Raw genomic sequence first — 64,858 nt, 5'->3', positions numbered from 1 at the left:
GAGCCTACACCACAGCTCACGGCAACGCCGGATCCTTAACCCACTGAGCAAGGCCAGGGATCAAACCCACAACCTCCTGGTTCCTAGTCAGATTCGTTTCCGCTAAGCCAACGGGAACTCAGAAAAGTCCTTTTAAACACACGGACAAGCACACACGGACAAGAATTCACAGCTCAGGTAAGAGCACATTCCTTCAGACTGAGTCCAGCTTCATGAAACCCTCACAATGCCCTTATGTTTCTCATTTTGCCACAAGCAGATGAGAACCTGGCAACAGCTGGCACTGGGCGCCCGGTCAATGGGTTATATTCCAGGAGTTGCTGCTTCCTTCTGCTCCTCTGCTGGCCCAGTGCCAAGGGCAGGAGGGACCCCTCCTGGCACCTGTCTCCAGCTCTCTGCGGCAGTTACTTTTGCGTCTTTATATCTTCCCACCACCCAGACCCCAATATTTGCAGGAGGGGAGTGTGGGGAGCAGCCTTCACACAGCCCCCGGATGAAGACAGCGGATCATCTGGTCTTGCTTTGGGAAATGATGCAGGCCTGCCTCTGGAGGAGCGGGAGGAGTGCCACGCTCCTCTGGGAGGAGCTGCTGCTGTGGAAGGAGCGGGTCAGGACAGGGGTCAGGAAGGCCAGGTGGCTGCCCCTTGGAGGCCATGAGATCTGAGACTAGTCCCAGAACCTCCCTCCTGTGCTTCAGTTTCTGGTTCCATAAAATGGGTATATTAACTCCTCATCACAGGGCAGGCGAGAGGATTAAATGAGAGAACATTTGTGAAAGTACTTTGTGAACGAGAACGCTTAGACAGGGCTCATTATTATTACTGTAAAGAGAAACTAGTAAATGGCTGAACAAACAGCACCCCAAAAGCTGATCTCAGCTTCTGGATGCAAAGATGGTGCTCACATCCACCCCCAGGTCTGTGATCTTGGGGCCCCTCCAACCCCACAAAGGAACATCACAAGCCTGATCGCTGGTAGTCAGGGCGGTGTGGCCTGGACCAAGGCATTCTGCTCTGAATAGGGCCCAGCCTCTGGCTTGTGCTCAGAGAAAGGCTTCTGATTACTTCCGGTGGCCCCACTGCATAGGGAGGTCCCTGGCCCTCACATTGTAGTGGAGTATGTGGAGGGGCTCCCCAAGATGGAGGCCATCATGGGGGGATGAGGAGCATGGAGTCTGAGGATTCAGAGATGCCTACACGTCAATGCTTTCACTGGAGCTACCCCTCTGCCCTTCCGTGTTGTCATGGGCTGGGGTGGAAATGCACCAACCCATGTTTCCAGGCTGTTCCACCACTCACTCCAGCTGTCTGGCTCCAGACACATCTGTTCCTTTGACTCTCTGAACCTCAGTTTCCTCATCCGCACAACCAGGATAAGAGTCCTTAGCTCCTGGGGTTGCTGTGAGCATATGGGGTGGCTCTTGAAAGCCCCTGGAGGGTTCTCGGTGCTGCACAGTGCCCCTCCCCACCTTCCTGGTAGGCCCAGGCTTAACCATGGCCCCCACAAAAGCAACCAAGGGTGCCCGAGAACTGTGAGCCCGGGGCTGGGCTGCTGCCTCTCCCACCCAGAGCGGATTCCCCAGGCCTTGCCACAACCAGGGGCCAACCGGGCCGGGTTCCTGGCTCCCCACCCCTCCCCCAGCAGCCAGTTGTCATGAAGTCATGGCCACGCTCCCCAGCCTGCACCCCCACCCCTGCCTCTGTGCTGACATCTCATTTGGCAAAGAGGTCGGAAAAGCCGCTGACTCTTCCAGACCCTGAGTTCATTGACTGGTCAGGGCCCATCGGCCACAGGCTGACCATGTGGGCAGAGGGGGTGTGCAGAGTGAGGGAGAGGCCCTTCCAGGCCTTCATCCCAGTCCCGGAGATGCTCCTTCAACCCACACCACCCTCCGTGTGCATACCTGGACCTGCACGAGTCTCACACACCCACTCTGCATGTGCACACACACTGCCCCCCCCACTTAAGTAGACCTTCACACACACCGAGACACAACTCCCTCCTGCACACAGGTTCTATGCAGCCACCGGCCCACAAGGCACACTCCGACGCACGTGGCTGCAAGCATGTCCCGCACACTCACACAGGTAGCATGTATCCATGGCACTTCCGCACACAGGGAAGCGCCACTCAGCCACGGCCACTCGGCCACTTCTGACTCTGCCACTGTGCTCTGGGCTTCTTCAGCAAGTGGAAGAATTGCAAGCTGAGCCTGACTTGGCTTGGAGGATCTCTGAGTCCCTAAAATAGGACCCCAGGCGGCCAGACCCCTTCATTCTTTTTTTTTTTTTTTTTTTTTTTTTTGCTTTTTAGGGCCACACCTTTGGCATGTGGAGGTTCCCAGGCTAGGGGTCTAATCAAAGCTACAGCTTCCAGCCTACGCCACAACCACAGCAACGCCAGATCTGAGCCACATCTGCAACCTACATCACAGCTCATGGCAACGCTGGATCCTTAACCCACTGAGCAAGGCCAGGGATTGAACCCACAACCTCATGGTTCCTAGTTGGGTTTGTTAACTGCTGAGCCCTTCATTATTATATGTGGAAACTGTGGCCCAGAGAGGGCAGGGGGTTGGTCAAGTCATACAGCCCGAGTTCTTCCAAGGGCTTCCCAGGGTCTGAGAGGGAGGCAGAAAAGGAAGGAAGCATCCAGAGCCCTGCCTCCCTCACTGCTGGCTTCTTCAATCCTCCCGACTCAGTTCCCCTCTGCACTGGGCAGCACAGCCACTCAGCAAGACCCAGCCCCGTGGCTTCTTCCCGGATGACCACCACGACTGGGCTCTGTGTGAGGCCTCACCCTCTGCCCCTGAAGCAAGGTCGTTTGAGGCCGTCTGGAGGAGGGCAACCACCACTGAGACAAAGCCTTTACAGCTTGGGATGTTGGGACGTTACACTCACTCAGCCTTGGTCACCCGCAGCAAGGCTGCAGTCCCAACACGTGCCCTCAGCCTGGCCTTCTTGCTCCTGGACTCAGTCTCCCTCCTGGGGACTCAAGCAGCTGCCTGGACTACGGCTCCATCAAGGGACCCAAGTCTCCAGGGAGTCAGCGACTCTGCTAGATGGCCACCCCTTAAGAATAAGCATTTCTGGAGTTCCCCTCATGGCTCAGTGGTTAACGAATCCGACTAGGAACCATGAGGTTGCGGGGTCGATCCCTGGCCTTGCTCAGTGGGTTAAGGATCGGGCATTGCCGTGAGCTGTGGTGTAGGTTGCAGATCCTGCGTTGCTGTGGCTCTGGTGTAGGCCAGTGGCCACAGCTCCGATTTGACCCCTAGCCTGGGAACCTCCATATGCTGTGGGAGCAGCCCAAAAAATGGCAAAAAAGACCAAAAAAAAAAAAAAAAAAAGTAATACATGCTCAGCAAAAATGCCTTGAATGGATAGGCCAATCAGCCAATCCCTGGGCTCCTTTTACGATGGCTGCTTGGGGTCAAAATTAGGAGGTCTGATACTCAGATGCTTCCCATCAGCGAGGAGCAGGGGATCTGCCGTTGGCTGGCTGTGTGACCTTGGACCAGACACCTTCCCCCTCTGAGCTCCAGCTGCCATCTAAGAAGGAGGGTCCACTGCTGGGGAGAAGGCAGTTTGTCTTGTGTGATTTCAGAAACCACTTGGGGGAAGGGGGTGCCGTTACCAGTGCTGCCTCCTTCCCACCGGGCTTTGAAGAGGGCACCCCTTTGCTGCGGAGCCCCATATTGTAAACTGCCCCCAGCAACAGGCCAACATGTTCAACCTGGGAAGCAACAGAACAGGAGTAGCTGAGTCTCTCTCAAACCTTCCCTTCGGAGTTCCTGTTGTGGCGCAGTGGTTAACGAATCCGACTAGGAACCATGAGGTTGCGGGTTCAATCCCTGGCCTTGCTCAGTGGGTTAACGATCCGGCGTTGCCGTGACCTGTGGTGTAGGTTGCAGACACGGCTCGGATCCCGCGTTGCTGTGGCTCTGGCGTAGGCCAGTGGCTACAGCTCCAATTCGACCCCTAGCCTGGGAACCTCCATATGCCGCGGGAGCGGCCCAAGAAATAGCAACAACAACAACAACAAAGACAAAAAGACAAAAAAAAAAAAAAAAAACACCTTCCCTTCAACGCACCAGTAAGCTAGGTCTGCCCGAGGAAGCCTGGGGCGGACTCCGGGTCAACATCCTGCTTCCTGCAGGCCCCAGGGTGAGGCCTGCGCCCTGGGAGGCACACAGAGGGGTATTTGTTCACAGTGGGCAGTGAGGAGATGCTAATCACTGCAGATCGCTGGGCTCCAGCTGGAGGTCAGGAGGTAAGGCGACCTGTGGTTATAAATAACCTCGCTGGCCAGCAGACAAGGGAGAACAGCACTGGATCCTTGCCCTTCACTGGGCTGCTGCAGGGCTCTGATGGATTACTGCCCTCCCCCGGCCCCGACGGTGATGGTGGGGACCTGAGACCCTAGAGCCTGGGTGCTGCAGTGACCCCTGGGGGGCTTAAGTACAAGGTCAGATGAGGCCTCTGATCTGCCCTTGCCCTTGAGTGCAGGAGAAGCTGGTGCCCAGCTCCCTGTCCTCTGCTGGAGGTGGGGGTTGGGATGGGGGCCCTGGAGTGTGACAGCCCCACCTGCCAGCCTGCCCTCTCCAGGGGTGGGAGGGTGCTGAGAGGCTGCCGGGCAGAACGCAGGGACCCAGGCCGCCGGTACTGCTGTACTCTGACCTCCCACACCAGGCCCGCCCCTTCCCCCAGCCCCCAGTCCCACCCCTGCTTCACAGCTGGCAGCTGGTGGCAGAGGGGGACAGCCTGTAGCCCCTCAGAGCCCTGCTTCTAGGCCCTAAACTATAATGGTGGGATTTTCCCTGGCAATTGACCCCAGAGCTCTGAGCATTGTCTAGACTTGATGGAAAGAGTCTCTGAGTCTGGGGGTTGCGAGCCTGAGGAGGGACTCTGGTGATACCCGTTGGAGGCCAGCTCACCAGGGACTCTGGGCACCTGCCCTCCACCTCCCTTAGGACAGAAAAGAGAGATGGATTTAACCTGCTCCAGGATACATGCTCTGCCTTTATCATTTTATTGTCAAACTCAAAATCATAGAGCTGGATGGATTCGCATGAGCTGAGCATGTGTCTGGAACCAGCACCCAGACTGAAAAACAGCCCCTCACCTGTGAGTTCCCATCGTGGCTCAGCGGTAACGAATCCGACTGGTATCCACGAGGACACGGGTTCGATCCCTGGCCTCACTCAGTGGGTTAAGGATCCAGTGTTGCCGTGATCTGTGGTGTAGGTCACAGAGGCAGCTTGTACCCCGTGTTGCTGTGGCTGTGGTATAGACTGGCAGCTACAGCTCCAATTCAATCTCTAGCCTGGGTACTTCCATATGGTCCGGGTTTGGCCCTAAAACGACAAAAAAATAAAAGAAAAAAGAAAGAAAAACAGCCCCTCCCAGCATCCAGAAGCCCCTTCGGGACATTGTCACTTTTCACCCTCAGAGTTAGACTAACCCCTAGGCCTGCTTCTAAACTGTACCTACTAATAGGCCATAAATGAGCCACACAGCATGTACTCTTTTGTGTCTTTTTTTTTTTATATATAACCCAATATTACGCCTTTTTTTTTTTTTTTTTTTTTGTCTTTTTAGGCTACACCTGTGGCATATGGATGATCCCAGGCTAAGGGTCGAATTAGAGCTGTAGCTGCCAGCCTACACCACAGCCACTGCAATGCAGGATCCGAGCTGCATCTGGGACCTACACCACAGCTCACGGCAACACTGGATCCCTGACCCACTGAGCGAGACCAGGGATCAAACCCTAGTCCTCATGGATATTAGCTGGATTCATTTCTGTTGCGCCACAATGGGAACTCCCCAATACTCCATTTTATTTAAGTCTGTATGAAGGCGAGCATCTTCATTGCTGGTAGTTCGACCCCAAGTGATGCTATTATGATGTTCTCACCCGTTCTGCTCTTGGTGGACGTTTGGATCGGTTCCAGTTCCAGGCTGTCTCGAACATTCTACTCCCGATCCATTATGGCCCTAGGGACGCATTTCTTTCGGGTGTACACCCATAGGAGGGATTGTGGGCCGAGGCGGGTGCATCTCTTCAGCTTTGGAAGATACAGAAAGTGTTACTTTCCAATCAACATTTTAATAAGAATGATTTTTCAAGGTTAGTTTTTGTTTTTCATTCTAAAAATTGAGGAAGGTACCTTATTTATTTATTTTTTAAATGGAACATGCAAAAACAAAGAAAAAATTACTACTTAGAGCCAACCATTCAACAAGTCACTGGATGTTTCTTAAGAGCCTCTCCTGTGTCCAGGCCCTGGAGCAGAGAGACCCAGCTCCTCCTCATGGAACCTAGGGTCTGGGGCCAGGTTCACAGTGCTGGCACCAGGGGGTAAACCCAGGGGCCTCAGCCCCCTCCCTGGTCTCCCCCAACCCCCCCCTCCCCCACCACAGTCACTCTGGTAACACCCAAACAGACCAGCTGGCTTGTCATGCAAAGGGGCTCTAGACGAAGCCCTGAGAACTCAATGGGAAGTCAGGATGGCAGTTATAGTTCATTGTAGTTGTGCCAGGACAGGGCTGGGGGAGGGGGCGAGGGCACAATGGGGCCGTGGCAGGTGTGGAGCTGACCCCTCGCAGGAGCTCAAAGGAAGGAGGACATGAGGGGCGAGGCTTGAGAGGAGGTGGGGCCAGAAGCAGACACATCCAGACTTTGAACTGGATCCTGGGGACCACAGAAGGAATTTAAGCAGGGGAGGGAGCAGGCCTGAGGTGCTCGTTAGCAAGACCCCTCTGGACTCTGCGGAGGTGGCTTGTGGTGACACAGGGCGCAGGTTCGGCTTTGGAGGCTTTGAGCTGATAAGCCAGGGGGGCAGCGGGAAGGGATCAGAGGGGGACTGAGATAATTAATTAGGAGGTGACCTGAAGGATGGGAGCAGGAGGCCCGGCTGCCTTGAAATCTTGGGAAAGGAGGCAGCTCTGGGAAGGTGTGGGGTTTCAGCCTCAAGGAGGAAGTGCAGATTTGCAGGAGGCTGTTGATTGGCTCTGCTGAGGATTTGGTGAATCTCCTTCCCATCTTTAGGTTGAAGAACTGAGAGCCAAGTGGTGGGACCCAAAGGGATGGCCTAAACCAGCCCCCAGGGGAGCTTGGAGGTGAGAGAAGGCCATTTTCGTTTATTTGACAAATATTTCCAAAGCACCGACCTGGGAGTTCCCGCAGTGGCTCAGCGGTAATGAGCCTGACTAGTATCCAGGAGGCCTCGGGTTCGATCCCTGGCCTTGCTCAAGTGGGTCAAGGACACGGTGTTGCCATGAGCTGTGGTGCATGTCACCGATATGGCTGGGATCCCTCATTGCTGTGGCTGTGGTGTAGGCTAGCAGCTACAGTTCCGATTAGACCCCTATAAGCCTATTATCAATAAGTATTGGGTGAACTAATTAGGAGGGAAGAGACTGATCTCTCATGTAGAAGAATTCAAAATAATTCATGGTGGAGTTCCCATCGTGGTGCAGCGGAAATGAATCCAACTAGGAACCATGAGGTTGTAGGTTCGATCCCTGGCCTTGCTCAGTGGGTTAAGGATCCGGCGTTGCCATGAGCTGTGGTGTAGGTCACAGATGCGGCTCGGATCCCTCATTGCTGTGGCTCTGGTGTAGGCTGGTGGCTTCAGCTCCGATTCGACCCCTAGTCAGGGAACCTCCATATGCTGCGGGAAGCAGCCCTGGAAAAGGCAAAAAGACCAAAAAAAAAAAAAAAAAAAAAAGGATTAAAAAAAACCCGGTTGTCAGTATGGAAAGAGAAAGGAGAGGAGCTTTACGGTGGGGAAGCTTGACAAATCCTGCCTCCGCCAGCGAGACCAACATCAAGAGCCGTAGTCCTGTTGGTGATATGTACCCTTGATGTGATACGTGATGGAAATGGCACTTTACCTCTGTGATCCTGCTCCTGGAAACCCACAACCCCAGTCTCGTCGTAGGAAAATATTAGGCAAATTCCCACACAACATACCCAACCAGGACTGCTAGTTTTGTCAAGGTCATCAGAAACAAAGTCTAAGAAACAGTCACAGCCAAGAGGAGCCTAAGGAGAAAACACTAAGAATAATGTGATGCCCTGGATGAAATCCTGGAATAGAACATGAAAATTAGGTAAACTAAGGAATCTGAATAAACAATACACTTTTAATAATAATAATAATATGGGTTAATTTTATATTAATCATATATTGGTTAATAATATTTGTTCATTAATCAATCGTTAAAAATGCACCATTCTTTTTTTTGGGGGGTGAAGGAGAAAAAGACTGTTTTATTGCTTTGCCAGTCAGAGGAGGCCACAGCAGGCTAATGCCTTATAGACGGTGTGCCCCCCAAATGTACCATTCTAATTTAAGATGTCAATAACAGGACAAATTGTGTATGGGGGAGGGATTTGGGGGAAATCTCTGTGCTGTTTTAATTTTTCTATAAATCTGTTATTTTTATTAAAAAAAATAAAATCTATAAAAATACAGCTGGAATCCCTATTGTGGCTCAGCAGGTTACGAACCTGACTAGTATCCATGAAGATACAAGTTTAATCCCTGGCCTCACTCAGTGGGTTAAGGATCTGGCATTGTCATGAGCTGTGGTATAGGTTGCAGACTCGGCTTGGATTCCACGTTGCTGTGGCTGTGGTGCAGGCCAGCAGCTGCACCTCTGATTCAACCTCTAGCCTGGGAACTTCCATAGGCCGCAAGTGCGGTCCTGAAGGAAAAAAAAAAAAATTTTAATAAAATAAAAGTGACAGCTCCCCGATGCCTCGTATCTCTTCTCCTTGCCCACTTCCCATCATATTTATCACGATTTAACCTGTTATATGTTGAACTTAGGTGTTTGTTGTCGTCTGTTAACTCTTTAGAGTCTAAGATCCCTAAGGGTTTTGACTCTTTGCTGTTATAACCCAGCACCTAGAATGATCTGACAGGAACTAGATGCTCCGCAAATATTTGTTGAATGATAAATTTCTTTTTTTAAAATGGCCACACCCGCGGCATACGGAATTTCCTTAGGCCAGGGATTGAATCTTAGCTGTAGCCATGCCCTGCTGAACGCTGAATCCTTTAACTCACTGCTCAGGGTTAGATCAAACCCATGCCTCTACAGTGACTGAGCTGCAGCAGCTGGATTCTTAACCCATTGCACCACAGCGGGAAGTGCATACATTTCTAAAGATACTCCCTGTTCATTTTTCCAGTTTTTTCTTCTTTCTAAATACATTTAGTATTGTTTGAAAATAAACACAAGATCAGGAATTCCTGTGTGGCTCGATGGGTTAAGGTTCCAGCGTTGTCACTGCAGCCAGTTCAATCCCTGGCCTGGGAATTTCCACATGCTGTTGTTGGGGTGCCATCCAAAAAAAAAAAAAAAAAGAAAAAGCCCACAAAGTCATAATGTTTTGCTTCTCTGCTGCCCTCACTCCGTAGCTCCTGATCATTTTTCCTTGCTATTCTTCTTTGACAATATCCTATAGAGGTGTTGGTGTTTGCAGGCCTAGTGTGAAGCAAATGGTTGTGATTCCCAAGTCAAGGCTTCGGGGCTCCTCTTTCTCGCTGTCGGCTCTGCCACATTCACATGGGCAGGGAGGATGGAGCTGTGCCAGGGCCGCCCTCTGACCTCAGCTCCGTGGGCCCTGGATCCTGCTTGGTGGTGAACCAGGTGCGTCAAAACCCAGGGATTAAGTAGCTTTCAAAATGCACTGGCTTGTCTGCAAGCAGCCAGAGGGCCAGGGCACAGGCCCAGACCTTCTGCCAGCTCAGGCCAGCGTGGAAAACACCATCCGTGCAGACATTAAGGGGAACCGGGGCGATGCCTCCCCCAGTCAGCCACAGCCCAGGCCCAAAGCTGATGGTTATGGCCCCAAGGGCTCTGGAGACCTGAGCTCCTGAGAGGGGGTGCTGGGGCTAGCAGACCCTCTGTCCAGGCCCCTGGGTAGGGGCTGGGCAATCCGCCCTGCTGGCTGTATTCCTGGTGGGAAGGGGGTAGCCCAGCCCGGCTTCCGGGGAACCCAGTTGATTGGGGGAGGGAGGGTGACAAGGAGCAAGGGGTATCCTTTCCCTGCACCAGAGGCCATCTGCCACTTGTCCTCTTTCCTGGTAGCAACGCTGAGCCACTCAGACTCTGCCAGACATATGAGTGCTAAAGATAAAAATACTCGGGGGACATATGCCTCTGGGAACTGCTTTGCGAAATGTGCTTTAGGAGTCCTTCAGCCTCCGTCTAAACCACAATTTAATCACTCCACCCCCGCTGGCCCCCCTTACGTGAAGAAGCCGGGAACCTGTTATGGCCTTAAAAGCCACACTGTGTGCAAGGGTGTGAGTGTGCATATGCAGGTGTGTCCTCTGAGGGAGCCCACCTGAGGGGCTCCAGCATCCGTTCACCCTGGTGTGCGTGTGTGAGTGGGTGCTAGAATGTGTGGGTGCTGTACCCGTGCGTGCGGACGTGTGTCCCTATTTGCGCTTTGGTGTCTCTGTGTACTTGCCTTGTGGGGTGTGAGCGCCCACAGGTTTTTTCTGGCTGTGAGGGTTTGTGTGGGGGTGTGCCTGGACACGTGTTGGAGGCGGTGGGTGGGAGTGTGCACGAGTGGGTGTGTTCACGTGAGGAGCAGTGGGCCTGCGTGTATCCTGTGAACACTCGCTTGTCCAGGAGCTTGTGACGTGCGTGCCCCCTCGGATATGCGCGCGTGCGGGGGGGGCGTGCAGGGGCGCAAGCTCTGAGAAAAGAGGTTCCTTGCACTTGTCCTGGCAGACATGCCCCCCTGTAGGCAGGACTGTGCTTTTCATCTCACAGATGGGGTGGCCCCATTTGCCCCCCATCTCCTTGTACCTTATCATCTGAAATGTCCCCAAATGGTGCCAGTGTGGTCCTTCACCTCAAGGGTGTCTCCAGCCTTCTTGAGCTTAGGGATTTGTAGCACTCTAGGCCCCTGGGAGGCTCTGGATGGAAACGGCTCCTGAGTCACTTATTTTTGGTAAAAGCTGCATTCAGGAGTTCCCATTGTGGGCCAGTGGTTAACGAACCTGACTAGCCTCCATGAGGATGCAGGTTCAATCCTTGGCCTCGCTCAGTGGGTTATGGATCTGGTGTTGCTGTGAGCTGTGGTATAGGTCGCAGACGTGGCTCAGATCCTGCGTTGCTGTGGCTGTAGCTCCGATTCGACCCCTAGCCCGGAAACCTCCATATGCCACTGGTGCAGCCCTAAAAGACAAAAAGACAAAAAACAAACAAACAAACTGCATTCAGTACACCTTATGGAGCGTCTCCAGGTGCCTGAGCAGATTAAAGGCCCAGAAAAGTTAAGAAGTAAAGAAACTGGATTGAGTTAGCCCCACTCAGTGTTTCCTGGAATGACATGGAACCTGGTTTGAAAGGATAAGACCTGGCTGGAATCAGCATGCTGTAGAGACACCCTGGTGTGTATGGGTGGCCTCCTTGCTTCTTCTCTGGTGACAGTGTGGATGTCTTCACTGCTGGTGCCCTGTGGACACAGCCCGGACCTGTCTTAGGCCCAGGAAACACGTCTGGGGCCTCAGGAAGCCCTGGCCTTGCCCAGAGAAGCCAAGTCACGGTCGCTTCTCTAGAAGTGGCTGAGGTCTCAGAGTTGGTGGCCAGGTGGTCACAACTTCCCACCTGGCCCTGGTCTGGCCGTCAAGGCAAAGGATGCCAGGGCAGCAGGCACAAGGGAAACTCGGCTGTCCAGCCAATCTTTCAGGACTAGAGTTTCAGATCCCACTCCAGTGCTCTGCTCCTCAGCATTTGCCCTGCCAGGCCAGGTGCCCATCGGGTCTTCAGCCCCAAGACTGCCAACGGCCCTGACCTCAAAACACAGTGGTTGGAAATCTTGAAGCCCCAGCCAGGGGCAGGTAGAAAGCAGATGCCTTCCAGCCAGGGCCACCCCCTGATCTGACCACTGCTTCCAGAGGCTACAGTCGAGTCAGGGAAGCTCCTTGCTTCTCTCCCTTGATCTCACATAACAATGAAAGCAAATTAAAAAATATGCCAGTAATGGAGTTCCCATCGAGGTGAAGCGGAAATGAATCCAACTAGCAATCATGAGGTTGCAAGTTCGATCCCTGGCCTCGCTCAGTGGCTTAAGGATCTGGCATTGCCGTGAGCTCTGGTGTAGGTCGCAGACGAGGCTGGGATCTGGCGTTGCTGTGGCTGTGGTGTAGGCCGGCAGCTGTAGCTCGAATTAGACCCCTAGCCTGGGAATTCCCATATGCTGCAAGTGCTGCCCCAAAAAGCAAAAAAAAAAAAAAAGTATGCAAGTAATACACAAACATCATCTCTTTGTATAATTCAAAAAATGCAGAAGTAGAATAAAACCGCAAAGTCTCTTTTACCCTCCCCACCCCAAGGTGACCACCTTAAGAGTCCACTGTAGTCTTCTGATTCCACATTGATGATTAAAAAGAAGAAGAAGAAGAAGAAAAACACAAATAGAAGCATACTCTTTCTGTGACTTGTTTTTTTAAATTTAATTTAATCTAACCCACGTCCATACATCTTGACATTAAAATCAGCAACGCCTTGTAGCCCAGAGTGGCAAATTCCCTTCGTTTTACTTGATCGATCCCCACTGACAGACGTGCTGTTTCCAACTTTTTCTATTCCAGAATAAACAATGGTGCAGCAAACATCTTTCAACAACAGTTCTCTGGGTGAGGGTACAGGCGGGCAAAGATGGGCGTCCTGTGCCTGGCATGCAGGAATCAGGGCCGGAGAAGGAGAGACCAGGGAGGAGACTGAGGTTCCAAGAGGACCCCAGCGAGCCGCATCCAGAGCGTCCCGCGAGGCTGCGGGCGTCCCAGGCCCTCCGCGCTCCGGGCGGCCCCCGCGGCTGCAAAGCTACCTACCCGCGCCTCGGAGGAACCAAAAAAAGCCGGCGCGTGGTTCACGCGCAAGCGGCGCCGGGCCCTGGCGCTGCCGTTTTTAGCGTGCCTGGAGCCCAGAATACAGACTTAGTCACCCCAGGAAATTCGGCCATAATATTTTTGGTTGCATAAGCAAACTAAATTAGAAATCTGGAGCGCGTTCAAGACCCTTCGATGCGATCGCTCGCAGAGCGCGGGGGACCAGGGGGAGAGACAGATGGGGATTAGGCGAACTGAGCATCAGGAGAATAATTTCCTCTTTTAATTTGGGTTCCACCGACCATGAAAGCATCATTAGCGGCCCAGTTACGTAACCGAACCAGAGTCGGCCGGGCAGCACGGCAGCCAGCCGAGGGGCTCTCCTGCCTCCTCGGCCGCCTGCAGGGAGGAGGCGGGCGCTGTGTTCACCGGCTCCCAGAGAGCCTGGGAGGCATCCCAAGCTCGCACGCGCAGCTCCGGACCTGTGCTCAGGGTTTGAACTGGGTTTGCTGGAAGGCGCCTGTCTACATCACTGGGCAGAGGTGCCCGTGCTCGGCAGCCCCACCAGCCTGAACACAGCGCCAGGATGTCCATTGCGAGATCACAGGGAATAATGGAAAACTATAAATTACCAACATGTGCGACAAAAGGAGACTGGGCCGATGAACGTGCTGTGGCATATTCTAGAGGGCTACCAAAGACGCGGGGGTGATCCCTATTCAGACACGGAAAGATGTCAGAGACAAAGAATTAAGTGAAAAAGAGCAAGTTGCAGCACGTGAACAGTAGGGCCTTATTTAGGTTAAAAGGAGAAGCAATCCCCAGCAAAGCTGTTCCTGCACCTGCAATGAACAAGAAAGTATATGCTATTAAAAGGGCCACGAGGAGGGGCACTGCACTCACCAGGCTTGGTCCCCTTCAAAGGGAGGCAGGGCCTAAAGGAAGGACACAGGGAAGTTCGCATTTTGCAGTATTTGAATTTCTCACACCAGAACATATTGTGGATGCTTATGTCAACTTCCAACGACATAAAGGCTGGGAGCAGCCTTGCAGATAGAGGCTGGCCTCCTCCTCCAGCCACTATCTCAGAAAGCAAGAAGGAAGGTCTGGAGGTGCTTGAGTTAGAGCAGAGAAGGTCTGAGAAAGATGTAGGCCAGCACCTTGTTATCTGAGCAGGGAAACTGCAGCCCAGGACTGGACAGGGACTGGCTCCTCCTCTTCCCAGGAGCTTTCAGTAGGCACGTGGAGGCAGAAGCCATGAGGTGTTAGCTAGTTGGATGCTCTGCCCTGCCAGTTCTCAACTAGCTGGGGTCATGGTGGTGCCGGAGAAGAGGTAGGAGAGAAAGAATTAAGAATTCTGCTGTTAGGACAGAATAGGTAGGGAGAAATTAGGCATTTATCCACCTAAGCATTCAACCAACAAATGTGTTGCAGACTATGTCAGATTGAAAGCACATCTGCAGGAGTTCCCTTTGTGGCTCAGCGGCTAACGAACCCGACTAGGATCCGTGAGGATTTGGGTTCGATCCCTGGCCTCTATCAGTGGGTTAAGGATTTGGCGATGCCCTGAGCTGTGGTGTAGGTCGCAGACACGGCTTGGATCCTGCCTTGCTGTGGCTGTGGCTATGGTGTAGGCCAGCAGCTGTAGCTCTGCTGCAGTCGCTAGGCTGGAAACTTCCATATGCCATGGGTGCGGCCCTAAAAACCAAAATAATAATAATAACAATAATAAAAAAGCACATCTGCAAACTCTTCAACCCTCTTCCCTTGGGAAAGTGGGGTCCCTGACGCTTCCCCTTGAATCTAGGCTGACTTTAGTGACTCACTTATAAGCCATAGAAGGCAATGGAAGTGATACTGCCTGACCTCCAAGGCTGGATCGGAAAAGGCCATACAGCTCTCTTCTGGCCTCTTAGGATACTTGCTCTTGGGGGAAATTAGGCTATGTAAGATGTGTGACTACCCGGAGACTGCCATACTGGACAGACCACAGGGAGCACTTTAGTGGAAAGTCCAGCTGAGCCCCCAGCCAACTGCCAGCATCAGCTGCATCCACGAGGCTGGATACACATACCCCGTCTTATGCATCCTGCCTGGTGGAACCTTCACATGACTGCAGCCCATGGCAGATCCCAGGGCCTGGATGAGACCTTCCCAAATTCTGGAGCCACAAAGCCACGAGCAAAACAAAGTAGCCATCTTAAGCCACTAGGTGTGTGGTGATTTGTTACAAAGGCCTGAAAAGGGGGTCACCCCATGATAGGCACTGTGTGCCCATTAGAATGATGAATAAGCATAGTCTCTGCCCCCGATATAATAACAAGTTAATGGCGTAGCTGGACACATAAGCAGATAATTACACAATAATGTGGTAAGCACACCGGTGGAGTCATGCTCCAGTAATATGAGAACAGAGAGGGAGTCTGTAATCTAGGCTGGGTGGGGTCTGAAAATGTTTCCTGGAGGAGGTGACGTTGGACTGGCTTTGAAAGGTGCGTGAGGATTGTGCAGGTAAGGGACAGGTGACGTTGGACTGAGGATGGCAAGGCAGTCCAGGCAGAAGGGCAGCCCGAGTAAGCCCTGGAGGTGAGAAAGAGAGTGACGTCAGCCGGGAGACCCCTTCTGAAGTGGGAGACCCCTTAGGAAAGAGGAGACAGAGAGGGAAGGAGACGAGGCTGGACAGGTGGCAGGGGACCCCAGGTCATGGGAGTCTTGAAAGACAGGAGAGCAACTGGGAGCTTTAGAAGGTGGAGGCAGCCTCTGGGGGCAGCAGCCAGGAGGATGGAGGAGAGGGAGAGGGAGGTGGATAGATCGGCGAGGAGGCAAAAACCTAGGAATAGCAAAGAGAATGCATGGATCCCAAAGCCCGTCGAGGCCAGGAGGAATGAGACGTGAGAAGTGTTTAGGAGATAAATTGTCAGGCCTGCGTGCCTGGCTGGGAGGGTCATGGGCAGCTCCCAGGTTTCGGTCTTGGGGGGCCCAGTGGGCAGTGGCATCTGCAGCTGAGAGAGCCCTGGAGGAGAAGTGGGTGTGACTTGGCCTTTTTGCTATGTCGCGGCAGGTCCGCGGGGTATGTCCGGCAGCTCATTAGACGTTCAGTCCAAAAGTTGGGGAGAGAGCTGGGGAGGAGGTGTGGTGACCCGAGACACTCCATAAAGCATGTTGGATGAGTGAGTGTAAGAATGATATCAGGTGGTCCAGGACATTTGATGAGATGTTGAGGGGATGTGGGACAGGTCCTGGGGACTTGGCTGAGGAAGCATAGGTGGGAGCCTGGTGATCGATAGTCAGAGTTCCTAGAATGTGTCCCAGTGGGTGGGCCACAAAAAAGGACAAGGAGGAAAACACAGAATTCCAGGGAGTCAGATCCAAGAAACATTCATGTAGCACCTGTTGTATGCCTGGTCCTATGTTCCACATATATTATTCAGTTTAATCCCTAGGTCAAGCCATTTATTGATGCACCAAATATTTGTTGAGTACCTCCTAGGTACCGGGCACTGGCCTAAGTGCCAGGTAAGGGCTGGTGAGCAGCACATTGTCCCAGCCCGCCTGGAGCTTCAGGTATGTGCAGCAGAGGTTGCTATTCCTATTTGATAGAAGCTCAGAGAGATCCAAGGTCACACCGCTGGTGAGAGCTGGGCTGTCTGGCTCCATGTCCAGGATGCCTCGGGGCACCAAGACATGGCACCAGCAGAGGAAGGAGTAGGGCTGGGGCTTGAGGGAAGAGGTCCGCCTGATTCCAGGGGCCTAGGTCTGCAGGGAAGCTGAGGGACCATGCAGGTGAACTTGAACTGGGCCAGGACCCCATTTCCGGCTCAGCGGGCATCTAAGAGGGCCGTGGGATTCCTGTTAGGAGATGAGTCTTGGGGCTGGGACTGAGATTTCTGGGGGAGGACAGGACCTGGGGTCCAACTTGTGTATCTCTTCTTGATGACAATGATGGTGACAATGATGGTGATGCTGATGGTGGTGACGGTGACCTTGAGTATGGACCTCATACAGGACTCTGTGCCGAATGTTTTCCATGCATTAGCTGTTTGACCCTCACAGCCACCCATCACTAGCCCATTTTACTTGTGAGAACACTGAGATTCCAGGAGGTTAGGGAACCTGCCCAAAGGCCTCACAGCCAGGCAGGTGGTAAAGTCACAGGGATGGACCCAGCTCGTTAACCACAACGCCCCATATCGGAGTTGGTATAGGGACCGAGTGGGCCTGAGCCCACAGGGGGGACCCAGAGAGCGCAGCTTGGGGGAACTGGAGATGGCACAGCCTATGGTGACAAGCACAAGCCATGGCTCTGCCCAGCCTGCAGTCACCACCCCACTGCCCACCCCTCGGCTGTTTTTCCTCCCTGGGCCTCCTCCTCCTCTTCTCAACTCATGGCTGTAGGACCCAGGCTCTCTTCGCTCCAGCTTCTAGAATGAGAGGGACCTAGGAGGTCAGCGAGTCTCATATCTTCACTTTGCAGGTGAGGATGCTGAGGCACAGGGAGAGCTTGTTCGCTAAGGTCACCCTGCAAATTGGTGACAGAGCTGGGATGAAATCCCGAGTCTCGTGAGTTTCAATCTTGGGCTTCCCCAACCCCAACTTTCCAGGCTAAGAGCAGGGCCTAATCTCACTCCCCAGGCCGAACACACACCCAAAACTCACACACACACACTCCTTTCCCAGGTCTTCTATCTCCAGCTGAAGGTACCAATCGGGGTTCCCACTCCCAGATCACCTGTCTGCTCACAAATACCCACCAACAGGAGAGGGCTGTAAATGGCTCTAAGAAGCTCCGAGCAATGGGCATCTCAGGCCCAGGGGAGATGATAGACTAGGAAGTGATGGAAACAGTGGCAAGTGGCAAGTGCATGCCTACCTGAATGGGTGGCAGTGCCCAGTCCAGCCAGATATTGCCACGTGTCTAGAGGCTTGTCCAGAGGCTTGCCCAGAGGAACCAGAAGGCTTGGTTTTATGACATCTCCTGATTTATACATGGGTAATAGGCTTACGCATTTTTTCCATCATTAGCAATTTACATGGTTTCAAAGAAACAGGGATGGAAATATGGCTTGCATGGGTCAGCTTCCCTCTGACCCTCAGAGACCCACTGCCTGGCAGGCCCTGATCTGGGAAGACTGAGGAGGTTGTCCATGAAATATAAGGAACCCTCCAGACTTGAGGAACCTGAATCATATCTGGTGGATTTCACCATAAACCCCGGCGGTCCGTGCGTAAGACTCACGGGGGTGCTTTGCTAATCTTGCTGCCCAGGCTGCACCCAGAGTCCTGGGGAAAGGCCCAGTCACCAGCATTTGAAAGCTCCTTAGGTCAGGAGTTCTTGTAGTGGCTCAGCGGTTAACGAACCCAACTAGGAACCATGAGGATGTGGGTTCGATCCCTGGCCTCGCTCAGTGGGTTGAGGATCCAGCATTGACGAGAGCTATGGTGTAGGTCGCAGACAGGGCTCAGATCCCATGTTGCTGTGGCTGTGGCAGAGGCTGGCAGCTGCAGCTCCAATTCGACCCTTAGCCTGGGAACCTCCATATGCCGCAGGTGTGGCCCTAAAAAGATGAGAGACAAAAAAATAATAAAACAAAATAAAATAAAAAAGCTCCTTAGATCATCTTCAGTCATACCAACAGCACCAGCATCACACGGAGCTTGTTAGAAATGCAAATTCTGGAACCCCACCCTAGAGCCTCTGACTCAGCACCTCTGGTAGATTAACCATCTTCCAGGTAATTCTGACTTGGAGGCTCATTGTTTCAGATTGAGGTATTGGGGCACAGGTGGTGGCCACTTGTCACTTGACATCTGAAAACAAGCAGCTTAACAACAAGACACCTTCAATTAAAGATGCTTAAAAAAAAATCTTAGCATTCCCTTTATGGCTCAGTGGTTAATGAGCCCAACTAGCATCCATGAAGACACAGGTTCAATCCCTGGCCTCGCTCAGTGGGTTAAACTGTGGTGTAGATAGCAGACATGGCTCAGATCTGGAGTTGCTGTGGCTGTGGTGTAGGCCGGTGGCTACAGCTCCAATTAGACCCCTAGCCTGGGAACCTCCATATGCCACGGGAGCGGCCCTAAAAAGACAAAAAGACCAAAAAAAATTTCAAAGTCAGAGTGGGAAGGTTTCCAAAGGAGAATAGTCCAACCCTTAGTGTTCCCTGACTCTTGATAATATTTTTCCCTTTTGTGTTTTTGGCCGTGCCCCTGGCATGCAAGTTCCTAGACCAGGGCTCGAACCAGCACCATAGCAGCGTGACCCTCAGGAATTAATAACCCAGAGTGAGATTTTTCTTTTTTTTTAGGACCTCACCCACAGCATATGAGGTTCCCAGGCTAGGGGTTGAATTGGAGCTGCAGCTTCTGGCCTACACCAGAGCCACAGCAAAGCCAGATCTGAGCTGCATCTGCGATCTACACCACAGCTCACGGCAACGCTGGATCCTTAACCCACTGAGCAAGGCCAGGGATCGAACCTACTACCTCATGGTTCCTGGTCGGATTTGTTTCCACTGTGTTGCAACAGGAATTCCCTCCACTTGAAATTTAAAAGCAGTGGCTTATATACATCTTACTGCTGTCTTTACAACTTTTGCTGAAGGAGTTCCTGTCATGGCGCAGCGGTAAAGAATCCACTAGGAATCATGAGGTTGTGGGTTCGATCCGTGGCCTTGCTCAGTGGGTTAAGGATCTGGTGTTGCTGTGAACTGTGGTGTAGATCGCAGACGCGGCTCAGATCCTGCGTTGCTGTGGCTCTGGCGTCGGCCAGAAGCTACAGCTCCGATTAAACCCCTAGCCTGGGAACCTCCATATGCCGTGGGAAGCGGCCCTAGAAAAGGCAAAAAGACCAAAAAATAAGAAAATAAAATAAATAAATAAAAAGCAAACCAAACAAAACAAAAACTTTTGCTGATGTGGAAAGATCCACAGAGAAGCGAATGGAGTGGGAGGCAAATCAGACTGATGGTTTTATTTTATCTCCACAAGAAGACCTATCCCATCTCTTTGATTCTATGATATAAATGATTTACCAAGAGCTTTGGGGGGGGCAGGAAAAAGTGCAGGCACATTATGTATATATATCAATTATAAAATGTATTTTGTATTTTAGGAAAGGGAAAAATGCCCATCTCAGAGGCAATGAAATAGGATTTTCCTATGAAAATCATTGGCAGGAAATGAAATACAGCAGATGTTCATCGGTTGTAGCTTACCTTTTGGTCTTTGGGGGTTCTCGTCCTGGGTGTTAACATGGCGTTTGTGCAACGATTACCAAATAAAATTTACAAAGGGAAAGAAGTCTCACCAGCCACAATAGCCACAAAGTCTCCTGCCAGAGATAGGACAGGATGGGGCCTTTGGGAAAACTGCCGAAACGTAACTATAACATGGCTTGAATTTCATCCCTGGGTAACCTCTAGTAAATTCTGGGGCCTCAGTTTCTTCACTTGCAATGGTAACCACCATCATCTCAGCCTGGCCTGGTGCTTGGTTGGTTAGAGAATCAAATGCAGGGGTTCTTGAAAGGAAGAGCAGGTGCAAACCCTACTCTACTTAGCTTGGGAAGGGGGTGTTTCTGGGACACTCCCCCCCCCCCCCAGCATCTCAAGCCCACAGCCTTGAAGCCCTCAAGCCTTCTCTTGGGATACCCTTCGAATGTGGCTGGTATTCTCTGCATCCACAGAAGCCCCCACCCGATTTGCTGGCCAAACTCAATGCCTCAGACTGTTGCCAAAAATCTCAAATCCACTGGTGCCTGAAAATGCGTCGCGGGGAGACAGGATCAGTTGGCACAGGACACACGGGTGCCTGGTGTGACCCAGGGGCAGCCAAGGGGCCTGCAATTCCCTCCCTATGGTCTCCTCTTTGGGAAGAAATCATTCCCCAGAAAAGCCCTGATAAAACACAAAAGTGCTATTTTAGCAAGATTAACACTGAGGTTTTGAACATAGATTGCAGCCTACAGATGGACTTCCTTTGGCCTTCAGAGCGTTTTTTTTTTTTTTTTATGTTTGAATTTCTCACAAAACAGCCACAATCCCTTTCATTCCTGCGGTCGCTGCTTGGGGTGTGGTGGGACTGGACGTGGCAGTCCGGACAGGGCTGCCTGGGCCTCAGGGCTTGGGGATACCCCAAGCCCTGGGCTTTCGACCGCAGCCTCTGCTCAGGGATTTGAGGAGCAGGGAGGGCTTCTCACCCAGATCATTGAAGGCATACAACTTCAAGGTCAAAGTGGAAAGGTCCCACCCGATTAGGGAGAAGGGGCCGCCTGGGCATCCATCCACTTCCTTGGCAGTACTCACTGCATACTCACCACGTTTCGGGTGGGCCAGGTAGCTCATTGAATTCCCCTGACAGCGCAAGAGGTATTATTGTCCCTGATTACAGGTGACTACATTGAGGCTGGGAGAGGCCAGGTCACATCGGTGCCTCTCCCCTTCGGGAAACTTCTTTCCTCCTCCCTGCGCCCCCAGGCTGACAGCCCAGGGAGGGGGTTAAGAGACCCTCTGTGCCTTGGTTGGTCTACACTCTCTGGCTGGGCTGGGAGTTTCCAGGGCCCTTGTGGCCCCGACTCTCAGCCCAGGCAGCCTCATCCTGTGACCAAGGTGGGGCTGGGGAACTTTATCGACTCATCTGGGTGTGCCCCTGAGGGAGAAGGCATGGCCCACCTGACCGCTGACCTGTCCTCCAGACCCGAGGCTGTAAATGGCATGTTCTTAATAGGATCCCAAGGAGCAGGAGTGTTTACTGGGGCAACTGCTTATATAACTGACCTCTTATAGCTATAGAGTTGGAAAGATTGTAAAGGCATTCAACATCCCCCGTGATGTCACCAGCTAAAGAGGACCAGCGTGAGTATCTGGCGGTAGATTTCCTCTCTGTCCAGGGGGATATTCAACGTGAACTACAACTCGATTGTATTCTTTTTTATTCTTTTTCTTTTTTTTTAAGGGCTGCACCCATGGCACATGGAGGTGCCAGGGCTTGAGGTCGAATCAGAGCTGTAGCCGCCAGCCTATGCACCAGCCACAGCAATGCCAGATCTGAGCCTCATCTATGACCTACGCCACAGCTCACGGCAATGCGGGATCCTTAACCCACGGAACCAGGCCAGGAATTGGACCTGAATCCTCATGAATCCTAGTGGGGTTCATTAACCCCTGAACCATGATGGGAACTCCAGATTGTATTCTTCCTTAGGGGCAGGGAACACAGGTATTTTGTTGTTTGGATTTTTTTTTTAAATCCCCTTCATTTTTGGGGGGCTTGTTTGGAAGCTTTTTTTGTTTTAATCCTTCCTAGGACATAGCACAGACTTCAGGAAATACTTGTTCAATGAAAGAATGACAAGCAGAGCTGGGTAATGGTTGGGGCCAGAACGCTGGCTGACTTTAGGCACCCCCAGCACCGGGCTGAGAAGTCCCATCGCCATTCACCATCCAGCGATTTTGGGCATCCCTGGCGTGTGCTCAGCCATCATCCAATATCACATGGGTTTGTTGACATTTCATGTGGCCATAGCATCAGCCCGGGTCTCAGCCTCCTCACAGAGATGCCAGCAGCATGGAACCCCAGGACTGACCTGTGAGGTTCCTCCCCTTTGAGCACCTGAGAGGTTGTTAAGAAAGAAGGAGACAGGAGTTCTCATCGTGGCTCAGTGGTTAATGAATCCGACTAGGAACCATAAAGTTGCGGGTTCAATCCCTGGCCTCGCTCAGTGGGTTAAGGATCTGGCGGTGCCGTGAGCTGTGGTGTAGGTTGCAGACGCGGCTTGGATCCCGCGTTGCTGTGGCTCTGGTGTAGGCTGGCAGCTACAGCTCTGATTCGACCCCTAGCCTGGGAACCTCCATATGCCACGGGAAGAGGCCCTAGAAAAGGCAAAAAGACCAAAAAAAAAAAAAAAAAAAAGAAGGAGACATTGTGGCACAGCAGAAATGAATCTGACTGGTATCCACTAGGATGGGAGTTCAATCTCTGGGGATCTGGCGTTGCCATGAGCTGCGGTATAGGTTGCAGTCACAGCTCAGATCCTGTGCTGCTGTGGCTGTGGCGTAGGCCGGCAGCTGCAGCTCCGATTCAACCCCTGGCCTGGGAATTTCCATATGCTGTGAGTGTGGTCCTAAAAAAGAAATAAAGAAAGGAAAAAAAGAAAGAAAGAGAGAACGAGAGAGAAAGAAAGAAAGGGAGTTCCTCCTGTGGCTCAGTGGCTAATGAATCCGACTAGGAACCATGAGGTTGTGGGTTCGATCCCTGGCCTTGCTCAGTGGGTTAAGGATCCGGCGTTGCTGTGAGCTGTGGTGTAGGTCGCAGACACGGCTCGGATCCCATGTTGCTGTGGCTGTGGTGTAGGCCGGCGGCTACAGCTCCAATTCGACCCCTGATCTGAGAACCTCCATATGCCGCAGGTGTGGCCCTAGAAAAGACAAAAAAAAAAAAAAAAAAAAAAAAAGAGAGAGAGAGAGAGAGAGCAAGAGAAAGAAAGGAAGAAAAGAGAGCCCTGGAGGAGCTCATATTCAAAGAAAGCAGGAGGGGTGAAGTTGGACTCAGACACAGGAAGGCTGTCGGCTGTCAGCCCAGAGGCGAAGGTCTCGGAGATTCCCTTCTGGAGGCTTCCGAGAAGGGGGCATCTCTGTGCACTGGGTCAGCAGCCACCCACCCCAGGGCAGGGGGAGGGGCCAGAGACTTCAAGAGAGTGAGGATGCTGGGGCAGGCAGTAGGGCAGAGGAGGGTGTGGCAGGAGGGCAGAGAGGGGGGACAGTGTGGTTTTGCTCCCTGGGCAGGGCGGGCCAAGGACGCAGGCGGGGAGGCACCGGCTTTGTGGTTCTCTGTTGGCTCAAGGCCCTCTGAGATCCGGGAGCTTGTGGGAGGCTTGGACAGAGCTGGCCTACTCTACAAAGGTACTTTAGGATTCTTCCTGGAAAACCAGCAGGAGGAAGCTAAGGATGCCAGGCTGCCAGCCCATGCCATCAGCCCTGGCCAAGGCGGAGGCCACAGGGGAGGCCCTCGGACCCCAGATCCAAATCCAGACTCTGCCACGTTCAAGCTGGGTGCTGGTGGGCAGACAAGAGATTTAACCTCTCTGAGTTTTAGTGTCCTACACTGTGAAAGGGGGACTTAGACCCACCCCAAACCCATTTCCTCTGTTCACCTCCCCCTCTCAGAGTTGGCAAGAGGATTACGCAAGATAAATTAGGCCAAAGGGCCTGACACATCCAGGTTCTCAGTAAACCTACTCTCCCCTAAACGGCAGTTCTCAGAATTGACTGTACACCCGAAATGCCTTGTCCCCAAGGTTAAACCTCAGCTCTTCCCCACCCCTTGTCGAGCAGATCTCAGTGGCCCTGGGATTTGCCTTTGTCTCGAGACCCCAGCCCACGTGATTCTGAGGTGGCAAGACCCCAAGATGGCACTGAATACCCTAAAGCTCAATTGCCAGACCCCTGAGCAGGGGTCCCGGGTCTCCCCTGCACCTTCATGGCCTTGCCACTCGCCCAAGGCTCCAGACCACAGCCCCTCCCTCCTGAGGGCACCGTGGGCCGTGTTGCTGAGATGCCATGTGGGTTTGTCTGCCTTCTCCACCCTGTGCCAACCCGCCCAGCAGGCCCCACTGCCTTGGCAACGCATTGCAAAGTCCACACAACCACAACGGGAAACTGTGCTGGGGAGGCTGGTCCTGCCCGACGCCAGGGGAAAGGTTTCCATGGCAACGCTGACATCACCAGGCTCAGCCCTCTGCAGAGCCAAGCTCTGAATGGAGGCGCCTGGGCGTTCACGCTGCAGCCCCACAGAGGAGGGCAACCCAGGGCCTCTGCTGGGATCCAATCCCAGCCTCCATGAAGGTCTGGGTTCAAAACCCAGCCCTGCCCCTGACTTGCCAGGTGGCTTTGAGCAAGCCACAGGGCCTGAGACTCACTCAGTCTTTTCATCTGTGAAATAGAGCTGACAATAGTTACCTTTCATGAAGACAAAAGGAAGTCATGGATGACAGGTGGGAAGTACATTGTAAAAACCTATTCCAACTGGGAATGGCAATTTCAGGTATTTCTAGGGGAGTCCCCTGACTGCCAGGCCCTTTGATATGGAATCTGGAAGAAGAGCATGGGAAGTGGGGAGAAGACACAGTTATCCATCAGCTGCCCCTGGGAAAGCTGATGACTTTTCCCTACCATAAGGAAAGTCATGGGGGAGTTCCTGTCATGGTGCAGGGGAAGCAAATCTGCCTAGGAACCATGAGGCTGCGGGTTCGATCCCTAGCCTCGCTCAGTGGGTTAAGGATCCGGCATTGCTATGAGCTGTGGTGTAGGTCAAAGATGAGGCTTGGATCCTGCGTTGCTGTGGCTGTGGTGTAGGTTGCAGACTCGGCTCAGATCCTGCACTGCTGTGGCTGTGGCAAAGGCCAGCAGCGACAGCTCCAATTGGACCCGTAGCCTGGGAATCTCCATATGCTGTGGGTTCAGCCCTAAAAAGACAGACCAAAAAAAAAAAAAAAAAAAAAAGGGCAAGTCATGGGATTAGGAGACTATAGGGTCCAGACAGCGGCTCAGGGCCATTCTGGTCTCATGCCCTCAGGATTCGAGGTCCAGGAAGCCGGTGTGACTGGCTCAATCATACGCTGTGTGCGGATGGAGACAGGGTGTCCACGAGGGTTCCCTGTGCCCCGTGGGTGGGCCCTGGGGGTAAGAGCCCCTCTGTTCTTCACACAGTGGGAGTCACAGACTGCTGGGCAGAAAACCAACAACGGAAAGTCAGGAGAACAAAGCGGGAGAGGGTGTGACCTTCTGTGGGTTGGAGTCCAGCCCCGATGGGCCTGGCAGCGGGGGGCTGAGAAAGGCCACTCCAGTGTCCTCTTTGCACCTTCTCCCCGCCTTGGAGGCTCTTGGCAGGGCCCCGGCCCCGTGTGAAGACGGTGCCCTTGGTTGTTTCCCTCCCTGAGCTCTGGCCGGGGGGCCGGCTCTCTTCTCCAGCAGTGTCCCCCCGACTCCCCGCACACAGGGTGAGGGCCTTTCCTGGCCTCAGCCACCTGGCCGAGGGCAGTTCTAGGAAAAGGCCTCCACCAGCTGCCCCCCCTCCCTGCCCCGGCCTCTTCCCTGTCAGGCTCTGTCTCCAAGGGAATGACTGGGGCCAGCCCCACCCCCCGCAACAGTGGCTCAGCCTGTACTCTGGTCCCCATTCTGCCAGACTCTGCTCAACTTCTGCCCAAACGCCTGCACCCAGGGCCAGCCTCTGATCCAGGGGGCCTTCCAGGGCTCCCGGCTCCTTGGGGGGAGGACAGACCTCCCACCGTGCCAGGGGGCACTTGTCAACCTCTCAGGATGCTTCTGTATATTCTAGACCCAAATGCTCCTCGCTCACTGTAGGAAGGCCTCTCACTCTGTTCCCGGCTCCTTCACCTCCCAGGGCCAGGGCTCAGGCCTGCTGCAGGGGAGAGGAGGGACCTGCTGCCTGGCAGCTGGGATAGGGTCACAAGGGTGAGAAGAGGCCTTCGGGTCACTTTTTGAGGCTGCACAGTCCCTGCAGACCGGGGGAGGTTGGGGAAGAGCTCGCTGCCCACATGCCATGATCTGCCCTTGGGTCCTTATGGACCTTCTGCCTCTCTGGGCCTTGAACCGACTGGTGCTCAGCTCACTGCAACCTCCTGCTCATCTGGATTGCGACATGTCACCGTTTGGCTTCAAAATGTTGCTGAGGAGTTCCCATTGTGGCCCGTCGGAAACAAATCCAACGAGGCACCACGAGGTTGCGGGTTTGATCCCTGGCCTCGCTCAGTGGGTTAAGGATCCGGTGTTGCCATGAGCTGTGGTGTAGGTTGCAGACGTGGCTCGGATCCCGATTGCTGTGGTTGTAGTGTAGGCCAGCAGCTATAGCTCTGATTAGACCCCTAGCCTGGGAACCTCCAAGTGCCACTGGTACGGCCCTAAAAGGCCAAAAAAAAAAAGAGTACTGACTGCTTTGCTGTACAACAGAAATTGACAAAACATTGCGAATCAATTATAATTTTTAAAAAATGAGAAAAAAGCTGAAAAACAGAACAGAACAGAAAAAAAAAAAGGAGTAGTGACCGGACTTGGGCCTCTGGAGAACCAGCCATAATTTTTCCAGGCTGGGTCTCCTGAGGAAGGGGGAAACGGGGTCAAAGTTGAAAGTACCTGGTAAGAGGGTCCCTCCTGCCAAACCAGGTGATGGGTTCTCCAAGGCTGCCTCCTTCAGCCTCCTCCCTGCAGGAGGATGGTCCCAACGTCAGGGTCAAGGCCTAGTATCTCTCTCCCGGAACAGGGTGGGGAGAAGCCCAGCTCCTCAGGCCACTTCCTCTGGCCTTAGAGAGGCTCCTAGAGCAGGCTGAACCATGACCCTGGAGTTCCTGTTGTGGCGCAGGGGAAACAAATCAGACTAGGAACCATGAGGTTGCGGGTTCAATCCCTTGGCCTTGCTCTGTGGGTTAAGGATCTGATGTTGCCATGAGCTGGGGTGTAGGTCAGATTTGGCTCAGATCCCACCTTGCTGTCGCTGTGGTGTAGGCTGGCAGCTGTAGCTCCGAAGCGACCCCTAGCCTGGGAACCTCCATATGGTGCAGGTGTGGCCCTAAAAAGCAAAAACAAACAAACAATGATCCTTGGCTGGGCCAGGACTTTGGACACCTCGGGGGCTCAATTCTCCATTCTGACTTGAGTGTGGACAACCCGGGGCCTGTGTACATCACATGGCTTTGCAGGAGGAAACACACCAGCCTCCAGCGTGGGGAAAGCCCCAGCTGTGGCCTGCCACAGGCAGCTGTGCTTGGTTCACCTGCCCCATGACCCTGGCTCATGCCTCCCACTGACCTGGGCAGATTCCTTAGCAAAAACCTTGGGCCCCAGCAGGGCAGCAACTGGTTTCCATGAAGCAGGAGCCCGCTGCTGAGAGTGAGGACCCCATGCTTCCCCATGGGGAAATCCTGGAGCCTCCAGCTCCTCTGAGGCTGAAATCTCGGCGGAGATGCCCTGAGAGCTGTGGGGGAGGGGCCGCTGGGCCCACGCTGTGTTCCTGCCTGAGGCCCTGGCACACATTTCGCCATCGCACCTTCACTGAGACCTGGTGAGGAACCCAGGGAACCCAGGAGGAAAAGGAGTCACAGGTTGTCCCCCATGGAGCCTGTGTTGCACACAGTCTCTGACTGGGGAGCACTGCCCACCCTGGGCACCCGAGGGCTCAGGTGGACTCTCTGGGTGTGGGTGGGTGGGTGCCTGTCTCCTCAAAGTCTCCAGAAGCTAGAGAAACCACCCTCTGCCCACCTGGGATTGAGGGCGGGGGGCAGGGTCCTCCTTTTTCCTTCTTCTCCCTGGAGTGTTGACACCAGGTGAGTGCCGAGGGACGGGGGGGACCCTGCTGGAGAAAGGGCCAAGCTAACACCAGTCAGCATGGTGGCACCAACACCCTGGGATTGAACAGAGGGTCTCGGGCCGGAGACAGGAGAACCCAGCAGAAAGGGGAAAGTCGAGAGCTGGTCTGAAGCCTCGCTCTCAAAGTGACATTCCACCCGGAGACAGACCCCTGCGGGTCCCCAGCCCTCATCCTCACATTCAGATGGGAAACAGTATGTCCCGGGGTCCTTTCTCTAGAAGCTCAGGCAGGCCCCGCATAAGCCAGGGAGCCGCAGACAAGCCTGGGTCCCCAGCAGGTGCCTGGAAGCCGGGTCTCCCTTAGGCTGAAGGGCCCTAATCTCGCTGACTCGAGGTTTCCTCATCTGCAAAACCAGCCCTGCCAGCGAAGGCTGTTGTGGGGGCAGATGAGATCCGTGTGCCCAGCTCTGTAATCAGGCAGAGGGAGGCCAGCGGCCCCACCCCCGACCACATAATAGAGGGGTCGAAGGCCAGCAGGGACAGTCGGTTCTGTTGGAAGAAGAGGAGGCGGTGAGGGGAAGCCCCCCCCCGCCACCCAGCCTGCTCTGCCACTTGGCTCTGCCGTGTTGAGCCAGGAAGGCCAGTGACTCATGGTGACCTCACTCGGCGTGGCCTTTGTTGCTCCTTCTGTGAAATGGGCACAGCGGCTCCGGATGAAGCCATCTCCCCATGAAAGGCCCTGGGTGGCATCTTTGTTCTTATTCATCTACAAAGACCTGTGAGGGGGAGATGCCAGAGGAGTGAAAACTCCAACAAGCTTCACTGGCCGTCCTGCACCCAGAGCCCGCTGGGTCTCACACTGAGAGCTAGTGGCTCCTTCTCGGTCACTTTCCACAAACAACCAGAGACAAGTTACCATTTAACCAGCCCCTGGGAAATGGGGCCAAACTCTCCAAATGGCAAACCAGCAGGACCTGTTTGCTGGAATGAAATAACCCAATTGGACGTGGCACATGGCTGCCCTCCCACAACCCTCCCCCTCCCCCTTGGCCAGCCCAGCAAGGTGACCTTTCTGAGGTCTCTCGTGGGGGAGGGGCTAGTGGGAGGAGCCAGAGCTGGGGCTCACGTGGTCACAGGAGAGTCCAGAGCAGTCCACAGGTACCTGGGTACAAAGGAGAGGCAGGCTGGGATGGGAGGGAAACTGGAGAGCAGGGAGCTCCCCCAAATCTACAGCCTAGGGGCCAAGGCAGCCAGGGAGGGAGCAGATCCCAGCCTCTTCCCTCAGCCTTCCCACATCCCAGGGGGACCCTGGAAGGCCTCCTCTCTCAGGCGCCTCTTGAACCAGTGGCCCCCCACATGGCTAATGGCCATGCGGACCGCCAACGCTAATTGAAGAACTGCTCGTCTCTAGTCCTTGGCCCCAGGACCCTGACCCTTGATCAGTTCAGCAGCTAGATTCCCCGGCTGTCCGAGCAAGAAGGGTGGAATTGGTCTTAGGAAGATGGGGTGGGGGTCAGATGGGGAGATCGTGGATGGGGGTTGGCTTACATTTTACTGGCCTCTTATTTTCTATTTTATTTTTTGCTTTTTAGGGCCACAGCCATGGCATAGGGAGGTTCCCAGGCTAGGGGTCCAATCGGAGTTACAGCTGCCAGCCTACACCACAGCCACAGCAACTCAGGATCCAAGCCGCCTCTGTGACCTACACCACAACTCATAGCAACACTGGATCCTTAACCCACCGAGTGAGGCCAGGGAACGAACTCGCAACCTCATGGTGCCTTGTCGGATTCATTTCCGCTGTGTCGTAATGGGAACTCCACTTTACTATTTAAAAAAAAAATTCTGGAGTTCCCGTCATGGCACAGTGATTAACGAATCCGACTAGGAACCATGAGGTTGTGGGTTCGGTCCCTGCCCTTGCTCAATGGGTTGAGGATCTGGCATTGCCGTGAGACCTCCATATGCCACGGGAGCGGCCCAAGAAATGGCAAAAAGACAATAAATAAATAAATAAATAAATAAATAATTCTTTGCTTTAAGTGACATCGGATTATATGTTTTTACCCTCCTTAAAGTTTTAAATAAATTTAAATTAATATATTTCCAACATACAGGAGTTCTCTCGTGGCTCAGCAGGTTAAGTGTCTGGTGCTGTCACCGCCCTGGCCTGGGAACTCCTGTATGCCAGCGGCATGTGCCCCTCGCCCCCAGCCCCCAATTCAAACATACAAAGAAGTGCAGAGCAATAGTTTAGATAGCTACACACCCACCAGTAAGCTTGAACAAACGTTAACATTTTGCTGTATTATTTGGTCTCCTTTGGTCAAAAGTTAAATGTTGACAATAGAACTGAAATTCCTCCCTAGCCCATCTCCTTCCTCCCGCCCTCTTCAGAGGCTGCTAACTGGAGACTGGTTGGTATATTTTCCCATGCATGTTTTCACACTTCTACTTCTTTTTTTTTTTTTTTTTTTTTGGTCTTTTTTGCTATTTCTTTGGGTCGCTCCCGCGGCATATGGAGGTTCCCAGGCTAGGGGTCCAATCGGAGCTGTAGCTGCTGGCCTACGCCAGAGCCACAGCAACACGGGATCCGAGCTGCATCTGCAACCTACACCACAGCTCACGGCAACGCTGGATCGTTAACCCACTGAGCAAGGGCAGGGACCGAACCCACAACCTCATGGTTCCTAGTCGGATTTGTTAACCACTGCGCCACGACAGGAACTCTGTTTTCACACTTCTATGATACACACACACACATGCACACGCACACACATAACACACACACATATATACGGGTCCATAAGCAACCTACAGTGTGGTTCTGCATGTTTATACAATGATGTGTGAAATGTGAGCTGCAGGCTGATGCTGGAACATGTTTTCCTCCTCGGTTCTCTGGGGCCTGGCCAGTGAGGTGCCTCCAGGGTGGGGCCTGAAGGAAGCAGGGCCCGAGCCCCTCATCCTCTTCAAACAGAGCAGCAAGTCTCTCCTCTGGTATATGCGCTGGGCTTCTGCATACGATCTTCTTTGAAAAATAGGATCCATTGCTTGAAAGTTACAAGTCCAAGGGAAACAGCTTACCTGACAGAGGGTCAAACTAGGGCCAAACAGGGGAGGTGACAGCTTCCCCATGGGATTCCCTTGTTAAACAAAAGAAAGAGGCGGATTCCCATGGTGGCGGCAGTGGAAACGAATCCGCCTAGGAACCATGAGGTTGCGGGTTCGATCCCCGGCCTTGATCAGTGGGTTAAAGATCTGGCATTGCTGTGAACTGTGATGTAGGTCGCAGATGTGGCTCGGATCTGGCATTGCTGTGGCTGTGGCATAGGCTGGCAGTTACAGCTCCGACTGGACTCCTAGCCTGGAAACCTCCACATGTCATGGATGCAGCCCAAAAAAGCAAAAAAAAAATAAATAAATAAATAAAAGAAGAAGATTAAATGGCACCCAGTCCAGAGGCTGATTTGCTCCTGGGTCAAGGAGAGACAAAAGGTCTGGACCTGGGGCCTCTAAGGAGACCAAATGACCAACCCTTAGAAGAGTGGTCAGGACACAAGGAGAGCCCTGGACTGGGGCTGCCCCATGTGACAGCCTCAAGCCCCCGTTGCTATGGAGGCCTGGACTTGATCTTGGCCCAAGCTGAGGGGTGCTACAAGAGTGAACCACACATCTAATTTTGAAGACAGTGCAAAAACCAAATATATGTGATCTCATTAATTTTTATATTGATTACATATTGGAACAATAATATTCAGGATATATTGGGTTATCTAAAATATATTCCTAAATTTTTTTTGTCTTTATTTTCAGGGTCACACCCAAGGCTTAAGGAAGCTCCCGGGCTAGGGGTCAAATCAGAGCCATAGCCACCAGCCTACGCCACAGCAATAGCAACTCCAGATCCAAGCCACATCTGCAACCTACGCCACATCTGCGACTACATTTGAGGCAATGCCAGATCCTTAACCTGTTGAGCCAGGCCAGGGAGCAAACCCACATCCTCATGGATACTAGTTGCGTTTTTAATCCACTGAGCCGCAATGGGGAATCCCAATATTCCTCAAATTAATTGTACCTGTTTCTTCTGTACTTTTAAAAACTCTATGGAGGCGTTCCCATGGTGGCTCAGGGTAATAAAACTGACAAGAATCCATGAGGATGTGGGTTCGATCCTTGCCCTCACTCAGTGGGTGAAGAATCCAGTGTTACCATGAGCTGTGGTGTAGGTCACAGACGTGGCTCGGTTCCTGCGTTGCTGTGCCTGTGGTGTAGGCCGGCAGCTACAGCTCTGATTCCCTAGCCTGGTAATTTCCATATGATGCAGATGTGGCCCTAAGAAGCAGGGAAAAAAAATGGCTCTAGAAAATTTTTATGTATTTTTTTGTTTTTTTATCTTTTTGGCTGTGCCCATGGCATGCAGAAGCTCCCAGGACAGGGGTGAAACCAGCGCCACAGCAGTAACCGGAACCATAGCAGTAAAAACTCCAGATCCTTAACCCACTGAGCCACCAGGGAACTCTGAAAAATTATAAATTATATATTTGCTGGCATATTTCTGCTGGACGGAGTTGCTCTAGGCCTTATGCTCAGAAGCAGAAGCTAGACCACAAGAATGAGGCCAGGGCTGCAGGAGGCTGGTCTCCAGGAGCCCTGAGTGGTGGCTGCTTCTCACAGGCCACATCTGGGTGCTGGCCTTTTTTTTTTTTTTTTTTTTTTTTTTTTGTCTTTTTGCTATTTCTTTGGGCCGCTCCCGCGGCATATGGAGGTTCCCAGGCTAGGGGTCGAATTGGAGCCGCAGCCACTGGCCTATGCCAGAGCCACAGCAACGCGGGATCCGAGCCGCGTCTGCAACCTACACCACAGCTCACGGCAACGCCGGATCGTTAACCCACTGAGCAAGGGCAGGGACCGAACGCAACCTCATGGTTCCTAGTCGGATTCGTTAACCACTGCGCCACGACGGGAACTCCTTTTTTTTTTTTTTTTTTTTTAGGGCTGCACCCAAAGCATATGGAAGCTCCCAGGCTAGGGGTGAAATCGGAGCTGCAGCTGCCAGCCTGCACCATAGTCACAGCACGAGGGATCCGAGCCGCATCTGCAAACTCAGTTGACAGCAACGCCAGATCCTTAACCCACGGATCGAGGCCGGGGATCAAACCTGAGTCCTCATGGATACTAGTTGGGTTTGTTATCACTGAGCCATGACGGGAACTCCCCGGGTGCTGAGTTCTGATCAGAGGAGGATGAGACTGGTTAAGTGCCTCCCTACCTCACTGGCAGGGGCTCCTCTCCCTGGGGCCCTCCTACGCTTGTCCTCCAGGGCCCAAGTTTGCCCCATCTCTGGCCTTCAGAGCCAACTCTGAATCAGCGTAAGCCATCTCCACCTGGCATTTCATCTTCCACTTGCCATCCGCCAGTGTGCACAGACCCTGTGGGGTCCGGACAGCACAAGCACCCTCTTCTGGATCTTCGGGCACCCTTTTCTATAAGGATGACAGGGGCTTTGGTTGCTCCTAGCCCATCTTTCCCTCTGCTGAGCCCTGGGGCTGGGCTCTTCATCCTGAGGTCCACACGCCCCCCAGAGACATACACATGGCCCATGGGAAGAAGGTTCTTGGGGTCTGGCGTGAGTTGCAGGAGACTCTCCCATGCAGCCTCAGCACACACTAGGGCTGCAGGAGGTAAGAGGGGCCGCTGAAGGGCTGGAGGCTCCAGACACAATGCCTCTGGTCTAGAGGACCAGACCATGGTGGAGGATGCCCAGCCCACCTCGGGGACCCTCCCCCAACCAGCCTTGTCTTCTCATGCACCATCGCCCAGGTCTGTGAGTCCTGCCAATTGCTCTGTCTTCCCCAGAGTTGGCAAAGTTGACACTTCCCTGTTGGAAATTCTCAGCTTTCACCCTGTGTAGCTGGGAGCTGTCAGCCAGCAGCTTTTCTCTGTCAAGGTAGCAGTGAGGAGTCAGGGGAGGGGGCTGCCCTGCTGAGCAGAAAACGAGGGAAATGTCAGGTGCTTAAGTCCATCTGAGAGAGAGCAACCTTTCCCCCCCTGGGTGGGGGAGGAATAGAATCCGGGGTGTAACAACTTTGGAGTTTTCATTGTAGTGGGTGGGGGGGATAGGCAGTACTCTGCACGGCTACCAAATAATACAAATGCACACAATAAAATATCCAAATAATACAAAAGCCCTCAAAGTTTTTTAAAACGCTGACGCATCATTCACCTTTCATCATGGGCCTTGCGCCTCCCAAGGTGGGTGCCCTCCAACTCCCCCTCCACCCTGCTCCACTTCGCTTTGGGAAGTCAACACAACCGAATTTTACAAGACATTTCCCTGGAAATATGCCTTCTAATTTAGAGAAAGTTGTCAGCAGAGGACCATGCTCCAGAAACCACAGGCTATGAAGAATGAGCTGACATGTTGAGAGTTCACTGTTTTAATCAAATAAAACCTACAACAAAGTTAATCTGACACACAGTTAATGAGATAATCATTGTTGCGCTTCGTGGGAATTAGGCATTAATGGGAAAGAAGTTTTTATAAATGATAGTAATTATACTGTTGCCTTTACTCAGCCAAAATTTTTAAAAGATTTTTCTGCTTGTTTTGTTACCTCCCTTGCAAATGCTGTCAGTCTACATGATGAAGTTTCCTGGGCATTTCTGTGTCGTTTTGTCCCCTTGCCCCAACCCAGGTCATGGGCAGACAGCAAAGTTTTTTTGAGCACCTACCATGGGCCACGACGCAAAGCATTCAGCTTGGATCATCTTGTTGAATCTTCAGAAGAATCCCCAGAAATAGCTTGACAAAACAGAAAACTGAGGTGTCCTTTTGTGGCTCCGCAGGTTAAGAATACAAACTAGTCTCCATGAGGATGCAGGTTCGATCCCTGGTCTCACTCAGTGGGTTAAGGATCCAGTGTTCCCGAGAGCTGAGGTGTAGGTCACAGATGCGGCTTGGATCCCATGTTGCTGTGGCTGTGGTATAGACTGACCCCTAGCCTGGGAAGTTCTATATGCTGCCCTAAAAAGGAAAAAAAAAAAAAAGAGAGAGAGAGAGAAAGAAACTGAGATTCAGGTTGGTCGTGGAAGCAGGAATGAGCCAACCCAGGCGGACGGCCCTGACCCCGAAGTGCTGGCCAGCCCCTCTCCCTCATGGTCCCTGGCTGGCCACTGCTCCCCGGGGACATCTCGTGCTGGGCAGCAGAAGCGTCAGGCTCTGTGACTGCCCAGGAGGATGCTGCCTGAGCTCCAGCCTGCAGCGCGTGGAAAGGGGTCAGGGCAGCATGGGCTTTGTAGCCGCCCGGGCCAAAGTTCACATCCCAGCAGCTCACTGAACCCCTCGGAGCCCTGGAGACTTGATCCATCGCACAGCGAGGGGAAAGTTCAGGGCTCCAGCTGATGTCAGTGAAGGCCGAGCTCAGGCCTGGCTCACAGGAGCGGGGGAGCAGGAGCAGCCCTGGCACCTGAAGAAAACAGAGGTGGAGGCAGAAACGGGAGGTAGCGCAGCCCCGTGTCTGGGAGCCTGGGCACAGGGGCTCCGATGCAACGAGGGAGAGAGCATCCTTTCCCACTGAGATTTGTGACCGGGGCGGGGCGGGGGGCGCCGCGGGGGACACCTCAAGGGGCAAAACCGTCCCAGAGTCTCTTTGGGACCAGCTGTAGGTCAGCCCAGACTCCATGAACAAGGCCAAAACCCACCTCCAAGCACATCTCCTAAAAAGCCGCAAGCTCCCCAAGCAGTCCTTTCATGCCCGTCTGGGTTATAAAAGGGTTAAATCCCAGCATCCAGTCCGCAGCAAGGGGAGGGAGTCAGCCAGCAGGAAAGCCCAAGTGGGAAGAGAACTCAACAGCAAGGCTGCCAACACCGTCCAAGACAAACTTCTGCCAACTCACCATTTGCCCTGGGCCTGCCCTATTTGCTGTCACCAGTGGGGGACAAAGAGAGGTTGTGTGCAAAGGTACTTTGTGTTCCTGTGGCAGGGGGCCAGCAGGGGAACTCTTGTCACCTGGCCTGGCTGAGGATTCCAGGGCAGGAATGACACCACCAGGGTCATCAACAAAACAGGACTGAGTGGACACTGTTGTGACCCTAGAGGGGCCTTTGCCCCGAGGCCCTGGACCAGGTGCCACTGAAGCTAGAAAGGCCATCTGGGGCCAGTAGTGTCCTAGGGCCTCACCAGTGTCTCAGCTGGCCCAGGTGCACTCTGTCCTCTGAGCCACCGACAGAACACAGAGAGCAAGAGTCACAGGGCTAGGAGTTCTCATCGCGGCTCAGTGGTTAATGAACACGTCTGAGATCCATGAGGACGTGGGTTTGATCCCTGGCCTTGCTTAATGGGTTCAGGATCCAGCGTTGCCTTGCGCTGTGGTGTAGGCCAGTGGTTGCAGCTCTGATTTGACCCCTAGCCTAGGAACCTCCATATGTTGCAGGTGTGGTCCTAAAAAAGACAAAAGAAAAAAAAAAAAAAAAGAGTCACAGAGTGGCATCTAGGCTCTAGAATCAGCTCTACTTGGTGTCCAGACCCAGGACAATTTCCTTCCTCTGAGTCTTAGTCTCCCCACCTATGAAATGGGGCTAATCAGGAGGACACATGCGCTCTGACGCATGTGTGGAGCCCAGCGGCTTGTTCAAATGAGGGCTCTGTCAACGCCAGCCATTTATAACGACAATATACATATGATGATAATTCATTCCAGAAATACCTGTTGAGCACCTGTGACAGGCCAGGTACTGTGCAGGGTGCTCCTGAAGATAGAAAGGTAAGGAGAGTCCCACCCCTCCTAGGGGGCACACACCGAAATAATTCTAACCTAAGTCTAGGAGTATTGAGTGACGTGGAGAGAGGTGTTCCAAAACAGGCATTCAGGGACGGCCTCCTGGAGGAGGAAGCATTTCAGCTGCGTTTGGGCAGCTGGTCAACTGGTGGTGGGGGAAGAGAGAGAGGACTTGGTGCATGAAGAAAGAAGCAGAGGTGTAAAAGAACATGCAAGATTTGGGCACACAGAAGCTCCAGTATCCAGTGGGGGCCGGTGGGGAGTGGTGGTCAGTTTCCCTGATGAGAGAAAGCATTGCTTCCCCCCCAACCCTGCCCCTCTGCCTCTGCCTCACTGGGTGACCTTGAGCCAGGCACCCCCTGTCTCTGAGTCTGATGAATGGTTCCCCATCTTTTCCTCCAAAAACTCCAGTTCCTCCTTTCATTTCTCTCCATTCTGCCTTCCGCACATATGCCGAGTCTTGGAATGATGAAGTCACTCAAGGTTTTGACAAAGGTTGTGAGTGATCAGTCATAGGCAAAGGGAAAGAGTCCCCCCTGACTCCAGTGTAGGTGGCTGGGACGCCAAGCGGACACTACTGCCGTCTAGAAAGGCTATGATGAGGCCTGGGCTGAGGAGAGTGAAGGGCAGCTGGAGATGGGTTCCCTGGGTCAGAAGGCAGAGCCTGGGTGATTGATGGCTGGGTGCAAAGCCACAGAACCCAGCAGAGGTGGGAGTGGGGGTGGGGGGACAATTCCCCCACCTAAGGGGTGAGACAGAATACTAACTCAGGTGGTTAGTGTAGGAGCATGGGCTCTGATACCTTCTTTTTTTTTTTTTTTTTTTTTTTTTGTCTTTTTGCCATTTCTTGGACTGCTCCCACAGCATATGGAGGTTCCCAGGCTAGGAGTCCAATGGGAGCTGTAGCCACCGGCCTACACCACAGCCACAGCAACGCAGGATCCGAGCCTCGTCTGCGACCCACAGCTCACGGCAATGCCAGATCCTTAACCCACTGAGCAAGGCCAGGGATCGAACCCGCAACCTCATGGTTCCTAGTCGGATTCGTTAACCACTGCGCCACGACAGGAACTCCCTCTGATACCTTCTTTCGATATGGATATTGATTAACATTTGTGGCTTAAGGGCTCCAGGGAGTAACACATCCACTCGTTTTATTATAGGAAAGGTACATTCCCCACAGACGTTGTTTACTATAGGAAATGCGAATCTCTAGCCCACTCCTCATCTGATAAAAAAGGAATGAGAGGAATGGTGACTTAAGCTAAGGAAAGAAAAGGACAAAAAATCCCATAAAACTTTCAGGACACTTCCAACCCTAAAAGCCTTATTGAATGAGGACTGACCAGGTAATTGGGCCAGGCCAGTGGGAGAAAACCATATCTTTCCGGAGCCCATGTTAGTACCCCCGCCCCCCGAATCTTTAAGGGCTAAAAACCCCTAAAGGACAATAGAGAAGGGGGCTCTTCTCCCCGCTCCCAGCTATCCTGGGTGCTATTTGCTTTTCTCTAATAAAGACTTAGCTTGCTTGCTGCCTGTGTGTTCGCGGCGTTCATTCTTCGACTGCTGTGAACAAGAACTGGGATTCCAGGATCATCTTTCTGGTATCAGGGGGGACTAGTGAATTGGTGCGAGCAAGCTGAATTTGAGGTGCCTCTAAGATATCAGGTGGTGAGTCCAGTAGGAAACGCAGTTAGTAGTAGGGGCTACAGACCTGGAAATCACTAGATGGGGCCCAGACAAGATACCCAGGTTATCCTAACCCGCTCAGTGCCTTTGACCTATTCCATGGGAACCAGGGATGCTGAAATAAGTGAGGAACAGAGGAAAAAAAGAGAATGGCAAGGAAGTGATGCTCCCGGGCCTCAGTTTCCCCATTTGTGGAATGAGAGGAGGTGTTGATGGGGAGGGAAAAGACTAGCTCTTCTTGCACCTTTGCTTTAAAACTCTTGAGATGGTCCAGGAACAGCCTCTGTTCCCAGGTGTGGTCTCTCTGCCAAGGCACCTGGCCTCTTTCCCTTGGGAAAATCCTGAGGCTCTCTTGGCTACCAGGGCTTCTTCCTGTTTCCTCTGTTGCTAGTTCTCAATTTGGAGTTCCTGGCTTGGGCTGGCAGGTGAGGAGCCGTGGGGTTTGTGCTGGAGGCAGCCAGGCCCTGTCTTGCTGGCCATTGTCTTTGTTATCTGATGGGAGGTTGGTAGGCGGGACCAGTGGTGCTGGTGCCTAATGAGTGACTGGTGTGCCAGCCAATGAGACAGGCTCAGGGTGGGGCTTCTACTTCAGCAGTACAAAGTGTCTTATCCTTTGCTCCCGCCCCGCACCCCAGATCAGAAAACAGTGGGCAGAAAGAGACCCTGGAACTGATTTTTAATCGTTCCAAAAGCCTAGCAGAATCAGAACATTTATTTGTGCGAGGGCTATACAGCCTTACCTAAAATGTCAAGTTTCTTTATTGGAATTATAATGGAGAACATGATAAATATACATTTATTCCATGATTACTAATTCAGTCGTCTGTTTTCTATGAAGCAAAACCATGACATGCTCAGAAGCCTTGGTTGGTTTTGTTTCATACAAAATTGGCTCCTGAATTAACAATTACTGAAACATGTAATTTGATAGCCCTAAACTTTTAAAAACAGAGTGTGTGTGTGTGTGTGTGTAGAGGTGGCATAGCAAAAAGGTAATATGCTCTCATTTTACAGATGATAAAACTGAGGTGCTAGAGTTACCCTTGTGGCTCAGTGGTTAACGAATCCGACTAGGAACCATGAGGTTGTGGGTTCGATCCCTGGCCTTGCTCAGTGGGTTAAGGATCCGGCGTTGCCATGAGCTGTGATGTGGGTTGCAGACGCAGCTCGCATCCTGTGTTGCTGTGGCTCTGGCGTAGGCCAGTGGCTACAGCTCCGATTCGACCCCTAGCCTGGGAACCTCCATATGCTGTGGGAGCAGTTCAAGAAATGGCAAAAAGACAAAAAAAAAAAAAAAAAAAAAACCCACTGAGGTGCACGGGGCAAGGACCCATCTCATGGTCACATGATGAGGCAGGGATCACACAGCAGGGAGGACCAGACCCCAAATATCCTAAACTCTAACCCTGGGCTGTCCTTCGGGCTCCGGCTGCTGACGTTTACTGAAAGTACTGTGGGTGGGGGGAGAGGAAGCGTTAACTAATTCTGTACCTCCAGGCCAAGGCCGACAGCTGCCAGGAAGATAAGGGGAGGGGACCCCTGGGAATAAACCGCCTGTGGATTGGAGAGATTGAGCAAGGCAGAAAGAACAGGTGCAGGTGACAACAGCGAAGGGGGGAGGGGAGGGGAAGACAGAGAGACAGAGAGACAGGGACAAGGAGAGATAGATGGAACCAGACAGAGCCGAGGAGGTGGGGCTCCTGGGACCCTTGACGACCCATGTGGTGTGGAAGGCTGGATCCCACGGGGAGCAGAACCTGGTCCCAGGCCCACACTCTCTATGATCCCATGGAGGATGAACTGGGCCCCCCAAGGGCCCCGAACTGCAGAATCAGCAGGGTCTAAAGGGAGCACCTTGGCCTAAGCCGTGGGGCGAGAGTGACAGGTGCACCTGGGGGGCCAGCAGCCCTTTGACAAGCCAGCAGCAGCAGCAGCAGCAGCAGCAGCGGCCCCCACCCCCGCCCCGGCCCCCCACTCCCAGAGGGCTGCCAGCTACTGCCGCATACAATCCCTTTGTCTCGCTGGCCTTGCCTGGAACAAGCACTCTTATTCGGAGCCAGCCCCATTTAAAACCCGCCCCCAGCAAGTAAGTGGGGAGCCCAGTCTGAGGTGGGTGAAAGGGCACCAGGCTAAGGATTCCAAGTCCACGGCTCCAGGCCCTGTCCTGTCACTGACTCCCCGCCTTTCTCTGGGGGCAGTTAAACCATCTCCACTCAGAGTAAAGGTCTGAGGGCCTCTCTGGGCTTCGTGGCCCAGAGCTTGGTTGCAGGAGCCGGGTGGGTGGGTGGCTTCCCTCCCCTGTGCGCTTGCTCTGGAGGCAGACGATGGGCTGGGCACTGGGCAGCCTCCCTCCTCTGCTCCCTGGGGGACCCTGTGCTTGAGCAGCAGGCCGGCACCTGTGTGAGGAGTGGCCAGGCGTCCTGCCCGGAGCTGAGGAGAAGCTACCCAGGAATTGAGCCCAGGCCTTCTTGTTCAGCCAGAAATTCCAGCCTTTTAAGGATCCAGGGCCAGAGAGGAGCCTTTTCCAGGGCACCAGGGAGCTGTTTTTCCAGCTCGGCGGTATCACCAGGCCTTGAGGGAGACTTCCCTGCTCTTCGATTGGGTTTTCTGGAAAGACACTTGGCTTGCTCGTGGTGAGATTGTCATTGGACAAGCTGGCCGGGTTGTGGTCCCTTCTGACAAGACGGAGGCTCCGGCCCTTCATCCAGGCTCTCAGGAAGGAAGGATTTTTCTAATCAATTCTTTGAGATTAATTTACAGACAATAACATGTACCCATTTTAGATGTACTGGTCAATGAGTTGATAAAAGCATATGTTTGTGTACCTACCAAAATAATCTCCATCCCCTCAAAGATTCCTTCCAGCCCCTTCCTCAGTCAATCTCCACCCCCTACAGTGGCCCTAGGCACTGACTGATCCACTTTCTGTTCCTACAGATTAGAGTTGCCTGTTTCATACATATTAATGTTCTCTCTCTCTCTCACTCCTTTTTTTTTTTTTTTTTTTTTTTTTTTTTTTTTTTTGTCTATTTAGGGCCACACCTACAGCATATGGAAGTTCCAGGCTAGGGGTCGAATTAGAGCTGCAGCTGCCGTCCTACGCCACAGCCATAGCAACGTGGGATCTGAGCCTTGTCTGCAACCTACACCACAGCTTGTGGCAATGCTGGATCCTTTAATCCACTGAACAAGGCCAGGGCTCAAACCCGAGTCCTCATGGATACTAGTCGGGTTCGTTACAACTGAGCCACGACAGGAGCTCCCTCCTTGTATTCTGTGTCTGACTCTTTTTTTCAGCGTAATAACTTTTCGATTCATTCACCTCATCGTATCTATTGGTAGTTCTCTCCTTTATTTTGCTGATTAAATATTTCATTATATGGATCTATATCATAGATTATTTATCTATTCCCTGGTTTTTGGACAGTTGGGTTGTTTCCAGGTTGCCACCATAATGAATAGAGTGGCTATAAACACAGGTGTATAAGTCTTGATGTGGGAGTTCCCTGGTGGCTCAGTGGGTTAAGGATCTGGCATTGTCACTGCTGTGCAACCACTGCTACTGTGGTGTGAGTTTGACCATTGATCTGGGAACTTCCCACATGTCGAGGGTGTGGCCAAAAAAGAAAAAAAATTTTTCAGTCTTTATGTGGATGTACGTTTCCGTTTATCTTCCATTAGTACCTAGAAGTAGGACTGCTGGGTCGTAGGATAAGCGTATGTTTAACTCTTTAAGAAACCACCAGGGGAGTTCCCGTCATGGCACAGTGGTTAACGAATCCGACTAGGAACCATGAGGTTGCGGGTTCGGTCCCTGCCCTTGCTCAGTGGGTTAAGGATCCGGCGTTGCCGTGAGCTGTGGTGTAGGTTGCAGACGTGGCTCGGATCCCGCGTTGCTGTGGCTCTGGCATAGGCCGGTGGCTACAGCTCCGATTCAACCCCTGGCCTGGGAACCTCCATATGCTGCGGGAGCGGCCCAAGAAATAGCAACAACAACAACAAAAGACAAAAAGACAAAAAAAAAAAAAAAAAAAAGAAAAGAAAAGAAACCACCAGGAGTTCTCACTGTGGCACATCGGAAAAGAATCCACTAGGAACCGTGAGGTTGTGGGTTCGATCCCTGGCCTCGCCCAGTGGGTTAAGGATCCGGCATTGCTGTGAGCTGTGGTATAGGTTGAAGACGGGGCTTGGATCTCACTGCATTGCTGTAGCTGTGGTGCAGGCCGGCAGCTGTAGCTCCAATTGGACTCCTAGCCTGGGAACCTCCATATGCCAAGGAAGCAGCCCTAAAAATGCAAAAAAGAAAAAAGAAACCGCCAAACGGTTTTCCAAAGTGGTTGTGCCCTTTCACAGTGTATGTGTGAGTGTGAGGGATTTTGAATGCTGCCCCTTTGCTATTCTACCTCTTGGCCTTGTCTCCTCTCCAGGGACGGAGCAGCCTTGGTGAGATGGTTTGGTGCTTCGGGGAGGGGAAGGGAGCCCCTTGGCCCCACCAGAAAACATTCCCCTGCTCCCTCAGAGCGGCTGCTCGAGGTTGAGATTAATGAGCTGTGCTGAGTTAGAGGAGGGATTAAGGATCTATTTATACCTGAGTTTAAGCAGATGCATTGTTGGCTAAAACGCTGTAATTATTTTCCTTTTGCGAGTTCTTCCCATCCTGTGCGAGTGTTTTTAAACAGAGCTCCTGCCACCCTGGCAGCCTCACCCTTGTTTCCTGGCCTGCCCTGCCCCCCACCCCCCAAGGTAAAACCATTTCTTCCCAAGGCTGGGGGCGGGTGGCTGCTTCTGTTCCCGAGCCCCGCTTTTCACCAGCGTGGGCTGGTAGCTGGAGTAGGCAGCCTGTAGCTGGAGAACTTGGCTGTTTTGTTCCCAGTGTCCCGCCCCAGCTCTCACCCCCACCCCCAGCCCGTCACATTGTTCCTCCTTGCCGTCAATCACTGGGGAGCCTTGGACACCCCGAACTCCAAATGATGCAGCTGCTCCAGGAGAGAGGATGAGGCTTTCTTTTTGTGTTCAGACATTTCACTAATTGCCAAGAGGTGGGAAGGACAGGCAAAGGAAGATCTTCCCCTGGAGCAAAGTTTAAGGAAAACGATGAGCCTGGCACGGCCATGCTGGCCCTGTTCCTACCCCTGTTCTGACATTTTTAGGCCCAAGCCAATAAATGACTCCCTTAGGATAAATTAAGATCTTCTTGGAGTTCCCGTTGTGGTGCAGTGGAAATGAATCCGACCAGGAACCACTGAGGTTGTGGGTTCGATCCCTGGCCTCGCTCAGTGAGTTAAGGATCTGGTGTTGCCGTGAGCTGTGGTGTAGGTCACAGACTCGGCTCGGATCCTGCTTTGCTGTGGCTATGGTGTAGGCTGGCAGCTGGACCTCCGATTGGACCCCTAGCCTGGGAACCTCCATATGCTGTGGGTGTAGCCTGAAAAAGCAAAAAAAAAAAAGATCTTCATCATAAGACTCTAGAGCTGGAATGTCTTTCAGACCTCAGGATACTTAAGAAAACTTTATCCCTGCTTGGTGAGAAAATGGGAAAATACCACTACCCATTTCAGTAGTCACTCACTCAGCTGCTTCCAAGCTCTGACTCCTTTTTTTTTTTAGGGCCGCACCTGTAGCATACGGAGGTTCCCAGGCTAGGGGTCAAATCAGAACTACAGCTGCTGGCCTGCACCACAGCCACAGAAACACGGGATCTGAGCCTCGTCTGTGACCTACACCACAGCTCACGGCAACGCCAGATCCTTAACCCACTGAGCGAGGCCAGGGATTGAACCTGCATCCTCATGGATGCTAGTCAGATTCAGATCCGCTCAGACATGGCAGGAACTCCAAGCTCTGGCTCTTTAGAAGGCCTTTTCTAGCAAGATTCCCCCCAATCCCAGGATATTTTAATCAAGTCCACGGATGATATGCCCCAGACTGTCAGAAGTTTGGCTGGGAGGATGACCCTGGGATATCACCCCAGGTTGAGCTATCGAAATACCACTCAGCCCCTTATTATTATTACTGTTAGCATTTATTTTATTCAAAGATTGCAATAAGGCTGGGAGGTGCTGAATCTAATATAGATAGGCTGCCCCTTTAGGCTAATTTTTATTCCAAATTGGCTTCTCCAAACTTGTGCTGTCTACCTACCATGGTAGCCATGTGGCTATTTAAATTAAAATTAATTAGCTTAAATGAAATCAAAATTTTAAGAGTTCCTGTCGTGGTGTAGTGGTTAACAAATCCGACTAGGAACCATGAAGTTGCGGGTTCAATCCCTGGCCTTGCTCAGTGGGTTAAGGATCCAGCGTTGCCGTGAGCTGTGGTGTAGGTTGCAGACGTGGCTTGGATCCTGCGTTGCTGTGGCTCTGGCGTAGGCCGGTGGCTACAGCTCTGATTCGACCCCTAGCCTGGGAACCTCCATATGCCACGGGAGCGGCCCTCGAAAATGCAAAAAGACCAAAAAAAAAGGAATTAAAATTTTAGTTCCTCGATTGTACCAGTCACCCTTCGAGTGCTCAATGCACACAGGTGGTCTAGTGGCTACCGTGTTGGACAATGTAGATGTAGGACGTTTCCAACATCACAGAACATTCTAGTAGACAGCCCTGTTCAAACATTTAGCTATGGAGCTCCATGGCAGCTCAGCAGGTGAAAGATGCGGCATCTGTCACTGCTGGGATGCACGTTTGATCTTGGGAATGTCCACCTGCCTCGGGCATGGCCGAAAAAGAAGAAAACAAAACAAAACCCTTAGCCGTGTATGCAGTGGTGACTTTATCACAAAGAACATTTCTGCACTATCTACACCTAGGCTGGGCCTTAAAGAAAAAAACATCTCAGAGACACCGTCCCTCCCCAGGCCACATCGCAATTCCAGAAGGACACATTGACACGTGGGATTTAAGACAATAGAGGACAAGCGATGATAGACATATAAGAAGGGCAAGAGAGCAGTGCAGTTAGAGAATTGAGTGTTATGTCCAACGGGAGCTCCAAGGAGGGGTGTCTGTCAGAAGGAGGGCATTGAGGTCATTTGAGGCGATGTCTGGATTGGCCCTTGAAGAGTGGATAGAAGTTTTCCATGTGAAGGAGGCAGAAGGCTATTCAAAGAGAAGGGCATTGCATGTGCACAGATCCAGGGGTGTGAGGGGCTGGCATGTCTGGGATTGTCTTGGAGCAAAACGGAAAAGCGTGGGGTCAAACGGGCCCAATTATAAGACTCTGTAAACTCTATAAACTCTGTAAACTCTATAAACCCTAAGGAGACCTGGGTTTAATCCTGGAAGGCTTCTGAGGAGAGGCAAGACATGGAGAGATTTGCATTCGAGGAACGTCACCTCAGAGAAGGGAAGAAGCATAACAGGGAGAGAGCACCCAGGAGGATGATGGAACCGTCTGGGTCCAAACTGAGTTTTCCTGAACAAGGGCATGGAGAGAAGGAGCTGGATCTGAGGATGTCTGGCCCAGCCTGGGCGAGGCAGGGGGGGAAGGAACACACCCCATGCCCCCGGGGAGGTTTCATGTAGGAGATGGGACTTCTGGAATAGATTTATTGCTCTGGGCTCTAACCTCAAAAGTCTCCTACAATAAATACCGGAGCTAATTAGTCCCTAGACCGTCAGCCTCACTTCCTTCCAAACAGTGCCGTGTGAGGATTCTGAAACCTCAGCTTTCCATCTGAGTCCATGTTGGCAAATGGGTTCTCCAGGGAGGGGGCTGGGCCCAGGTTGGAGGGGGGGAGCCTGGGCTCATTACAGCCCCAAATACACAGCTGTTGGTTGTCCAAACGCTCCACTCTCGGCTTTATTTATAATCCTAATTACACCCTCCAGGAAGAACAATTGCTGATCAACCCAGTTACAAATGAAAGTTAATAAAATGAGGAGACAACAACAAATATCAAAGGAAGGGCTGCCAAAAGCTGTGATCAATGGCAGCGGAGCCTGCAGCGATCGTGGCCCAGCTGCCTGATCTCATCGTGCCCACTCTTCCCCTCCCGTGATTTCTTCCTTCCCCAGGGGGCTCAGTCGACCTACTGTCATCTCCCATAAGGGGATGTCAGGTTTCAAGTGCCCCAGGTGGGTCTCCCTCCACCCTCCACCCTCCACCCCTCCGATCCACCCTGCCTTGCCAAGGGGCCACGATGTGTGGATGGGGCCACGCGGTAAGCAGAGAAGGGAAACAGGACCTAGACATCTATCCCTCTTCCCCAATCTCTTTGGTTCTCCCTTGCTGCTCCCTCTCCTGTTCCCAGCATCTCACATTTCCCATCATCTCGACCAGCCTCCATCCACCCAGAATGTTCTGAGCAGGACCTGGATTCTGGGGATGTCCCGAATAGGCGAGCAGGCACTGTGGGCTTTGCTCAGCACACGGCAGCTGAAACACAGCCTCTGGCTTTTGCTGATCCCGTTCATTCCTTTTTCTTTGTGAAGAGGAAGCTGGAGAGGGGGAGCGGGGTTGAGCCTGCTCACAGGCCCTGCGGTCTGTGCGGGCGTCTCCTGTCTCTATGTCCCTTGATTCCTGCTCTGCAACTCACAACGGGCCCTGTGGGTTACCCGGGAGGTCGGGGCAGCACGTAGCGTCTGGGCCACTTCTTTGCAGCACGCAGGAGGGACACACTGGTGGGTGTCCTATCTCTGAGCCTTTTGCCAGCCCCAAAACCCATGGACCATGTGCTCACCAGCCCACGAGGGAGAACAACCAATCTCCCCAGGCTTTGTGGCACTCATTCTGGGAGTTCTGGCTTGTTCTGGCCTCATGTCTGTCCAACTCCAAAGTCTTGGCTCTGCCTCCCCATTCCTGGCCCTTTGGACGAGGGGTTTCTATCTCGTCCTACTGGCATTTGGCTCTTAGATTTCCCAGATGGGCACTGACATGGCTCACGCTGGGGATGCCCAGTTTCTGCATTGCCTTAATAGGAGCTGGGCCTTGGCTCCAGCCCTGCCAACCCCAAATATCTACACCAGACTCTTGGCCTTTGCCCCGGGGAAGCCAGGCTGGGCAACTCGAGTGAGGGGGGGGTAGAGTGACCAGCAAAGGAGCAGAGAAGACACTAGTGCCGCCTCCAGGGTGGGTCATGCCGGTGGAGGTGGAGGTCAAGTCTTCCCCCTCAGACTTCAAGGACTCAGCTCTGTGGGTGGCCCACTCACCCCTTTGGACTGTCCCCAGTCTGTTCACTTGTCTGCCTCCCCCACTAGCCTGTGAGCTCGGCGAGGGTGGGTTTAGGTCTGACTGACTGCTGGATCTCCACTACATGGTGTAGGTCCTGGCTCTCTGACTAAATGTTGAACGAAAAAGCAGACGAATGAGCTCTTTCTTCTTTATTCCTGCCATGGTTAATGTCAGCCTATTCACATTAAGGCCACACAGCGGGCGGCAAGCAGAAGGTCGTCAAGTCCTATTGATTCTACTTCTTCTTTTTTTTTTTTTTTTTTTTGTCTTTTTGCCTTTTCTAGGGCCGCACCCATGGCATATGGAGGTTCCCCGGCTAGGGATCCAATCGGAACTGTAGCCGCCAGCCTAAGCCACAGCCACAGCCACATGGGATCTGAGCCACATCTACGACCTACACCACAGCTCACGGAAATGCCCCCCAACCCACTGAGCAAGGCCAGGGATCGACCCCGCAACCTCATGGTTCCTAGTCGGATTCGTTAACCACTGAGCCACAATGGGAACTCCTGATTCTACTGCTTAAAATACTTCTCCAGTCACTGCCTTCTTTGGGGGACCAAGTGTTTCTTGCCTGGGTAATTCCAGCCAGGAACTGGTGGAAGTTCCCAGGCTAGGGGTCGAATCAGAGCTATAGCTATCAGCCTAGGCCACAGCCACAGCAATGCCAGATCCAGGCCGTGTCTGCAACCTACACCATAGCTCGCGGCAATGCTGGATCCTTAACCCACTGAGCGAGGCCAGGGATCGACCCTGCAACCTCATGGTTCCTAGTCGGATTCATTTCTGCCATGCCACGACGGGAACTCCTCCTGGCTCCCTTTTTTGACTCTTCCATGTATCCATCTTCCCTATTGCTGAAAGGTATAACACAGATCTGATCATGCCATACCTTTGTTTAAATGCCTTCCATAACTCTCCATTTCTCACAAAATAAAGTACACTTCCTTTAGACCCACCGTGATTTGGCTCCACTTACATTCTAGCCCATTTCTTGCCACATTTCCCTGTGGATCCTGTGAGCCAACCCCCCAGAACATCTTACTGTCTTCAAGCAGGTTATTCTAACACATCTCCCTTTGCTTCTTCTAGCCCTGCTCCAAAGGTTAACTCTCTGCAACAAGCCGCACCCTTTCTGATCTCCTTAACTCGCAGCAGCCCTTAAAGGACTTGGCTGAAATGTCACCACCTCTATGGCTCCTCTGAGGCCATCAGCTAGCCCCCAAACATCCCTTCTTATGCTTCTTTTCAGCTCACACGTGGGAGATCACAGAGTATTGCAGTTCTATATGCTCCATACCTTTTTTGCATGAGCACATACGTTTCTTGAGGGCAGGACCTCAGTCTCACCTCCATGTACCCAAAGCCTGCAGAGAGCCTTGTGGGTGGTAGGAGAGGCTGTGTGACCTTGGGCAACTCACTTAGCCTCTCTGTTTCTCAGTGTGTTCATTTACAGAACTGTCAATATCATAGCTCCGACCTCGAGGGACTCTTCCACAATGAGGATTAAATAAGTTGCTACATATGAAGGGCATACAGCAGCACCTCTCGCGTTAAGCCCTCAATAAATGTTAGATCCTGTTATCAACTGTAATTATTAGGTCCTCTATAAGTGTTTCTTTGAATGAATGAGTGAATAAGAGCCCGCAGAGTCTAACAAGGTACTTTTCCACCCATAAAGAACATTGAGTATTAGAGTCCTTCTGCTCAGATCTTAAAGGCAGGTCAAGGAGTTCCCTTCATGGTTTAGTGCTAACAAACCTGAGGACACAGGTTTGATCCCTGGCCTCGCTGCTCAGTGGGTTAAGAATCAGGCGTTGCTGTGAGCTGTGGTGTACGTCGAAGATGTGGCTTGGATCCCATGTTGCTGTGGCTATGGTGTAGGCTGGAGTTCTGATTCGATCCCTAGCCTGGGAATGTCCATAGGTCATGGGTGTGGCCCTAAAAGGCAGGAGGAAGGAAAGAAAGAAAGAAAGAAAGAAAGAAAGAAAGAAAGAAAGAAAGAAAGAAAGAAAGAAAGAAAGAAAGAAAGAAGGAAGGAAGGAAGGAAGGAAGGAAGGAAGGAAGGAAGGAAGGAAGGAAGGAAGGAAGGAAGGAAGGAAAGAAAGAAAGAAAGAAAGAAAGAAAGAAAGAAAGAAAGAAAGAAAGAAAGAAAGAAAGAAAGAAAAAAGAAAGAAAGACAGGTCAAAGTGCCAGCTATGTCACTTGGATCAGTGGTAGCTCATGGGTGGATAACCATTTGCCAGTTCTTTCAGTGGAGCCAAAAACATTTGGTTAAAGAAAGATGGCTGGAGAAAGTTTTATCATACTTGTGAGAAGGACAGCAAGGGACAGGGCCTGACCAACTTGATGACAGCGGTGATACTGAAAGGCAGTGCCAGAGTCACCCAATAATCCATGATCTAGCCCCAAATTCCCTCATTACCTTTGAGAAGGATGTGGAATCATGACTATTTGGGCTGCTAAATTACAAGGAACCAGAGGGGGAAACAAATTTCCATATCTAAAAAACCTTAAAAGACAATTGCATCTCAATCAGTTCTTCAGAGAATGATTATTTTGATGTTGGTTCAAATTCTGCTTCTGCTATTTACGTCTTTGTAAGACGCTGCCATCTCTTAATCTTGCTGATCTATTACATGGAAATAATTCTTATCTCATGTGGTTGTTGTGAGGTTGAAATGACATTAAATGAGATTATTTACATATAAGGTAAAGCAGTGGGATCATAGGTCTGTGCAGACTTAGTGTCTGAATCAATTTTGAAACAGCGTGCTGTACCTGGATCTAATAAAAACGTTCACCTCCTAAGTACAAATGACATTGGGCAGCTACAGGTGTATTTCTCAGTCTTACGTTCTTTATTTTCTTTTTTTCCTTTCTTTTTTTGGTCTTTTTAGGACCATACCCGAGGTGCATGGAAATTCCCAGACCAGGGGTTGAATCAGAACTATAGCTGCCAGCCTACACCACAGCCAAAGGAATGCTGGACCTAAGCCGCGTCTGTGACCTACACCATAGCTCAAGGCAATGCAAGATCCTTAACCCACTGAGCGAGGCCAGGGATCGAACCTGCATCCTCATGGATACTGTTGGGTTCGTTACCACTGAGCCATGACGGGAACCCCTCATTCTTACATTCTAATCAGAAAGAAAAAAAACAAAAGCTGAATATATAAGGTGGGCTAGACATTTTGTTGGTGGAAAACAGAGTTAAAAACCACAGTCCTGCCCCCGTGGAACTCATGGTCTAGTGTGGGTGGCAGACAAGACAGCAGATTGTCAGTCATGAGTCAAGTTCCATAGGTGACGTGATGTGTCCTCCCAGAGAGGAAGCACTGAACTGAGATGGGAAAGATTGGGGGGGGATGGTGGTTAAAGAGGGCTTCTGGAGGAGGTGATGCTTGAACTAAGCCTTAGAGGAAGAGCAAAAATCATCCAGGGGAGGGGGATGGGAAGCTTCTTCCAGGCAATGAGTGGCGGAAACAAAGATGATGCAGGGGAAGAGTTCCCATCGTGGTTCAGCGGTGATGACACCGACTAGTATCCACAAGGGCTCGGGTTCGATTCCCGGCCTCACTCAGTGGGTTAAGGATCTGGCGTTGCTCTGAGCTGTGTGTAGGTCGCAGACGTGGCTCAGATCCTGTGTTGCGGTGGCTGTGGCCGGCAGCTGTAGCTTCAGTTTGACCCCTAGCCTGGGAACCTCCATATGCTGTGGTTCTGGCTCTAAAAAAGATTAATTAATTAATTAGTTAATTTAGGAAAAAAAATAAAACCAAAGATCTTGGGGCACAAAGAGCCATCCCTACTCTAGGGAGAGCAAACTGCCTGATAAGGTAAAGAGCAGATGGGAGGAAGCAAGTGAGGAGACAGGAAAAGCAAGCCAGACTTAGGTCATGGGAAGCCACAGGTTCCAAGCTAAGGAGTCCTGATTCCATCCCGAAGGCGGTGGAAAGCCACTGAAGGCTGCAAGCAGAAGAATGACCTGTTGCCATTAATGTCTGGTCTGCCCAGTCTACAGGCTCTGTGAAGGACAGGCCTGAGGAGAGGAGACCAGGAGGTAGCTACTGAAGAAAGACAGGCAAGCTATTCCCACCTGGAGCTGCGCCCAGGCCACAAGGAAGGTGACTCCACAATCTAAATCCACATACAAGGTGACAAATATACTAGCTTGTAGTAGATGCTCATTAAGAAAAGGCACCTGGATGGAGTTCCCGCTATGGCACCGTGGAAACGAATCCGACTAGGAACCATGAGGTTTTGGGTTGGATCCCTGGCCTTGCTCAGTGGGTTAAGGATCTGGCATTGCCATGAGCTGTGGTGTAGGTTGGATCCTGCATTGCTGTGGCTGTGCTGTAGGCCAGCAGCTGTAGCTCCGATTAGACCCCTAGCCTGGGAACCTCTATATGCTGCGGGAGCGGCCCTAAAAAGACAAAAAAAAAGAAAAAAAGAAAAAAGAAAAGGCACCTGGGAGTTCCCTCTGTGGTGCAGTAAGTTAAAGATCTGGCATTGCTGCAGCTGCGATATAGGTCGAAGCCGCATCTTGGATTGGATTCCTGGCCAGGAACTTCCATGTGCTGTAGGTGAGGCCAAAAAAAAACAAAACAAAAACAACAAAAGAAATGGCCCCTGGGGGGTTCCCTGATGGTCTAGTGGTTAGGACTTGGCGCTTTCACTGCTGCCACCAGGTTTAATCCTGGATCTGGGAACTGAGATCCCGCATCAAGCCACTGCACACTGCAGCCGGTGGACGGGGTGGTGGGGGGCGGGGGTGGGGGTGGGTGGGGGGGTGGGAAAAAAGAAATGGCATCTGTGTGCTTCCAGGCTGGGGGGAACTTTCCAGTGTCCCAGGCAAGGAAGAGAAACTTTGAAATGTGGGGAGGCAAGCCTAAAAGGATGCACCCCCAAAATATTTATAGTGATTATTACTGGGTGGCAGGATTATGAAAGATGTGTATCCTTTTTTTCCACAATAAACAGGAGTTATTTACTTTTTTTTTTTTTTTTTTTTTTTGTCTTTTTGCTTTTTCTAGGGCCGCTTCCCGTGGCATATGGAAGTTCCCAGGCTAGGGGTCGAATCAGAGCTGCCGGCCTACGCCAGAGCCACAGTAACACCAGATCCGAGCCATGTCTGCAACCTACACCACAGCTCACGGCAATGCCGGATCCTTAACTCACTGAGCAAGGCCAGGGATTGAACCCACAACATCATGGTTCCTAGTCGGATTTGTTAACCACTGCACCACGACGGGAACTCCTACATATTTTTTAAAAGAAGTAAATCATTTAAAAAATCAACCCAAGAACCTTGGATCAAAGAGGAATTGGAAGGACATTCATTAGGCACAGAAGCTGGGCTCTTCGGCGATCTAGGTCCAGTCTGGAGTCAGTGAGGGAGAGATTTAGAAGCAGAAGAGCAAAGTCTGCTCGGGCAGGAGCACGAGCACCTCCATTTGTGGGGGTCGTGGCGAGAGTCAAGCTCAGTAGGAAGGGGATCAAAGACCGGGGATGGGGCGCCAGGCAGGCATCTGCTAGAGGGACGGTGAGCGAGCCCTCAATACAGACAGAGTTTCAGTAGGTGTCTGGAAGACACAAGAGGAAAGATTGTGTAACCCAGTCGTGGGGAAGAACAAGACTGGCTTATTGTTGGAGACCTGATCAACAAATTGAGAGCGTTCATCCTGGGGGCGTGGGCCTGGAATAAGTTCCAAGACAGCTTAATGACCCAGCACAGGTCCTCTCCTGGGATGAGTCACTGGAGAATGATACCAACCCAGTTCAGTCGTCATTGCCCCGCACCCGCCGCAAAGCCGCTGAGATACGGTGGCCGGTGGCCGAGCTGTTCTCAGGATCGTGCCCTCTCCAGACGGTTCAGCAGGGGCGGTGACACCAGCCAGCTTACCCCTCAGCCCTGGGCAGCCCACCATCTCCCCTTCATTGCGCATGATCAGGACTTACATAATCAGGCCCCCGATGGAAGTAAATACCCTCCCCACTGACAACGGTGGCGTGGGCAGACCGCTGCTGAATGGCCCGGGTCTGCTCCGAAATGCGGCAATGCCCATTTTAGGGGGAGCCTGACTTTTGTAGGAGCTACTTAATGAGGTTGGAAACTGGTGGCTTGGGAATCAGGGCCAACTGCAGTCGCCTCCGAAAGAGAAATAAGGGGAGTTCCCATCGTGGCTTGGTGGTTAACGAACCCAACTAGTATCCATGAGAGCGCAGGTTCGATCCCTGAGCTTTCTCGGTGGGTTAATGAGCGTTGCCATGAACTGTGGTGAGGTGGCAAATTCGACTCGGATCCTGTGTTGCTCTGGCTGTGGTGTAGGCCAGTGGCTACAGCTCCAATTTGACCCCTAGTCTGGGAACCTCCATATGCCAGAGTGCAGCCCTAAAAAGCAAAAAAGGAAGAAGGGAAGGAAGGAAGGAAGGAAGGGAAGAAAGAAGGAAAGAAAGAAAGAAAGAAAGAAAGAAAGAAAGAAAGAAAGAAAGAAAGAAAGAAAGAAAGAAAGGAAGGAAGGAAGGAAGGAAGGAAGGAAGGAAGGAAGGAAGGAAGGAAGGAAGAAAGAAAGAAAGAAACTACCGGAAGAAATAAAGGAGCATGCAAGTCTTTCACCAGAGGCTCTGAACTTCAACTCTGGGTCCACCTCACAGAAGCTGTGTGGTATTGAGGATTCCATTCAACCCTATGGAGTCTCAGTTTCTTTGCCTATAAATGACAGTAACGACCCGTTTCTCTTAGCCCAGAGGCTAGTAGCAGTGCACCCTCCTGCCGCCTTGCGTGTGTCCAGCACTGTTCTAAGGGCTTTACACACAGATCGATAGGTTAACTCTATAATTATAAACAAACTTACATGAGGTGGGTATTATTATGATTGTTGTTCCCCTAAAGAGGAGAAAAACTCAGGCACGGGGAAGTTAAGGGAGGTGCCCAAAGGCAGATGCTACTGTGAGATCTGGACTTAAACCCAGGCAGTTAGATTTTGGAGTTCACGCTTCAAACCGCTGCATTCACCTTCTCCATTGGCTGCAAAATGCTTTACAAGTAGATGCAGGTTTATTCTTCTTCGTTGAGACTGCCATTTCCAGAGTGCTGAATTAAATGCCTTAGGCCTCACTCACTATGTGTTTGTGGTTGCCACGGCATTAATTCAGGAAAGGAGGGGTCTGATCACTGTGTCCAGTGGAGGCTAAGTGCTTAGTGTCAATTCTTTTTTTTTGTTTTGTTTTTTGTCTTTTTAGGGCCGCACCTGCAGCATATGGAGGTTCCCAGGCTAGGGGTCAAGTCAGAGCTGTAGCTGCAGGCCTACACCACAGCCATAGGAACGTCAGATCCAAGCTGCATCTGCGACCTACACCACAGCTCAGGGCAATGCCGGATCCATAATCCACTGAGCAAGGCCAGGGATTGAACCTACATCCTCATGGATACTAGTAGCGTTCGTTGACCACTGAGCCACTTAGTGTCAATTCTTACGAAACCATGGAAGAAGATGCAGGAGCAAAAATGGAGAGAACTAGTGACTTCCCACGGTTTTGGAGCTTATAAGCCAAAGATCCTTATTTGATCCCAAACATTCCAGCACAGGTCTTGTTGGGCCTTTTTTTTTTTTTTTTTTTTTTTGTCTTTTCAGGGCCACACCCACGGCATATGGAGGTTCCCAGGCTAGGGGTCGAATCGGAGCTGTAGCCACCAGCATACACCAGAGCCACAGCAACGCGGGATCCGAGCTGTGTCTGCGACCTACACCACAGCTCACAGCAACGCTGGATCCTTAACCCACTGAGCGAGGCCAGGGATCGAACCCGCAACCTCATGGTTCTTAGTCCGATTCGCTAACCACTGCACCACAATGGGAACTCCCAGGGCTTGTTAGGCTTTAAAGAAAGCCAGGCAATGTGGTAGTTGAAAGCTTGGGTCTCTAGAACCTGCATTCAAAGCCAATTCCTGCCACTTCCTGGCCGAGGGACCTTGGGCAAGTTATCTTACCTCTCTGAGCCTTGGTTTGCTCATCTGTAAAATGGAGACGGCATCTACCTCTTAAGGTTCTGGGGAGGTGAACACGGATTAATACAAGTAAAGCTTGTAATAGTGACACATAGCCCTCTCTCAATGGCTATGAAAGCAACAAAAGTATAGTATTTGACTCAAGGTTGCTTTCCTTGGAGGGGGCATAAGAAGGGCTATATCCAGAAACCAGGAGATTTACCAGTGGTGGGATGTTTGTTCAGGGAAGATTCTAGCAGGAAAGAAGCAGGGAGGACAGGCTGTGGGAGGATGAGATGAGGGCCCAGGAGTGTCAGCCTCATGTAAGTGGGGAAAGGTCCATTTGGATAGGGGGTTCGTTTAGGGGGTCCAGAGTTGGGCAGCAGGTGGCTCTCCTTCCAGGCTTGGTGCCCAGTGTTCAAAGGGTCTGACAGTGTCTGTAGGAGCCCATCCACATAGTCCATATAAAGGTCTGGCGAGGATTTGGCAGCAGGGACACAGCCACTGACTAGGAGTTTCAAGGTCAAAATTTATTTTCTAGGTGGCTGGGAATCAGGGAAGAGATTATGAAGCGTGTAGTAGGAGAGCCATCAGAACTGGGGTGCAGAGGAGTTCCCTGGTGGCCTAGTGGTTAAGGATCCAGTGCTGTCAGTGGTGTGGCACAGGTTTGATCCCTGGCCTGAGGAAATTCTGCATGCCACTAATGAGGCCAAGGAAAAAAAAAAAAAAAAAAAACTGGGGTTCTGGAGTTCCCATCATGGCTCAGTGGTAAACGAATCCAACTAGGAACCATGAAGTTGCGGGTTCGATCCCTGGCCTCGCTCGGTGGGTTAAGGATCCAGCGTTGCTGTGAGCTGTGGTGTAGGTTGCAGACACGGCTCGGATCCCGTGTTGCTGTGGCTCTGGTGTAGGCCGGTGGCTACAGCTCCGATTTGACCCCTAGCCTGGGAACCTCCATATGCCGTGGGTGCATCCCTAAAAAAAGACAAAAAGACAAAAACAAACAAACAAGCAACGAACAAAAAACTGGGGTTCAGTTAACAGTGGGCTAAGGACTAGAGAGGGTAGGGTGGGCAAATCCAGACATCAGGCAGATGGAGATGGGCAGATGTTAAAACCAGAGGAGTTAATGAGCAAAGGTTCAGGATAGCGCTTTATCCCAGTGTTGATGATGATGATGGTTGGCAGCCAGGATCTGGGCTTCAAGGTCAGGATTTCAGCTCCTTAGAACAGAAGTAACCAGACTGGGATGTGACGATGTATGATTTTCCTCCACAAATCTAGGACTGACGTTGCCAACTTTTTTTTTTTTTTTCCTCTCTTTTTGCCATTTCTAGGGTCACTCCTGCGGCATATGGAGGTTCCCAGGCTAGGGGTCAACTCGGAGCTGTAGCCACCAGGCTGCCCACAGCCACAGCAACGTGAGATCTGAGCTGCGTCTGCAATCCACACCACAGCTCACGGCAACGCCGGATCCTTAACCCATTGAGCAAGGCCAGGGATCGAATCTGCAACTTCATGGTTCCTAGCCGGATTCGTTAGCCACTGAGCCACGACGGGAACTCCCAACATTGCCAACTTTTTAATTTAGCCAAGTGAGGCCGTTCAAACAACCAAAAAACTCATTACCCATCATCACCATGATCTCATAAAAGCTACCTTATTACCAAAAGTAAGACAGGCATGATTTCAGAAGAGACAGCATTTAAACAGGAAGTGAAAATTGACTTCCCAGACAACACGCTCGCTTACACCGTGCCGCTGGTGGAGCACAGAGCAGGATCGGAAGGCAGGGCAGAGTTTAGAATTGCATTTGTGTGCAGGGCTCCCCTCCCTGGGGCCTGGACTACCTTGGGGGCTTGGCTGCAAGGTGTCTGTCCTGGCCCTGAGCCTTCATGCCAACCTAGGCCATCACATCTTCACAGCTGGCGCCTCTCAAGTCCTGGGTGGACACTCGCTTCCTCCCCAGCCTGCTCCTACTCCATCCCAGGGCCACCTGGGTCCTCTCCCACTTCTAGCCCTCCTCTTGCCCTTTGGACCTGAACCTGAACTTGCTTTCTTCAGCCGGACCATTGGCATTCTTTATGGACCTTGGCTGGAATCTACCTTCTGGTGCCTCCTGTTCCTACCTGCCCTTGAATAGATACCCTGCCGCATCCCTACCCCCGGACCTCAGCCTTGGCCCCTGGCCTTGATTGCTGGGGACCTGCATGGAATGTTCAGCCTTCATGGCCACTGCTATGTGGATCCTACACTTCTTCCCCCCACATTCTCCTGTTCGCCTGTGTTTGGGCTGGAATGGCCCCATGAGGGTGAGGAACAGAAGAAGACTTGGAGTTCCCGTCGTGGCGCAGTGGTTAACGAATCCAACTAGGAACCATGAGGTTGTGGGTTCGATCCCTGGCCTTGCTCAGTGGGTTAAGGATCTGGCGTTGCCGTGAGCTCTGGTGTAGGTCACAGACACGGCTCGGATCCTGTGTTGCTGTAGCCCTGGTGTAGGCCAGTGGCCACAGCTCCGATTAGACCCCTAGCCTGGGAACCTCCATATGCAGAGGGAGCGGCCCAAGAAATGGCAAAAAGACAAAAAAAAAAAAAAAAAAAAAAAAAAAAAAGACTTCTGGTCATAATCTGTGGCAATTAATAGGCCCCAGGGCCAGGAGCTAACTGGGTAATTAATCCATATCCGAGTCAAAGTCTGGCTCTTGGATTTATCTGTAAGCTCTTTGAGGCAGGGGGCATGGCCTGATCATCTTTTATTTAATCTTTTATTTTCTACCCACTCCAACCCTCCCTGCCCACTGCTCCCTCTAAGACCAACTAGCCGAGTCCATCCACAATATATTTGTTGCCTCGAATTTGATTCCTTTGACACATGTTTACTGATTACTTGCCAAGAATGAGCCACTAGGATAAGACGAACAAGATGGGGTTCCACCCTCAAGGAACCTTCAGCCTAGCAAGGAGGACAGCGTGCACACCCACGGAACTAAAAATGAAGTAGGAAATATAGACTGTTTCCAGAAAAGCATGAAGGCTGAGATGAATTGTTTTTACCTCCGAGTGCTCAGGTGGTTGGCCCCTCTTTCGTCAGCCCAGCCTGGGAAAAGATCCCTCTCCTGGGGCTCCAAGCACAACCCAGTCGGCCCTGAACACAGTTCTGAGCTGAGAGCCTGCATCGTGTGGTTTGTTTTGTTTCCAGAATTTTTTTTCCCTTCAGTTTCCCATTTGCCTCGGTCAGCTAACACTCCTCCCTGCCCCTCCTCCTACACTCACCCCAAACAAGACAAGACCTTCTCTTAAAAGCCAATTATCTCCTCCTCCCATTGCAAGATAAGGGTGCCCTTTGTGTGTCATTTTCATTGATTTATTGATGCCTGTTTTCGTACTGCATTTGCTTGGCCTGTACTTACTTTGTTGAAGCCCTGAGGTTGTTTAAGCAAATGCGCACAAGGAAGAGGAAAACAAATCAAAGAAACATCTAATTCTTAAAAAAAAAAAAAAAAAAAAAAAAAAAAAAAAAAAAAAAGGGAGTTCCTGATGTGGCACAGTGGGTTAAGAATCTGATTGCAGCAGCTCAGGTCCCTGGCCAGGCTCAGTGGCTCAATGGGTTAAACGACCCAGTGTTGCCACAGCTGTGGCTCAGATTCAGAGTCTGGCCTGAGATCTTCCATATGCCACAGGTGCAGCCACAAATAAAGGACTTTCAAACAGCTGATTTGGTAACAATCATGATTTTTTCCAAGAGGAAGAGAGTCTAGGACTGGTTGGGTAGGCGTATCTTTCAGGCCAAAGATACAGATCAAGGATTTCCATAACTTGCTTTCATGACAGTAGCAGTGAGTTGCCCTTCCAGAACCACCGGGTACGTTCATTTCCCCCTGGGGAAGAGGGGGGCTGTCCTGCACTGTTGCTCTTTGGTGGCCTGCCAAGCCTGGACGCTTCTCCCAGTGGGCTGCCTTATGATCTGTACGCAGTCATTGAGGGTAAGGTTCTCCAAATTCCCACACATTTTTGGTGATAGAATAACCACTTTCTTCCTGATTTGTAGTTATATGGTGTGGACAGCCTGAAGGTTGCAAGCAAGAATTCTGGATCAGAAGTTGGGAGACCTTGGGGGAAGGTCGCTTCATGGCTCAGCAGTTAACGAATCCAATGAGGAACCATGAGGATGCGGGTTTGATTCCTGGCCTTGGCTCAGTGGGTGAAGGATCCGGCATTGCCGTGAGCTGTGGCGTAGGTGGCAGACGTGGATGGGATGTGACGTTGCTGTGGCTGAGGTGTAGGCTGGCAGCTGTAGCTCTGATTCTACCCCTAGCCTGGGAACTTCCCTATGTCGCAAATGTGGCCCTAAAAAGCAAAAAAAAAAAAAAAAAAAGAAGAAGAAGAAGAAGTTGGGAGACCTCGGTCCTAGTCTGGACCCTGGAAAATTCCCTGACTTATCTGGGATTATGTTTCTCTGGATCAGATGTCTGAAAGTTCCGTGAGCCTGCGTATGCTTATTTAATTTTAATTCATTATAAATAAAATGCAGTTCATTGTAAAGAAGAAAAAAGTGAAGATGGTACAGAAATATATCAGGATGGGTCCCTCACCTCCACCCACCATCACCTCCAGAAATAAACACTCTGGTTGGGTGAGCACCCTTCTGGAAATTGTCTATGCCCAAGCAAAAGTATCAATAGGTAGGTTTAGATTCCGTCTAGTTTCCAAGGTTGCCACAGCAAGCCTAATAGCTGTGGAATTCTTCACTTTTTTTTGCTTTTTTTTTTTTTTTTTTTTTTTTTTGCTTTTTAAGGCATATGGAGATTCCCAGGCTAGGGGTCAAGTCGGAGCTACAGCTGCAGGCCGGCACGACAGCCACAGCAATGCAGGATCTTAGCCGAGTCTGCAACCTACACCACAGCTCACAGCAATGCCAGATCCTTAACCCACTGAGCAAGGCCAGGGATCGCACCCGCAACCCCATGATTCCTAGTCAGATTTGTTTCCACTGCGCCACAATGGGAACTCTGAATTCTTCACTTTTCTAAGACAAGACTCTGTCTTCTTAAAATACGTCATTATTTTGGCTCCAAGAAAGTTTTATGCTTGGGTGAGGTGTTGCGGTTCTTTTTTAAAAATGTATGCACTTTTATCTAGAACATTCCGGAGATTAGGAACAGGTGTGGAGCGGGCTTATCCAGGGCTGCGAATCAATTACGCACACCTATGCCAAACTCCTCATTTCTTGCTTTCACATTAGCAGCCTGAAATTAGCCGCTGTAGGAGTATTTACATAGAAACTGGCAAATGCTACAAATCAGGGCTCCCCTGGCCCCACCCAGTTTATTAGCATATCGCCGGGCCTGGTGCAGAAAGTGCTTTAGCAACTCGACAGAGGGTCGGTCAAGCAGTGCTCTGTAATTGAATGGGCTTTATGGAGTCAAGCAAACAGGATGTGCAGGCTATGTTCGAGCTGGCAAAAGCTAACAGAACCCTAGTCAAGATCATGGAAATAGAAGCATCTAAGACCTACAGCTCTTTCACCCTGCTGCCCAAAGCAGATGTGTCACAATCTATGCCTTTTAGATTTAAACTCTGAGATAGAGTTTAGAATAATGGCCCGGAGTTCTGCTCGTGGCTCAGTGGTTGGCGAATCCGACTGGGAACCATGAGGTTGCGGGTTCGGTCCCTGGCCTTGCTGAGTGGGTTGATGATCCCCGTGAGCTGTGGTGGAGGTCGCAGATGCAGCTCAGATTCTGTGTTGCTGTGGCTCTGGCGTAGGCTCCAATTCGATCCCTAGCCTGGGAACCTCCACGTGCCGCAGGAGCAGCCCAAGAAATGGCAAAAAAAAAAAAAAAAAAAAAAAAAGACAAAAAGAATGATGGCCCCATGCATCACATCTCCGTTATACCCTGTGCAGTGTGGCAATGCCACTCTCCCACCAAGAGGGCAAGTCTATTTTGACATCTCCTTGCATATGGACTGGCCTCATGACTTTTTTTTTTTTTTTTTTTTTTTTTGGTCTTTTTAGGGCCACACTTGTGGCCTATGGAGGTTCCCAGGCTAGGGGTCCAATCAGAGCGGTAGCCACCGGCCTGCATCACAGCCACACCAGATCAGAGCCTCATCTGTGATCTATACCACAGCTCACAGCCATGCCAGACCCTTAACTCACTGAATGAGGCCAGGGATCAAACCTGCGTCCTCATGGATACTAGTCAGATGCGTTTCCACTGAGCCACAACAAGAACTCCCAGGCCTCACGACATTTTTGGACCAATAGAATATGGCAGAAATCGCGTGGAGCAAATTCTGGAGCTTAGGCCTAAAGGGGTCTCATAGTTTCTTTTTCTTTCTTTTTTTCCTTTTTTTTTTTTTACAGCCTCTCCTGCGGGGTATGGAAGATCCTAGGCCAAGGGTTGAAGCAGAGCTGCAGCTGTAGCCTATGCTGCAGCTTGCAGCAATGCTGGATCCTTAACCACTGAGCGAAGCCAGGGATAGAACCTGCATCATCACAGAAACAAGGTTGGGTCATTAACCCACTGAGCCACAGCGAAAACTCTGGGGTCTTCCAGTTTCTACTATAACCTGTTCAAAACCTTTAGGCCACCACACCTTGATGAAGCTCAGTCAGGCTCCTGAAGGATGGAAGGCCGCTTGGAAGACCGACAACCAGCACCAAGTGCCAGACATGTGACTAAGGGCCATGTTGGACCCTCCAGCCCAAGTCAGATGACTGAAGCCACATGAGAGATCACAGGTGAGACTAGAGAACAGCTCAGATAGCCAACCCACAGCATCATGAGAGATAATCAACCATTGATTTAAGCCACCTAGTTTTGCTGTGGGTTGTCACACAGCAACAGGTAAGTGAAACAACCTCAAAATCCAGAGAATGCGGAAGGCCTGGAAAGCTGGATGCCTCTCCTTGCCATAGACACATCCTGACCAGAGTTGATTAGTGCTCTGGATTTATTTAAGGCATCATTCCTTCCAGGGCTCATGCATCTGGAATAAAGTTCAAATGGTGAAATTGCAGGCCCTTATCAAGGACCTATTTAGGGTCAGGGACCTCCTGCCTGCTCTTCAGAAGCCACATCTTGACTGCTTCTTTCACCAGCTTACAACTGGTCTGCCTTTCCCAAGTGAGGCAAGGTTGGGGCACACCTAACTCGGAGGAGACTGAGCTGGTTGATGCTGCAGGCACATCTAACCTTCTTTTTGTTGTTGTTTCCTTTTTAGGGCTGCATCCATGGCATATGGAGGTTTCCAGCCTAGGGGTCGAATCAGAGCTACAGCTGCTGGCCTACACCACAGCTCATGGCAACGATGGATCTCTAACCCACTGAGTGAGACCAAAGAGAGAACTTGCCACCTCATGGTTACTAGGCAGATTCATTTCCGCTGTGCCACAACAGGAACTCCTCATCCAGCCTTCTTTATAGCCAAACAAATCAAAACAATTCCAAACCCCAAAAGAGTACTGGAGGGAGAGAAAAAAAAAAAAGGGATTGCAAAGATGATAAAATGTTGGGTCACGCATCTAGGTCACGCATTATAAATGGAAGTTACATACAGATAGTAAAAAGTCAGATGGATTCCATAGAGTTTGACCTCTTCTGAGGTCATCTCATTGTCCTGAAAACTTCTGTTTGTGTCTGTTTCCCTCACTAGACTAGACGCCTCTTGAGAACAAGGATCATGAATTATTCATCTTTATGACTGAGAGCCTAGCACAGGACCTCACCCAGAGCAGGCATTCAATAAATGGGGAGTTTACTGGGGAGTTCCCGTCATTGGCTTAGTTAAGAACCCAACTAGTATCCATGAGGACGTGGGTTCGATCCCTGGCCTCACTCAGTGGGTTAAGGATCTGGCATTGCCATGAGCTGCAGTGTAGGTTGCAGACGTGGCTCGGATCCCATGTGGCTGTGGCTGTGGCTGTGGCATAGGCTGGTGGCTGCAACTCCGATTTGACCCCTAGCCTGGGAACCACCATATGCTGCAGGTGGGGCCCTAAAAAGACTAAATAAATAAATAAATGCTGTTGAACTGAAGTACACGTTCAAGCCCAAAGAGCAGGGTGAGGCATATTAAAGCCAATAGGTTGCATGGTTTTGAAATTTTGAAAGGTTTGAAATGACTGCAGAGGTTCCAGGAGAGAATGGGCCCAGACCCTTGGAAATGGCTGCAGACCTGACCCTCTGGGCACCCGGGTCACCCTGACCCCATCTAGGGCTCCCGCCCTCACCTGGGGCACTGGTACCTTCAAGATGAGGCTGCAAACCCTCAGCTCATGGTAGCACCTTGAGCTCCCTAACTCGCCAGCCTTCTTCAGATAGGCACTTTTCCTAACTTTGGGCAAGGTGGAGCTTGTTTGTATTCCAGAGCCCTGGAGCTGTGGCTTTCAACTCCTCACTTGTCCTGAGGCAAAGCCTATTCCCGAAGAAACAGTGGAAGGTGGCACATCCTCAGGGATCCTCCCCAGATGCTTGTCAGTGGCCAGTCATTCTTGCTGATGCGCACCTGCCCTCTCAACCCCTGCCTCTAGCCTCCACCCTTGAGGCTCAGGTCCTGGGTACTTCAGGGTATCCCAGGGACCTCTCCACATGAATCTGGTTGCCCGAGGGAGTGACTTTCCTTCTTTCTATACTCTAGCTCTGGGGACATCTGGAGACAGGGCCAGGAAAAGGGGTCCATGAGCCAAATTGCCTGACAATCCCTTGTCAGTTTATTTCCATCCAAAAGCTTCCCATCTGGCCCTTGGGGGTTCCTGATCTCCAGAAAGAAGAGCAGGGAAGGAGGGGATAGAGAAAGAAGTGGAGCAGGGGAAAGATTGCCTAACAACCTTCCCAGCTTCCCCCCTTACCTGCAGAATAAAGGTCAAATGCTTTTTTTGATGTGCAGAGCCCTTCCCAGGCTGAGCTCACCCACAATTGCAGCCTTATCGCTGCCTCTCCCCTCTCTGACCTGACAACCACAGCGCAGGCTTCTGCAGCTTCTGAGTCTGGAATGTCCTTTTGCCTTCCCTGCCCATTAAGTGAGACCCCCCCCCCCTTCAAG

At 51.6% G+C, this 64,858-nt stretch overlaps 1 long non-coding RNA gene across 1 annotated transcript; it reads right to left on the bottom strand.

Annotated features, from left to right (window-relative positions):
- Window positions 1-34,612: 34,612 nt before the first annotated feature.
- LOC110255912 (uncharacterized) lies at window positions 34,613-59,003 on the bottom strand. Its single transcript, XR_014821233.1, has 2 exons — window positions 58,868-59,003; window positions 34,613-35,215 (listed from the first exon to the last, which is right to left on the bottom strand). It is a non-coding gene; the product is annotated as an uncharacterized LOC110255912 (long non-coding RNA).
- Window positions 59,004-64,858: the final 5,855 nt, after the last annotated feature.

This window comes from Sus scrofa, chromosome 12 (genome assembly GCF_054392235.1).
Source record: "Sus scrofa isolate SSC_HxYL_T2T_F1_AM1 chromosome 12, Sscrofa_HxYL_maternal_Yorkshire_Landrace_v2.0, whole genome shotgun sequence".
Taxonomy (NCBI): Eukaryota; Metazoa; Chordata; class Mammalia; order Artiodactyla; family Suidae; genus Sus; species Sus scrofa.
Note: the sequence above shows the minus strand (reverse complement) of the source record. Positions and strands in the feature narration are given on the sequence as shown.